At 41.0% G+C, this 52,428-nt stretch overlaps 1 protein-coding gene and 2 long non-coding RNA genes across 5 annotated transcripts; 1 reads left to right on the forward strand and 2 right to left on the reverse strand.

The window, feature by feature from the left end:
• Positions 1–5,013: 5,013 nt before the first annotated feature.
• Positions 5,014–22,899, reverse strand: LOC148650677 (uncharacterized). Of its 3 annotated transcripts, XR_015926188.1 has the most exons (9): positions 20,188–22,899; positions 18,667–18,809; positions 18,163–18,267; positions 17,961–18,078; positions 11,404–15,457; positions 10,380–10,473; positions 8,952–9,014; positions 8,219–8,343; positions 5,014–7,841 (listed from the first exon to the last, which is right to left on the reverse strand). It is a non-coding gene; the product is annotated as an uncharacterized LOC148650677 (long non-coding RNA). The 3 variants fall into 3 exon arrangements; XR_015926187.1 differs by having other exon boundaries at positions 11,404–11,577; positions 18,667–22,899; XR_015926186.1 differs by having other exon boundaries at positions 18,667–22,899.
• On the forward strand, positions 17,590–20,490 carry LOC148650678 (uncharacterized). Its single transcript, XR_015926189.1, has 3 exons — positions 17,590–17,717; positions 18,646–18,728; positions 20,405–20,490. It is a non-coding gene; the product is annotated as an uncharacterized LOC148650678 (long non-coding RNA).
• A 1,230-nt stretch (positions 22,900–24,129) lies between the features above and the next one.
• emx3 (empty spiracles homeobox 3) lies at positions 24,130–46,010 on the reverse strand. The gene is made up of 3 exons (XM_088604714.1): positions 44,758–46,010; positions 28,624–28,808; positions 24,130–26,187 (listed from the first exon to the last, which is right to left on the reverse strand). Exons 1-3 carry the CDS (start codon positions 45,095–45,097, stop codon positions 26,020–26,022), a joined length of 693 nt encoding a protein of 230 aa, XP_088460840.1. The 5' UTR covers positions 45,098–46,010; the 3' UTR covers positions 24,130–26,019.
• Positions 46,011–52,428: the final 6,418 nt, after the last annotated feature.

A 52,428-nucleotide genomic window follows, 5' to 3' on the forward strand; every position in this document is an offset into this window, starting at 1 on the left:
TAAGGCCTTTTAAGGTCTGATTGGGAATTGAGCTTTCATTGGGTGATACAGGACTGTTATTGTCATTTTCAATCTTGTGCTCTATTTCTGTAAACCAGATTCTGTAGTGATGCCTGGAAGGGAGCAAAGTCAAATCCTTCAGATGAACTATTTTATCTAGCTTGGTGCAGTAACCTCATGATCAAATTAATCAGTAAACAAAATGACGATACAAATGCATTGCTTTTCCACAGAATCACAACATTCTCCAATACTTTGCATCATCCCTGTGGATAATTATGGATCCCGGATATAAATACCTTCACTCACACTTTCCAGACCATGGGAAGACGGCCGTTTGTGACCATCTCAGTCCTGACCCGCACTGACCGATTTTTTAAAATCAATTTTACAGATGAGTCAGAGAATGTATCAATCTGTTCTGCGATACCCTCTTAGAATATAAAATGTTAAGTGGAGATTGTGTACTGCACATTCTTGAACACCTAGAGATTACAACTCAAAAATGACAGGTGAGCAGCGTAACGTTAAACACTAAGAACACGCAGAAATGATCCAAGCGGATGAATTTACACCCACTTAAGTCTTTTTGGAGCTATTCTACTCTGGTGTGTAGGTCTGACATCATGCGATGATTTTATTTGTAGTGGGGGAAAGGTTGTTTCTTATTTTTAATGCCTTGGGTTTATTTATAGCTGGATGCTTTAGTCACATTATGAAACACAAAGACAAAACTCCAGAATCTACTTTAAGCCAAGTGCTTTTGCCCTTAAATTTAATTGGTTTGAACTCCACAAGCTATTACTATAGGACCCTTCACAAGCAGCTCAGCCTGGCTTGGACACTCATTTGCATGTCAGCTTCTATCGGATTCTGGCTGGTAATTTTCCATCCTTTTTAACACTCTAGTTAACATAACATGAGAGGAATGTGACACTCTTTATCGAGATGGTGGTTTTATGAATGAAGTAAAAGACCTTTACCATGCCTAAGGGGGACATGTGGACATTCACTTCCACCTGTTTAAACAAAAAACTAAAGAGCAACAACTGCATGCTAAAGATGAGAAAGGTACAATTAAATGAAACGCATTCCACATTGAATTTCTGTCTTGTTATAATTTAATCTGTAAGTTATTTTAATGTTGACTTTTCTAAAATATTGAATCAGAAGCAAGCACCTTTTGTAATTACACAAAGGGACTGGCCTTGTCTGTTTGCTGCCATAGTAACTGGAGTCTTTCCTGGAGCATAAAAAAAGCTCCTCTTCAGTTGTTGGGTGAATTCCAAGCCAAGCATAATGAATTCACCTCCAATCAACGGTGTTTTTTTCTTTAATTTACAATTAGCTATCATCTTAATCAATTTTTCCTGCCGCAAGCTTTTGGTACATAGCTGCTACTGAACAAGAGTGCCGTGGTGTAAAAAAGCCTAGGAGAAATGAAAACAACAACACAATACAAGCAGAAACTCAGCTGAGCTCTCAGCTCCTTGCAGACAGTTTGTTTTTGCACAGGTTATGTAAATTAGCCAACGTTGACTTACTTTCTTGTTATAACATTAATTAACACAGTGCTACCTTGTTCAATATTTGGTAACAGAGCCAGTGTCTGCGGATGTAAAAATTTACAGGATTCCGGTTTTTAATGAGAAAGTAAAGCACAGGTGCGTTAACAAAGAAGGCAGCCTCATTTAAATAAAATCACCCTGTTTAGAGGAAAATTAATTAACAGTGCTGGAGTAAATGGTGACACCTCTGAAAAGAAAAAGGTGAAATTAAGCCATAATGGGATTTTTTTTGGGGTTTGGCAATCAATATTGGGTTATAATACCATAGCTACTGAGGAGCGACTTCCTTTTACAATAACGTTATTCATGTTTTTCAGAACAGAAAAAAAGAAGCAAGGGAAATTTTGTTACACCGATCAGACTTTCCAAGTGCACAATGAACACAGATATTAATAGTGAAATAAGAGAAACTTGCTATCACCTTACTGACACTGAAGTAATAGTCTCTTTGTGTTATTGTGGGTTTTACAAGGTCTATACATTAAGTTTTTATAGGAACCCCCTGGTCACCTTTAAAACTGTTGTTGGTAGTTGTGCAAGTAGGGGATATTTACTATTTATAGCTCCTTTATTCATTGTCCTGGCAAGGGATGCAAGGTGGTCAAGGTTTTGCTTATTATGGATCTGAACAGTTTGACCAAAAAAAAAAAAATGGAGGGCAAGCCAGCACATGAATGAGCCACCTGACATGAATCAGATGGACTGATGTGAACCTTGACCACCTGATGGACAAAGGGGAAGCCTCACCAGCACACAACACAACTGGCCGATCCCCATTAGACAGACTGACAGCACAGCTGACCAGCACACAGGACACACCCGACTGTCTGATACTCCTCCGATGGGCCACTTTGAAGCGTGCCAGCCCAGGCCTTGGTGGCCCGTGTCACAGCTTGACTGACCACGCGGGCCGAACCACAGTTTGCGACCCGCTTGTGCGGACAGTGGTGAAACTGGGGAGGGCGTTTCGTCTGGGACATGGGTTCACATGGGAAAGATCTAAAGTCCTTTAACAAGGGAACTGTGATTAAAATTGAGCCAAGCAGAATCATGCCCAAACACCACTGCCACAAGGCACCTATGACCCAGGAACCACTGAGAAAATGGTAATATAACGACATAAGCACTGGCAGCAGCTGGTACAGAGGTATTCAGGGTCAACAGAAAGATTTTACTCAGAAGACAAATGTGAAGACACTTACACTTACTTGAGATTACAGTTCTTCAGTGTGAAATGATGAATCGTGCCGGTGGTTTTCACCATTTAAAAACTTTTCAATTCAAACTTCTTTTAAAACTTGCATAAGCAACCAACCTCTACACGACACAACACACAGGCTAGAAAACTACGACAATCTGAACAAAAAATTAGAACACACAAAGGCGGGAGGTGCCATCCTCTGGAAAACAAACCAACACAGTATCAGTTCAGTTCAGACGAAGCCAGAGTCTAGAGCGCGCATAAACTGCTGCAATGAGCACACCATCTCTCATTACTTTTACAGACACAGCGCCAGCGGGTTCCGGTTCTGGAAAGAGCTGGATTGTGGGTCTCATGGGCTGCATCAGTGCTGCGTTCATTGCCATAGTCATTCATTCGAATGGAAAAAACAAATAAAGCTGTTTGGGTGCTTGAGTGACTGCAGGCAGATTTAAACTGGTAGCTTGTTTTCCAGTGAACTTTACGGAGGATGAATATATTTTCTTGCCTTATAACATCACTTTATTAACCCTTTACAATTTCTTGCATTAGGAATGATCTTTTCACATACCCCAGCTTGCTTTCCATGAGACACACAGACAGGGAGAGAAGCTGGGGTCAGAGCGCAGGGTCAGCCATTTATACGGCACCCCTGGAGCAGTTGGGGTTAAGGACCTTGCTCAGGGGCCCACCGGAGTAGGATTCCTCTGCCGGCTGTGGGATTTGAACCAGCAACCTTCCAGCCACAGGCGCAGATCCTGAGCTACAGAGCCCCCGCTCCGCCCCGAAGTCCCCTGGGGATGAAATCGTATATTTACGCGATGATAAAGGAATTCAGGAATATCAGCTGACAGGGCATTGTAAGCTATTATTTTGGAAGCTGTTCTCATTGAAATGGTATTGATAATTGTAATAGTACAATGAAATTCTATATTACAAAAGTTGGTCCTTGGTTACATGAGCATTAACAACAGTAGAACAGTAGGTGAAAAAAAGTAAGTGTCTGGATTTCGGATCTTCCTGGGTTTGAAAAACCAAATTAGGCGGTCTGCACCTCAGGCCTAAAATTAAATAAAAGACCTCTGAAGTATCAAGCAGCAATTAGCTGCTTTTTTGAAATGAGAAGATGAAAACGGAAAACGTTTCTCACTTGGCAACTGAAAGCTTAACACTTTGAATTGTCACTTGGGGCAATTTTTTTGGGTACAGGTATGCTTCTTATCTGAGGAATTTTTTGTCCCATAAATTATTTCTCTTGATAAAAAGAACCAAAAAGTCCTCACTTGTCTATCTCTCGCCTTTTTTACCACTCTCATACCAGGGGGTAGGGAACCACCTGATAGAGCAAAGGTTTTTTCCAACATGGGCCTGGTTAGACAGCAATACAGAGGGCCCCAGCCTTCAGCAAAGACACGTCGCTTTACTGCAGTGCAAATTAATAACAGTGTGCATGAGAAGAGATTTGCCTGTAGAGGTATACCAAATCTTGCATCATCCATGCCTATGGCCTAATCACCTTGGAACATGTCAGATCCTAGCAGGCAAACAGATCTGGCCTTGTCAGTGCATGGCTGATTTGGCAATCAGATCCTCAGTCTAAAGGTGTTCACGCCATCTCACTGGAGCGATCGCCTGCGTTCTTATGTCCTTACCTGGCCCCTGTAAGTTTGTGGGGATAATTTAGGGATCAACAGCTAACTGCAGTTAAAGTGTAATATGCATATGACAAGGCTGTGGAGAAATGGTTATACTCTTCCACCTTACTGCATTGTTTTGCAGAAATTGTTTTTATGGTAAGATGCGCATACAGCTAGATTACAGCATGGTCAGATATTTTCCATCCCCTTCCGAATTCATCTGATTCTATCCCGTTGGGTTTCCATATTTTGTTGCTTTTTTGTTTTCGTTTCTAAAAATATCATTAAAATTGTTAGAAAAGAGTCTTTAAGATCTGTGATATTCAGAGCTCAAGCAGATTGCCAGAGACAGATTTTCTTAGCATTGAATTAGAGGCAAAGTGTAAGACTACCGGAATTTAGACAGGGTTTTCGCTGGTTGTCTAGTTTGTGGTGGTAAAAGGTCTTAGGTGACTCAGCACCTTCAATGAATCGACGTTCAGGTTTCGTCTTTAGATCCAGAGAAAATGAACAATTTCACAGATCGGAGAGAGAAAAAATATACAGCAGAGCAGCCTAGCGCTGCGAAATGAACGTGGAAAAGGAATTCATGACACGACTCAAGGAAACCTGCTTCAAGTGTTTATTCTCACAGTCTTCTAAGTGCCAATGTGAGCTGTACATTAGTCGTATAACAGTGCCCAAAGGAGAGGCGTTGGCAGGAGAAGAAAGAGTCTCATCAATGTTTATTAATCATCATCATGATATGATAATGTAATTGCTGTGTTATTTTTAAACCAGCAAAAAAAAACCCACAAGGCAGTTTTGGCTACAGGCACACTTGATTTAATTAGTCACACACATCTGCGTAAAACAACGCGACTGTTTCTGCTATAAACAAGAAAGCAAGTAAGCAAGCAATCAATATGTCAAAGCAGGTCACCTCCCTCGCTTTTGTTGTTTTGCAGTATACTTCATGACAGAAAAAAAAAACTAGGCATTGAAGCTCTAAAGCGAGTCTGTGATGGGAGCTGCATTTGCTTTGTATAACAGTAGAATTTATTTAATCTTTATATTATTACAAGCCAAGGGAAGGCAACTTTAAGCAACAGAACATAGGACTGCAGTTTACATACTTGTGAACTATACAAGTTTTCACCAGGATCCCTCTTTCGAGAGTAGCGTCTCCCAGATTAGACCGACTCTTAAAGATAAGGAAGGGCCTCAGACCATTCTCCACTCTGCAAATGAGGGTTTGCCTTTCAGAGAACACAAACCTGAAGGGACTAGTTGTAATTCTTCCCTTATGTATTTCAAACCTGGATCCCCAGTCTGCAGCAGAAAGCACAACAAATACAATCTGACATAAGGATTAGCATATTATAAAAACAAGCCTGACTACACTGGTAAGCATCTTACTTCTCTGTTATAAGATATTCACCAGTCTTTTTTTTAACTATGTTGTATTCAGTAAAAGAAAATTGACTCAAATCTCTCATTGCAAAAATAAATCGAGCATCTAGACTGATCTAACCTTCATTAAAATGCAGACTGAAAATGAAAAAAAGTGGATTGGATTACATCCCCAGAACACATCCCATTCATTGCATTATCTAGGATACTGAATGTATATTTCTCCCCAGCGTATCAATAATAGCTATAAAAAAGAATACTTTTGGGGAAAAAATGTAATATGTTCTTTTTATGCAAACTCCAGTTTTGATTCACAAAATCAGTCAGTTATGACTCCCTCACTTGAATGGCAGCACCCTATAATTGTGATTGTTTCTCAAGGACTTCCCAGCCAATCTATGAAAAGCAAACAGGTGGCCGCAAAGGAAACAAGCTCTTCCACTCTGTAAAACAGGCTAACTAGCTCCTGCCACTTGCCAGGCTGCAATTATCATATCATTTGTGTTGTAAATCACGCTGGCTCTTGTCATGTTATCATCAACCACACAACAATTATCTGCCATGAATCAACCTGATCTGTTTGCAGACAGAGCTCTGTAGGATCCCAGGACACAGAAGACTCAATGGTAACACTTTCACCACTAGGTTCTTGGACACAACACGGAAGCCGATGTGAATGAAATATTTGGGGCTTGACTGTTTAGGGCCGCTCAATGCCTAAAAGGTTGTAAAGGTGCCTGTTGCCTGTTAAATTCACACTGGGCATTGTCTCAACAAGTGTTTAGACACATAGCTTTAATGGGGAATATCAGTTTGCCAAGAATTTCCAACCCATGCAGGATACAAGTCTTTTACAAACATAATTTTAAATTAGCTTGCAATTATACAGTGCATTTCATTAGATGATGATTTTAAAAAACCAAAGCACAAATATCGATCTAGTTTTTCTGAGGTTTTATCCATATTTAAGATGGCAATTTGAAAACAGTAAATTAGTGACCATTTAGTTTTTTGCAGCTGAAGAAATGGGAATTTTGATCAATTGCTGAATAAATATCAGTCATTCGTCTTTGACAACAGTTCATATTACGTGGAGTACTGCATCATGATCACAAATCCAGGAAACTTTAGATAGAAAACTATTGTGTTATGTGCTGAAGAGGTTGTTTTTTAAGAGAATAGTTGTTCAGCCACAGGAGCACAATATAATCTAATTTCTATTCAAATTCATGCTATTCAAGTATTACTAATACAACACATTTCCGTATGTATTCCTGTGTTTGCAAATGATCTTATCATATGCTAACTGCTGGACATCCGTGAGATGATAGATCTCATGGCCATTTTAGTATTGTGCTGTTAGATATTTTTATACATGCTTTAAAGTAAAACAAGTAAAAAGAGTGAGACAGGTGCAGTGTCTGGTTTATTTCGAATCGTGGTGGTACAGATTTTGAAATTTACATTCCCAAACTAAAAGTGTATTTTTCTAGGACAAACCCAAGCAACGTAATAACCCTGCCAAGCAAGTAGCTGCTTATTCACAAGCATATCGATACTGTGTGTCTTTCGCATAATAAACAACCTGTTGGAACACATATCATAGCAGCATGAGAATGTGGTTTATGTCCACACCCCCAGAAACTTCAAACGTTGCACGCGAAAAAAAAGCTCCAGAAAACAGAACGACAGAAAGTGCAGTGCACACTGTAAAGGGTTCGGCTTTGACGCTCTGGCCTGCGTTTCTTTAACACTGCATTGGAAGCTACAGGGAGCCGCATAGTGATGCAGTGGTCAGCATTGCTTCCTCACTGCGCTGGGGCCCTGGGTTCAATTCTGCACCTGGGGGTGCTGTCTGTGTGGAGTTTGCATGTTCTCCCCAGTTAGTGTGGGTTCTCTCCAAGTGCTCCAGTTTCCTCCCACAGTATGAAAACATATAACTGGCCCTAGGTGCGAGAGTGATGGACGGGTGTTCTGTCCAGCAGTATTCTGCCTTGTGTCTTTCCTTCCTGGGATGGGCCCCAACTCCCCCATGACCCTGAACTGGAAGAAGCAGTTAGTAAATGGATGGATGTTACAGGCAACTGTAAGCCGACCATACTGAGACAATGAGAGAGTTGAGAATCTCATCTTAAATCTCATTTTCACGGAACGGCATGTTATAATATGCAAATACCATCGGGGGTGGGTGGAGGCACAATTAATGTACTTCTACAGTTTGGTCTATCCTTTTCCGGCCTATACATAATTGTGCAGAACTTGGCAACCTTTTTTTGTCTTGGAAGATGCTATAAAAATTAATATTGTATTTTCACGTATGTGTCTTAATCCAGTATTAACAGCAGCTGACACATGTGCCTTTACTTACACCTGCCCCAGTCTCAATTCAGAGCATTATTTTTCAGTTTCTTAAGACTTACCATTGAGTCCATTTAGCTAAGTCACTGAACAACATAACCAGGCGTCTTCCATCAGACTCTCACAGATTCCATCAACAAAACCGATTTGTTTCTGATGTTTTGAAAGCAAGCTGTGATTTGTATCTCTGCAAAGATAGATTGAATATGAATATACAGATCTGGTCCTAATTACATCATTTTTTAAAAAAAAAGAGGCTGTATATTTAAATAAAACACTACTTTAAATGTGTTCTTGCCATCAGCAAAAAGTTTTGTTGAAGCACTAAAATATGTGTCATAGCACAATGACAAATGTGCCCATAAATTAAACAAATTTTCCATTTTATTGATGGAAGTGCAGATTTGTTCCTGATAATTTATGGGGTTCTGGGGCCTGTCTGGAGCTGCTGTCACATTGTACAACAGCTCCGAAACATTAAGAGCTTAACCCTTGAGTCACATACAAGTGTTTTCAGAAACCAGGATTTGTCATCCATTTAGCCCGTGGAAACTGCTTCCACCTGGTCTACAAGCAAATAAGAGAGTCTATAGTACATCTGCAAGGTGCTTGCTGTCTGTATATAGGTCATGTTAAATTACACAAAATTACAAGATATGGGCTGCCAAATTCAGGTGCTTTTATATTTGGCCATAATCCGCATTCAGGACCGTGTTATTGATCAAGTTCTGTAGTTATACTTGCTGAAATGAACTTGAAAAGACAGAATCAAAATCCAAATACGTGATTACTCACGTCCACTATGAAAGCTTTGTCAAACTCCTGCAAGTTTGTGTCTCCCATCATAACTTCTTCTTTCTGTTTCATATCCAACAAAAGAAAGTAAAGGGTGACTTTTGATATGAATGAGGTTAAGACCACACATTGTTTGTATTAATCTAACATGAAAATGAGAAGAAACAGCCCAGAAACCAACCAACCTCCTGTTTTTTTAAATGACACCATAAAGCGAGCACTTAAAAAAGTGTTCATTCTGAAATACTGCATTCAGTGTGTGGAATTCTGCTCCAGCTGTGCAGAGAAACATCTGTAGAGAGTTGTGAGTTTGTGATAACTGGCTGACTAATCCTAAAAGCCTGTCTTGGCAGTGCTCTGTTAATGGTTTCGCCTTTCCCGGAGAATTGTGGAAAGACTAAGTTCTTTGATTTCCAGGACAGGCATAACTTGGTCAGCCCTATTGAACCTATTGAAAGCAACTTATTTTCCCGTTGGGATACTTACAAGTTTGAGTATCCCAAGCTAACAAGGACATCACTGAAGATTTACAGGGAGAAGCTGTTACAGAAGATTACTGTTACATATTGAGTGAAGGTAGAAGAATGCATGTTGATCATGTTTTGAAATAGTATGTGGAGTTCCAATGTTTAAGAATAAATTCTGGACTGATTTGATTTATCTTATTATTAAAATATAACTCCGTGATTTTAGGTTAATTGTAATGTTTTGGTTATCGGTTAAATGATTTTAGCATTAATTCACTCATAATTCATGACCGATCGGGATACAATCGACTAACTTGGACTATTGCATAAACATTAAATCTCCTCATTAGTGAGAGAGCTGATTGGTGATGAGGTAATTTAACTAGTTTAATGGTAAACCTGGAGAAAATCAAACAAGACCTATCAAGAGGACAATGCCTTTGTGTCATCTGTGATTTGGAGGAACACCTCAGGTTGGTTCGCCAGCTGTGGAGACAAAGCCTATTTGGAGATGGAGCAATGTTTGGTGTAGAGACCACCCTGGAGGACATCAGCAGGTATGGTCCAGGTTTTCTCATTGCTAATGTGCTAATCGTTGTGCACAAGTGACCTTTCCGTGGAGAGATCCAACCGCGATGGTCTGTGCAGGATGGCTAGTCACTGCAGAGGTTGTCTCTGTGTGCAGCCTGACAGGACAGCGCGACACTGATCAAGTCCTGGGGCCTCACTGGCTGCCCTGTGAAATCATGTGCTGCTTCACAATTTCATGATATAAAAAAAATCAACAAATTTAATCATTCCTTTTTCTATTAGTTTTTTAGATAATCATTTGATGCAAATTAGAGGTCTACAGCCTTCAGCTCCCCCATTTTCCACAGAGTGCTAATAGTCTTTAAACAAGGGAATTATCATTTATCTCCTCTAGTATAATATCAGCACTCATTAAAGCGATCATAGCAACCTTTGATGATGAGGCTTCTAACTCAAACACTCCACAGAGGGCCAGGTTTTCTAAACGGGCAGTTGTCATGGTACCTTCAGCTGGTCTTGACATGCTGCATGTGAAGGGAGAAACAGGTTAATTCCACGCTGAAAAGTAAAACAAATGAAGTGTGAAGTGTCGTTCAGATGTTTCAGACTCTTGACAGGCTGATATCCCATATGCCACAGGCCCATTTTTGTCAGACACTGTACTGTTCTTATCTGGCCCGTTAGATGTCCTCATCAGAAACAAAATGAGGTTTAAATGTCTTTTTAGCTCACACAGTTTTAGCAATTAAAATAACAGTTATTCCCGGTGAGAACAGATTATTTTGCTAATTTTACACGCAGGAACATAAGAATTAAGAAAACTATTCGACTCAATAAATGACTAAAGAATTATTTATGCGATTTTGTGCCTTCATTGTTACAAAAGAGGAAGGACTCACTCATTGTATATGACAGAAAAATGGCTTCATTCACACCACCACTGCAGAGGGTGAATCAGGTGTCTGAAACATGTGTTTCTCTCATGCACAATGAGGTTTCAGAACTCATCTTCCTGGAGTCCATAGACCTCTCCGGTTCATGCTACAAAAACCAGCAGCCTCATTTAAAACTCTTCCCCGAATAAGCGGGCTAAGACCATCTCTTCTGAAACGAGACTGACAATGTTAACCACGATGTTACTGGGAAGTTAAGACCACGACAGTCTGGTTTGGGCCCAAAGGAGTCCTCAACACTCGCAAAGAATCGCCTCAAAGCAGCACAGAGACCCCCCCGCTTCTTACACCTAGGATTCTGTTCTAATTTTGGGAAAGCTCTGTTTATGTCTGCTGTCTCATTATGCTCTGTATTGCCCACTAGGGGAACAATACATCAAATCTTTTGGGATGTCAATCAAGCGATTAATGGAGATGCGAGTGTGTCTTCTAACACTATCAGTTTCAGCATGCACATGAGGGAGCTCCAGCATGAGAAGTGTTTTAGGGGAAAGCAATCACCTTGGCATAACCCGGATCCATCTGACAGGCCCCATCAAAACAGCCAACAGCTGGATCTCTTTTGGTAAATAATCCCAGCTCAGGGCGGCAGTCTGGGTTTCTGGAGACCTTCCTGTCCTCTTCAGACGATCTTGCTGCCACCTCTACCTGACATGGAGCTCCCTGGGGACGGCGCTTACAAAACCAAGCGCACGCAAAAGGTTAACGTGCAGAGCAGCTGTGCGAAGGAGAAAGATCTGATTTCAACACAGTCATTCAAACCCCGCCCGAGGCTTCCTGGTGTGAAATGTGTCTTCTTTACAGACCGTAACACCCATTCTGAAACAGGAAAATCAGCACGGGGCAGGGCAAATCCCCAAACCCTTACAGTGCTATTTTGTTTAAAGAAATGTACTTGTCAGTTCATTAAGGAAACCATTTCAACATTTTTTTTTTACTTCTGTAAGGTTCAAATCACGAAACCTAGAATTACAAATTGGGCTACAGGTGTAAACTTTCTTTTGTATTTACTGTTGCAATAAACTACTGAGGATGAGGAGCACTACAAACATGCAGTAAGCACTCCTGAGGAACCTAGCAGTAAATGCAATTTAAATGAAGTACATTAGCTGTGTTTATTATCAATAATACATGAAAGTGCATAAACTTAAGTTGCACAATTAATCCATTTTAGATAGGGCTTTTAATAAACCAGCAAAAATAATAGTCCTGAAGCACTGAACAGAGATGAAAATAAAAATTAAAAAGGAACACAAATCAAATCAAATTCAAGGAAAACATGCAAATAAAAACTCTATGCAAGTGAATACAGGGCATGATTATATCCAAACTAACCATTCAAGAGAGTCGGTGCTCTGAAGGCCATGTTTGAAAATGGTATTATGATGTGACTTTAGAAACAGGGACAAGAGGAGCCTTCCTTCCAAATGACGGCAAATGATTTAAAAGATCAGGAGCTTCAATAGCAAAAGCTCAGCCATCTCCACAACCTCAGAACACAGAGCTGCATTCTGGGACAGGCGACACTGACGTGGGATGCATGGAATAAACACATTTTTATCATGTGGAGCTTTTTGTCACAGGCAGGATCATAAAGCCAGCCCTGAAACAATCAGGAAGGTAGAAGAGTTGAATAAATCTTAAATAACGTACTCAGTCGGGATTATATTTCACTGCATTAACTAAATGAACCCTCTTGCGGAGAACCGACAGGAAGTTTTCAGAAACTCTTGCTTTTTCTTCTGATTTTTCTAGCTGCTTTAACCAGTTCATGGTCGCAGGGGAACCACAGCCTGTCCCAGCAAGCATGGGGTGCAAGGCAGGGTACAGGCAGTCCATCACAGGGCACACACACTCACACCAGGAACCATTTTCCCAGAAGCCAGTTCACCTGCCAGCATGTTTTGGGGCTGTGGGAGGATAGGACCAGAGCACCTGGACGAAACCCATGTGAACACAGGAAGAACCATCAGTACAAGCTCCACACAAATAGCACTGCAGGTCTGGAATTGAACACAGGGCCCCAGCACTCAGAGGCTGCAATGATAACCACTGTGCCAGCATGCCACCCAAATCAACAGCAACATGCTTATGTTATTCCACTACAGTGAGCTATGAAAAGACCTGCCAGGCCCCTGTTCCTGGCACCCTGTTAAAACGTGCCTTAAAAATCACCCGACGCTTTCCTCTGGCACACACAGGAAGGAAACGTTACAAGACATCAGAAGACACCTGCCCCGTTTGTTTTTCTGTCAGAATACAGCCCGTTCCAAGCTGCAATAAAGGTAATGAGCATTTTCCATTCTGCGCGGGTCTGCTACGGTGGTTGGGTTTCACAGCACCCTCACTTAATTGCTCTAAGCATGTAACCATATAATCAGCGATGAACTAGCATAAACACTTGTGGTTTTAGAATACCACTGGCACCCCATTAAACCAGAGTAACAGACACACCTGACAGGCTGCGGCACTATTATGTCACTTCAATGTATTTCTGTCTTGTAGTGGAGAGTGGGAAGGTAAAAAACGATTATTAAATGACGTCAGCCCTGAGGCAGAATAGAGGCTTATCGAAACACTCTCCACAGGGGAGAGTACAGTACGCTTAAAGACAGGATGATGGTGGCCCTGTTGCTGGGTGTAACAGCTGTTTATTTACCACAGCTGTCTTGATTGAGTTAAATATACACAATACTCCCTTAAGATGTCTTCCTGAATTAGTGCCACCTCCCTGCATCCTTATGAAGATCATTATTTGTAATGAAGAGACACTGTAATTAGCTGTGGAAAGGCTTTGAGACTCGGAAAGCATTCCAAGTTGTTGCTGAGGTTGAGTAAAGTCAGAGGGTCGCAGGGACTTCAATTATTGATGTCTGTCTGTCTTGTACGCTTTGCAATGATTGCTTGTCCTTCTAGGAAAGATTAATAAAGAAAGTTCAGGAAAGTCTCATATTATTTACGTACATGGTTTTCAATCCGTCCTACAAAGCATTTGTCTGTGAGACAGGCTGCATTGTAAACATATAATTAAACCATTAAACCATCCGCCCGTTTTTTCCAAGCAATTCTGTTATTTTTATTTATTTAAACCCCAACCCTACGGGAGAGTAAACAAAGAAGCAATTACAGAACAAACCGGAGCACTGACACAGAAAGAAAACAGAGCACTTCTGGAGATACACAGCGCACATCACAGTGTTTTGGTTAAAAAGCAAAGGAGAGAGAAAAGAAAAATAATAGGGAGAAACATACAGACAGACAACGAACTTGAAACATCACATCACCAGTATCGCAATAGTATTTTCAAGGATACTCCATGAGGGTTTAGAAAAAGTAGATCTTTGTGAAGATGGATAATGGGTAGGAAAAAGAGAGTACAGTTAAGGGGTGAATGTTCAAAATGGAGTGCTGTTATGAGCGGAGTACTAGAGGGATCTGAATGGGGACCATGCAAATGTAAAGTAAATTGAAAAAGATTCAGACAAAACTCAAGACTAGTCTAATACCTGGGAGCAGACATTTAATTCAGACAAATACAAAATGTTACAGAGGAAGAAACATAAACTCCAAATATAATATAGAAAAACACTCAGGTTGAAGAAACTACATAGAAAAGACTTGGGTATTTATGCATTCACATCAGTTTTTATTTTCTACACTATCTGGAGAGTAAAAAACAAATACAAACATTATATTATAAAGATAAAAGTGCAGACATTGAATCAAGGTATGTTACATTAAAATCCTAAAATACAGTAACAAGAGATTATTTAGAAAACTGTGCATAACTGTGACCCCCCAACACTACAAGAAACATACTGCTGTTCTGGAATCAGTGCACTAACAGGGACACTGATGAATTAGTAATGGACTACACTGACAAAAAAAGACAGCAAGGGGGCCTGATTCAAATATTTAAATTCCTCAAAGGCACTAACCAAGTCAGTGGGAAAGGGAAATGCACTTTGGACTGAGAACAGGAAGCGCTCCTTTACACAAAGAGAGACAGGAGGATGGAACACACTACCAAAAGCTGTCGAATCCAGTGCCCTGACTTCCTTCAGGAAACTGTTGAACAAGATCCTCAGACCAATTAACTAATATCAACTTCAGAAGCTAGACTGGCAGTATGGCCTCCTCTTGTTTGTTTGTAACCTTGAAAATGAATAGTATTTTTACAGAACAAAAAAAAAAAATGTACACCTACAAGCAGCAGCAGCTCTGCCAAAAAGGTTTTAGAAGGCTTAACCTCTCTCAGCTTAAGAGAAAGCCACTCCGTTTTTAAAAGCAACTGCAACTGCCTGCACTGTGTAGCTTTACTCAGAAAGTCAAAAGCGAAATGAGGAAGTAAGAGGAAGTCTAGAAGGGAGACCCCTCCTACAACCCATTACCATGACCAGTGTACCTCTACAGACATACCTTTACTGAATCCTTCACAGAAAACTGGGGCATTTCTATAGAGACCTGTAGGTGACCTTCTTAAGCGCTCCCCCAGGAAACAAACTTGAAAAAACTCCTCCAGCCCTCGAACCTGAACCAGGCTGGCACCATCCTCCTTAATTGGACAAGACCAATATGCGCAAAATGAACATAAAACGAGATATAAACAAACAGATCTCAACACATTCCTCTTAGTGAGAACAGCAGAAATACGGGGTTTGTTTAACTCGAGGTTTATCCGTTCCCTGCCATCTCTGAGCGCAAAACAGTGCAATTGTTAAAACACCTACGTGCACCCAACCATCTGCTACTCTGTTTACACCTCCCGGTTTCCAGGACGACGCCAGGGAGGCAGGTAGGATTAAGTGTTGCAGCAGTGAAGGAGCAGAAGTGACCGACAGGATGGAGGACACAAAAGGGGCCTGTTTAGAAAACAGCGCCCGTTCCGTTCAGACGTGTGAAAATAAAAGAATATCCGAAGGGTCGGAGTACACCTCTTTTCATGCATGTCAGACGGGCAGACTTAAACGTGCAGGCCTTAAAGGGCAGTATCAGGCAGAGTAGCAGACCTGATCCCAAGCTTACACTATTGATGTAAGAGATAAATTGCTGTCCTACGAATTATACTTACAAAATATTCCCTTAGGTTTGAATTGTATACGATTTGAATGTCGAATGCAACGTATACGTAGACACATTATAAATGCAAACACAAATGAGTATTGGCTCCAGGGGCATTTGCTGTAGTTTTAGTGCCTCTCCCCATATATATATATACTGTATACACTTATTTCATCTGTGTAGAGAATTACAGTCAAGCATACTGGTACTGCGAGATGTCAGTAGAATGAACTAGACTATTTCTGCTCTGACCTGCATGAACACTCGGTGTGGAACAGCGGGACATTTCGGGAAAGGCACTCGAAATAGAGTGCAAACCACACAGACACAATCTTAGCAGTAATGTGCTAAATTGCAGCAAGGCTGCTTATCACTTGCACACAATATTAAACTCGCCAAAATTGCACACATTAAACTCGCCCAAAACGCTTGTGCTACCTTTCATGAACTGTACATTATATTTGAGAAAATTAACCATTTCCCTACTGTGGTAAATAAGGCATCTCAATTACCTTTATTACTGTCGGGTTTGGATACAGCAGACCCTCATTGTCTGTCTAACAAGAATGGTTTGCACAGACATTTTATTTCACAGTTTATGTGCAGAACAGCTGATAATGAGACTTTCTATTGTGAAAAGGTGAGGAGAATGTTGCAAACTCACACCTCTACGTAGCTCCAGGCTTGAAAAATTAGCAGGTGTGGATCACAGTGCATAGATGCGTGAGGTATTAATTCTCCAGCTGGTATAACCAATGGCCTCCAACCCTAAAATCGTTCTACATGATTAAATAACATATGCAGATATTGGCATCCACTGGAAAATCAAATTATATTGCATTTAAAATGGTCACAGTTATATGGAGTGGAGATGTCTCACTTGAGGACTGACTTGAAAACGATTTGTCGGCATACAAAATATGATCACCAATACAAACATCCTTCTCAGACATAAGTGCTAGATTGGAAATGACTACACAGAGCAGGACATGTCTGCCATTCTGTTTACAAAACTTTGGTCAATGGTTAATGAAAGATACATTTGTGCGATTTTTGTGCCACATATGACAGAACAAATGGGGTGAATGTTGATCTCCCTGACTTGGTAATTTCGATAACTTTAGTATGTATGCGAGTATAAACAACATTATTCAAGTTAGACAAAAAAAAAGATACTTTTATCGCGAACTATTTTTGAAAGATTAAATGATTAAATATTTAGTCCAAACTTTTTTAATATGCTACTTTAATTTGAAAGTCATTCACCAATATAAGCAACGGATACTTAATTATAATAATAAATACAGTAATGAGTACTGTGTTTCATTGAACTATACGGATTTTCCATTGCCATGTGATCTACATGTAAAATACAAAGTTCCCTAAGTTTCGACGGCTGAAAGTAAAAAATGACATAAAAAAGCCGCTGAAATTTTTAATTTAGACCTGGAAGGCTCACTCACGAACAATATTTAAAATTTTATTTATTTTTTTGTCACAGCATGGGATTTTAGGCGTGCGTGCATACATACATTCAGCGACCTCGTGGGGTTTTATTTCACTCAGGTGTGCGGTCGTGCACCCCGGAAATGCAGTTGCACGTGTAAACCGGCGCTAAACGCGCAGGCCAGTGTGGCTGGGATCAAACACCCCGCTCCTCACCTGACATCAGCAGGGATCACTACAGGTGCTGGGATAAGACCCGCTGATCCGGGTGTTTGAAGAGCACTAGGTGACAAGCAGCTCTGTTCAAGGTGAGTCCTCGAGTGGGAGTGTCTGACGGAGCTGGGCCCTTGTACGCATATTTTTCACCACGTTTTCTTTTCGAGTTTTACAGAGAGACGGTGGCTTCTTTTCTGTGCCGGATAATCCCCTAATGAATTTTTTTAAGTGTTTTTTTTTTTCCCCGCAAAGGTGCCTTGGTGCAAACTGACCAGAACGTTAGAGAGACAACGTTCGCGACGCAAAGCTAGTGACAAAAAGCACCAGACGCTCACCTTCGTGCGCCATTGATGCTCACTGCGTTGTGGGAAAACTGGATATTTCAGCCATGTCTGGGGTCACTCGTAACACGGCAGGGGTGCGGGGGGTGAGAGCTGTGTCCGTGCGCGTTAGCTGCAAAGGAACGGCGTAATCTGTAAAAGCCAAAACATTGTGCTTCATCTTCCCACTTTTTGTGTGGAATTAACCTTTACTCACCTCTCCTTAGGGTGGCAGCGCTGCAGAGTTGGGAACTGACTCGAGATTCTGAAAGCCTGGGCTCAAACTCGCACGTTTTTAGTGCTACTTCCCTCAAAACAAAATCTTTTGGCAAACGATGAACACAGTTTTGTTTTAGAACAGAAAAGAAAAAAATGTTATATATAAGAAAAGTAATCACAGTTGCTGTTTAAGAGTGGCTAGCTCATTTATTCTGAAAGCAGATGAAAAGAGGTTTTAAACTCAATAAACTCAAACCAAGGTGTCTATCCTAATAGAACTGTCATAGTATTCTCACTAAGAATCTCACAAATATACTAGGGTCTGATTTATCTCAAATATGACAACAATATACGAAAAACATACCAAGACCTCTTTCTATACTATAAATACTGAGGACACATTTTTATTTTTTCTGTCCTACAATGTTATTTCTCTTTTTGTCCCTGTCATATGAAGAGATTTTGACTTTTTTTTCCACAGCTACGTAAAGGAGTCACTGACCTTGACTCATTTTTTGTCCAAACGAGAAATAAAGCTGAGTAGCACCCAGAGTGACCTGACAGGTAATGAACATTCGCCTTAACCTCCAATTTACATCCCAAAATAGATTAAATGTCAGGTATGCGCCGCTCCATAGTCTGCAACTGAGAACGAGGCAACACAACATCCGGTGACTGAAGCGGCCATATTACATTGTAAACAATGAGACTAGTGCATCTCTTTTAATCCAAAAGAAACATCGCTCTCGATTTTGAGACAAATACTACTCGTTAACTCTGCATGCAGATCACATTTCTACGGTTGATTGTTTGCTGCACAACCTGTAATTATTTGCTCCCACATCGCATTACCTTAGTCATTACTGTGACTAGTGAGCAGGAAGGGCCGTATCAAGTCGCAATTTGTGGGAACTCTCGCCCTCGCCCGTGATGAGACCGGGTGTTTGCAACAACATGGCAACTTACTGTATTTTTACAATGTTCACGATTTTGTGCCTAATTCGAAATTTGTAGATGTTTTCAATGAAAGCATTGAATTTATTTTGATACTGAGATTTAATAAACCTGTCTGAGAAATTGGCACTGCAGTTTCCCTTCAATGAGGGAGTTTTGTAAGTGGTAAAGAACCTCCTTTCAATTTTAGAGACTGAAATATTATTGGATTCATGTTTTGTTTTACAAGAACATTAGAGAAAGTGTAGCACTTGGCATCTAGTGTCAGGACCGCACACGTCTGCCAGGTCTACTATGGCAGAAGAATCCAGTAACATAGTAAACAAAACGTACAGTACATAGAAACCGTGGGGAACTATCGTAAAGCAAAGTAAATACGTAGTTATCATCACGCGAAAACTTCGACCAAGCCCTTTAAGATTTCCCACGGTCCGCTCATAAAGGACAAAATTAAAACACCCACATAACATTTGATCATAAAATCGCAGGGGTCTTAAGAAAAACGCAAGAGAGGTCGGACCTCAGTATAAGGCCCACACGGCCCTCTCTCGCAGCAGCCCGGGTTGCACCGTGCACCTCAGAAGAAACAGTGCCATCTACTGATCTATAAATACCTCCGTGTGCAACCCCGGAGTTTCCCTGGGGGTCTCCCACGCTGCCCATTGCCACTGCAGTCTCCGAATCTGCGTGAAGTCGAGGTATTTGGACGTGCCTGCCAAAATATTAACAGAGCAGAGCAACACCATGCGCCGAAAACAGCGCGGCGTTTTCTTACAACACCTACACACGGACCGTGCGTATTTATAGGACCGTCTTCCTACACGTTCGGCACGGTTTTAAAAGCGCTTCCTTCTAATAAATGGTGAAATGTGAACACGTTTGGCGCTTTTTTTCCCCCTGTTATTTTATAGATGGGCATAGAGGATTTGAACGTCACACTTCCAGCCGCAACATTAAAGACGCCAGCACACGTATACCAGAGATGCCCACCTCTTATCACTGGGAGACCAACTGGGCTGGAAGTTCCTTGTTACGCGAAAGCAGTGTAGATCTGGCGATTATTACATACCTGAAAGAAGATCGCCGGGCGGGGGGGAAGTGGGCTTCGTTTGATGAGTAACCGTAGTGTAGCCAGTCTGTGATTTTATTTTTCAAACGCTCACTTTTTAAATGATGGCCAGCACATTCCTTCCCAAACGTAAAACAAAATACAGACCGAAAGGCGAGTCAAATGGACGATATTTAAAAGGCGTTTCTTTTTTTTTCCCTGGGTCCAAATCCCACAGCCCAGCACACGCTGCAGAGAAGCAACTTCGCAACAGTTAATCCCGGAGCCCCAGGAGACGCGCTTAGCTCGGTGCGCCCGGGTCTCCCCGGGTAATGAGGATAATAAAGGCTGCGAGGTTTCCTTTTGCAGGAGGCTGACTGCGAGCCGGGACCTGCAGCTGACGGCTTTGTATGGAAAATGACCCGACACGATCCCATTCACTCGCGGAGGAGAGGGAATTACCAGCTCGGCATTCCGAAACCGTCCTGCTCCGGAGCTGTAGCGGCCGTCCTGGTGCTTTCGAGCAGGGGATTCAGAGCCACAGCGAATAAACACTTAGCACCCAGACACGTTGACAGCAAATATGTCATATAAGACATAAAATGACCGATGCATTTAAAGCGATCAAAAACTAAACAGGGCATTTTACAGTTTATTGTATTTAAAATAGATATTTCAGTCGTCAAACGCTATCATTGTCTTGAATTCGAATTATGCGTCAAATCCGATTTTTTAGTTTACTTTCGCTGCGTTTTTCTAGGTTTATCTATTTTTAATTTGGATAATGTTTGCAGAATTCGTCGTATCCTTGTACGTTGGTTAGATTAACGATCTGCTTCTCACGTTTTTTATATTTTTTATGAGGCTTTGCGTCAAAACACGAATAGGTACAAACGTGCATGTTGTCTGTACGTTCACATCGGATCCTGGTGTACAAGTTAGACAACGTGAAAGCAAATTAAGACCGCTTATTACAGTCTTCACTACAACACAATCTATTAGATGATATGCAACAATATTTCAAACCATTCCATGAAAATCAAAAGCCATTACTTGATTCCTATATTTTTACCAATTAGAAATTAACTATTTAACGGTTTAGTGGTGGAGGGCAGTGTGGGGTCGTTGGTGTAATTTGGACCTGAAAGTCTTTTAACTAAGATGGAATTTTATCTGTGAAAATAAGAAAGATGAACTCTTCCCCCACACATTTTAATTTCACAATGAATACACATGACAATGGAACGATCATTCTGCAAAGTACAACAATCAAATGCTTAATTCAATCCTGAAGATGTACAGTATTGATAATCTCCGATGAAGAATTCGGAGTAGGTCCACACCTGAAACACACGTGTGATGTATTCAGTCTGCTGACACAATCGACTGGGTTTTAAATGTTGAAAAGGGAACAAACTTTTCTGAATCTGCAACAGAGTATTTGGATAAATGTCTGAATAACAAAGAAAAAAAAACTTGTTGCCTGAACAACAAATAGTTGAAATCACAGATTCAGGATCGGTGTCAGAAAACGAATATGAATACTTTTAATTGGCGCGGCCGGTTTTTGTCGCTGTAGCACGCTGTACTTTGTAAAAACATGCACAACCCTTTTCTAGTATGTTCATGCATTTCAAAGCTCTTCGAGATGTCGCTGATCTGGAAAACTGCTACATTTCTTATGGAAAACCAAAACTAATTGGAGCCGACTTCACAGTTTCCAAAGGAAGGCTGTCTGCCCGATTGGTGTATACGAGTGAATTATCCCCACACGCTAACATTAGAGAAACCTCTGGAGTTCACCTCGTCGTTTCAGACTGCAGCTCTCTGTCGTGCAATCTTAAATCGCCTGTCGTTCCCGTTCTGTATGAAAAGCGCACTCATGTGTTTGGACAGCACACACGAAAAAGCCTGAGGCGCAAAGCCGGATTGACACATTAGCCCAAAATATGAAAGAGCAGTTTCACAGAGCTATCTGAAGCCTGGCGTTGCTGAGGTAAATGGTACTGTAAATCAAATCACTTAATTTTAATTGTTGTAAGTCTTTCAGATGAGGAGTGATCTGCGGGTTTAGCTATTTATAAAAGAGATACGTATGTCTCTAACACACCTTAGTTCATTTCGCTAAATATATCAAATACTGGACTGATTTTTGGTACTGTACTTTTTTTTTATATTTAAGCGTACAGGCCAACGCCACCACGTTATTCATTTCCCAAATATATGTTCTTTTGAAAAACGCTAGCGTTCTGGCTGGTTGGCGCAGAACAAACCAAAACTTAAACTACGTTTTTTAAACTACATTGCAAAAGAAGCTGTTGATAATTAGCATAACAATATTACCTAACAAAGCAGAAGGGCGTATAAAAAGGGCAACGGGGTTTTTTGTGGTTTAAATATATTCCAATATTTCAGCACCTGATAATCATTAGCGCGCCGCCGCAATTCCAGTTTACTGGGGTGGGTTTGAACAGCACGAAAATAATCACACATAAATAAGTAAAAATTGACCTTTATTGTATTATTAGCTGTGGACTAAAGCTAAGCACGCAAGGTTAAAGCTTCTTTTAAAATTGTAACTGTGTTCTTAAACGTAAACACCCCGGTTTTGAGGCTTTAGAGACAGTGACGCAGGTCAGGTCTAGTACCTGGGGTCGCAGGTGCAATTCGGAGTCGCGGCTCAGCGGAACTGCGTGACGTTTCACAAAACCAGCTGCGAAAAGACACTTCACCACCTGCGCAGGAGAGCAGCCTAAAGGAAACTTTATAAGACAAAGTTGAATGTAGTTGGCGAGGGGATTCAGGTAAGGCACCTGGAATTTCAAACACCCTTTACAGACGTCAGTTATGCAGATCTCTGCTGGCCAACAGGTAGTCCTCCCCGGAGTTGAAGGTAGTGATGGCCTTTTGCTATCGACCCCTTTGGTCCCAGATTGTTCGGTGGCCTACTGAGCACCCACGCAGTACGTTACCATTAAATGCAACAGGAATATTATTATTATTAAGTGCATTTCCAGAAACAAACGTCAGTGTGCTTGATTTAATTTGCCTTTAAAACAAATATATTAATAGCATCTCGTGAGAGTCTGAAATGTAACAACATACCAAACATATATACTACTATATGGGAACAAGTAATTTTTAGGTTTATTCCCCGCTGAAAAGAGAAGAGAAAAAACACAACGTTTCGGACGTGGTGCCTTCTTCAGGTGTGGCTGGTCAGTCGATCTCGGAAAGGTGAGGGATTCCGGCACCTGGGTGATTTGATTTGAGCCAAAACGTCGTATTCCCCCGCCGAGGTTTTCAGTATTTTCTGTTTGTACCTGTGACGTCCCGGTGATTTTCATGGCGGTCGTGAGCGCATGAAGCCTTATTTCGGACAAGTACGGGTTAGGGTTGTCTTCTCCGCAGCGTGAACAGTGTATATCCTTTTATTTATTTGTCCTAAATCTGAAACACAAAGGAATAGGTGTCCTATTCTCTGTCCTATCTTCCGAGACAGAGCTACATCTTCAACCAAGCAGTCGAGCTTGTCTCCGGCCTTCTTGTTTCGGGCGTGTGGCCAGAATTGTGATCGTAACAGATGTTTGAGGCAGACTAGTTTGCTTTATTCGATAGAAGGTAAAATATGTCAGTTTACAACGTCAGTACAAGTCGATGCACAAAGCCTCTTACCTTTCCTGTAAATCATGATCATAAATATTACTTTCTATGTAAGCAATAACTAAAATTGTGTTCAATTATTAGATATCAATGGACTTATAGACCTAGTAATTGGAAGCAGCAATACTATTGGGGTAGTATTTTAATCTTTACCGTACTCATTTCAAATATTCTTGTCTTGCTGCCAATTTTTAATAATCAAGGTTTTACAAAATGCAATCAAGACACATTTAATAAATGTAAATACGTTATGTTTAGTAGCTCACTTCTGATGTGTAATGTTAATCTCCAGACAGGAAATCTCATTCAGACAAAGTTTTATTTTCTTAAAAACAAGATAATTCCATGTATTATTCCTGTTAAAGACCACATGGTTCTGTTTTAGAAAACAACAAAAACATGAAAGTATAACATTTAAAACAGAAAAAATATATATTTTACATCCAGTTCTTACAAAAAAATAGAATACACACACAACTCACATTTTATATGTACATCATATCAGCAATTTTATTTAAAACGTTTTTTCTTACTGTATTAATTTTCTTTTGTCAAAGAAGCTTTCAGGCAAATTTTAGTGAGAAGAATCAGTCTATTATTGGTCTAAACAAATGCTTTTCTCAATGCATTTTTTTTCATAGGAAGTTCATGAATTTCTTCAAACAACATCTAATGTATTGCTCCATTTGCACAGGTTTTAAAATAGGAATGGTTCTCAAATGCCCTTTCATTTCAGTGCAGCTAAGCGGACACCTAAATAAAAATATTAAAAAAATATCAGAGATCAAGATTTCTCACACTGATGTCTAACAGGACAGCATTTCATATTTATGTATATCAGCTATGCATGTTGATTTAAAAAAAAATCTTACTGGAAATCTTTAAAAGACCTCCAAGAAGTTAACATTTTTACCAATATTTCTATCTTTGTGAACATAGGATGTTTTATATGAAGACATATGCTATACCCACGAACAGGTCATTTAATCTCAAAGGGTCCAGTTGTGGGATGTTGGTCATAATTTTCATTTTTCCCAGTCATTTGCATTCTGGGGCATATCATAGTTTTCATTTTTTGCATTTCATGCACACATCAGAGAAATACAAGGTGACAGGCAACATGTTTTTTTTTATCTATGCTTCTTAAAAAATAAATTAGATAACCAAAATTATTACTTTTCACCTTACGATGGGCATGGTGAGTTCGATACATTGATTTTTTTCTATGTTCTTGTTTATTTTTACTTTTTATTTCAGATACTATGAACTTACTATGCACACCCTGAGATAAAAAATCTTCACTTCAAGCCACCTGTTTATTATGGTTTGATAAATAAAACAAATGCCAAGAGAAAAAAATGCACAATTGTATGTTTCACATTGAATTTTGTATTTACCCATCTTTTCTGCATTTTTAAACTGTGATACATCTTTTATTCAAACATTTCATGCTCATGGACAAAAGTGGAAGAACTGTAGTCAAATCGAACTTTTCAATGACATACATATGTAAAAACTGTATGCTAGCGACATGGTTATTGAACAGATTGAAAATTGCATAGACATTTTTAAGAAAAGCTTTGTGTATTAATCCGTCACCTGCAGCATGCTTTGAAGACGAGTCCAATAACAATGGCTTATATTCTGACCAGACTGAACATTCCTTTAGGTTTAATGATCATGGGTACAAGAAACCCCAATAAAAAAAGAACCTCAAGAAAATATATTTTCAGCTAAAATAATGTATTAAATAAGAAAAGGTAACATCTAGAGTTCAGGCAAGCAGATAACCAGCTTCAGCTAAAGAGAATGCGCGTGTTTTCTGCAGAGATTTTTTTTTTTTATCGAGCACAACTACGCCTGCATTGCCACAATACACGCAGAGCTGCATAATAGAAAAGTACCTTCCCTGCAGACTATCACGCGTTGGACTCGTGTTGGGCTCACCGCAGATAAACCGCGTTTTGTGATTCGGCATACTTCATTAATCCTACGCGACCGAACGCGTTCTTTTTTTCTTTTTTTTTTTTGAACGGTGACGGTCTTTGTCCTCCGACAGCCTCAGTCGGGAAGGTGGTGCAGTGCTTTTCAAATAGGTGCGCCTGTTTTTTATTCCTAGTGAACGTTGTAAGAGGGCTGTTTTTATTTGACGGCAGCCTGGTGGGCTTTCAGGGTCCGGAAGGTATCGTTTCAGTCCTCCGAAATGACATCGATGTCTTCAGGGCTGCCCTGCCTCGTCGCCACCCTCCACCGGTTGACGTGCTGGTTCCCTTTGCGTTTCTGCTGGGACTCGGGCGCTTCTTCCTCCAGTTTCTGCCTCTTGTGTTTAGTCCTTCTGTTTTGGAACCAGACTTTGACCTGAAGAGAACAGGAAAGGTCCGCGTTAAGAAAGTGGATTTTTGCAGACTTCACATATACTGAAAGGCTCACTTCCCATAAGCTTCTCAAAAGTAGTCCGAGTCACTTATTTATTTTTTTTGCCTTAAGAAAACAGAGTATTTGAAACCATCAAAGTTTGATCAGAGATGTGAATCTAAGTATCTCATTCATAGCCCAACATAATACTGTAACACTGGGTGTTAGTGTCCTCGGAAAGTCAGAAATGCCACATTCTTCATGGGGAAAATTGAGTGATTTATGTTTCACTAAATCTGAAAGCACTAAATATCAAACCCCCTCATTTTTCACAAGCAGGTCTAAGCATTTCAGAAGAAAGAATTTTTCCATTTATGCGTTGTAGCAAAATGTGATTCAACAGCACTTTACATGCAGACATTCAATAGGATTAAGAAGTAAATTATTAATATACTCACACAACAATTACCGAGAGTTTAGGAGATTCCAGATTATATTCCTTTCCAAAATAAACATATTTTCATTTATTACAGGTTCAGGTTGCAATTTTTAAATCTTTTATTTATAGTTTTAAGTAACAATCAATCTTTTATGGTGGTACCAAGTGATTGCTTGTCTAAATTATAGCTGTCTAGTCTAAAGTGCGACACTTATTTGAAGTGAATGTCTCTATCATTACATTATCTCGGAGTGTCCCGAGAAGACTTTTTATTTGTTTCACAGTGATTCCATTTGGGAGAGCAGTGTTTATAATTAAGTACCCAGCAATTTAGAAAGTCAAGAACTATGTAATTTAAAATTTTAATATATATATATTGCAAATACCAAAAGCAAACAACAGATATGTTCCAGTTGAAATTCCCTTTTTACAGTTTTTTAAGGTAACATAGTTTCCTCTAAACCAAATAAAACAAAAAGATTAAAATGACTAAATCTTCACCCGAGGCTTGAATGTTTTCTGCAAAGTATAATCACTGTAATATATGTTTCTCTTAACTTTTAAAATAGAATGATCTTATTACCATAGAATGTTTCCATCCTGTATAATAATGATGTAAAGCCCCAACAAAAGTAACTACCGGTACATTAATATTCTTTTCAAATTGACTGCCAAGCACTGCTTTGCCTAAGGCTTCATATTATACAGTCTGCTGAAGTATTACATTTGTCAGCTTTGGGGAAATATCTTCTGCAGACTTCAGTATTCATACAAGTGTGTAAGGTCTATACAGTACGTATTCTCCCATTTCTTTTTTCTTTCTTCTGTAGTTTATTGTATGTTGTGCTTTTTTTTATAACACATTGAGTTTGTGGAAAAGCACCTGTAAAAATCATTGTATTATGTCGTTTTATAATAATCTTCCATTAGATATCTTTCTGCCACTCTTGTGCCATCTTAGTGCAGTGTCTTGTCAGTTCCTAAAACTCCATGCAAATTGTGCAATTTTGAAATGAGCACAAAATTCAGTCTTTATGTCAACATGGCATTACTGTATCTGGTGGCCTGGGTCTGAGCAGGGCATAGGGGCTCTTGGAGACCGGTGATATTTAAACCCCAAGCGAGAATACTGGACAGGAGTTGCTTATTTTTGCAGGGAGGGTGACTGTCACATATCAGCATACTACTCTCTAGTAGGTCTGTTGCCGTCTTTATTACTACACCAGGTGCTGTTTTCTTCTAGGATGCCTTAATTACCCATACGTGCGTTTTCAGTAACCATATTCAGCCTCAGAAGATCACAGTGAGCCTCAGAGGAACTCTAACTCAGCAGACACAGGACACAGGTTTAACTGCACTGCAGAGTAGATGCCAGAACAGTGCAGGGCACAGACAAACACGCATACACAGGGCAATTCAGTGATCCCAATTAACCTGGACAGGAAGTCACTGGACTCTGATTGGAAACCGAAGCACCCAGAGAAATCCCATGCAGACACAAGGAGGGACATGCGAACTCCACACAGAACGTATCCTAGTTCAGAATCAAACCCTGGACCCAACAGCTCTGATGCAGCAGCCACTACGTCGCCCGGACTTTAAATGAGTGCAGATAAAGGAAAAGAATTTAAAATAATTGAATCGGAGGCCTGATTACAAGACGGGAACAAAAAAAGCACTGCTGAAGAAATGCTTTCCTTTGAGGACCTAATGATTGTTTCACAATTGTTTAGCAACGAAATTAGCCCAGTGAAAAATAAACAAAATGCAAGTTAACATTTATAAGGTACTCGCGCCTTCTCATTTTCTTTCAGTGACTCATTTCCTAAACGTTTGCGAAGCCTGCCCTAATGTGCTCTCTGGGCGCGCTGCGTTAGCGTGCGATGCGCACAGCTGGAGCGACTGCGCGCTCGCCTGCCCTCGGTCCGGGTGCTGTTTGAACGGACTGGAAGGCTCCCGGTCCCGGGAGTCCTGCCTCCGAGGCGCCCCGGCCCCCTTACCTGCGTTTCCGTCAGGCACAGCCCGTTGGCCAGCTGCTTCCTCTCCGCTCCCACCACGTAGTGGTTCTTCTCGAAGGCGCGCTCCAGCCGGAGGAGCTGGGAAGGCGAGAAGGCGGTGCGGATGCGTTTCGGCTTGCGTGAGAAGGGCCCGTGGAGGAGCAGGTTCTCGGGGCTGCTGTCCTCACCTGGTGGGAGGTGGAGAGGGCGAGAGAGAAAGGAAGGGGGTGATTATACAAGACAGACAAGGAGTGAAGCAAGCTCCTGCCTCACAGGTACCGGAGCCGGGGAGGGAGAGGGCGGCATGTACTGTAGCTGGAAGCTGGAAAAATCCCACGTTTGCTGTGGTAAGCAGGGAAGAACCTTGGTTGTCACTTCAGACAAAAGCTGTAAAACTCCCTTCGGTTGAACAAACGAAAGAGCAGCTGTCATCTAGACACGGGGGGATTTCGTTTGAAGGGCCCAGGAGTCTTCCTTTCACTGCCGGGTAGTTACGGCGCGGTTGTTTTCCTGCTAACATTGCGCCCCAGTCCGGGGTCACTCCTGCTAACACTAGCCCTGACGCGGGGTTCCCTCCCACGTCTTTTGGTCCCTCCGTGGCACACTCGCCTGGGTAAAGCTACACTCGCCAGCCCACAGCCTGCTCCCCTTTGTCGTGGGCTTGTTACTCGAGTAAAAGGATTCGGTCAAGAAAAAAGAACAACAACAACAACAAAAAAAAAAAAGAAACTGCTTACTCTTTGTAAACCCCCCCCAAAAAAAAACAAAAACAAAAACAAAAAAAAACAGATAATGGATTTGAAAATAAACACCTTCGTCGCTAAGAAGAGATGATATGTGCAATTAAAGGTGACAAGACATCCTACCCAAACAGTGATTATTACCAAGTAACATCCCTAAAGATGACTGTAGTATTGTGCAAAGTGTACAGTACAGTACTTGAGTACGTTATTTACAAACGTATGATTAGATTAGGGTTTGGATCGCGGTTGGTATTAAGAATGGCATGCTGCAATGTAGTCAGATGTACTTGGGGACATAATTGTACAGTATATAATACAGAATCTCACAAACCAACATTTCAAAAGACATTATAGAAAATTACACGTGTAGTCTCTCTAACCCGGCGATTTTGGGATTTTGTTCCAAAGTTTTTTCTCAGTGCGACTGCAGCACGTTGAAAGAGAAGCAGTTCCAACATAAGGCCATGACATGAATTTTTTTTTTCTCAGAAGAAGAGATGGATCCTGGCAGAAGGCTGATGGTGGGACCCAGTTTTTTACCAACCTGCCGTAAAACTGCCAGCCCCCTTTCGCAGCCACTCTGAGTTTCAGATCCAGCCCATTACCCAGTCGGAGATTTGAAAGAGTATTTAAACTCTTAGAATACAAAAAGTGCACTTGATTTAAATGGAATTCGATTTTTGTAGATGTAGATTTTTCAAATGAATGATGTGCAGCTGGTTGGTGCGATGGCTTTTGGTCTGTATATATAATGGAAATAGAGGAGTTTTTTTTTGCCATTTCTACATGTACATTAAGATTCTTATTGATGCCCTATATAATATAATTCAAAGTGGAACTGGATGTGAAAGGTCGGGGGGTGAAGGCACCCTACTGTTGACCTTTGAACCCTAAGACACAGTGACAAACGATGCTCCAATGTGCTGATCACTGTTAGGTTAAAAATGGGGTGCCACATTTAAAAAAATAATTTGGCTTTTGACTTGGATCAGTCCTGATAAATCTTTACCACTCTACATCCATCATGCATCAAGCCTGGGAAATCTCAGAGCTGCTTTTTAGGACTTCTGTGAAACAAAGAGTCAATAAGATGAAATATTCAGCACTGGCTCCTGGCAGACAGCATCGTTTATACATCTCCAGTGGCACGAACGGAAACGATTTGGCCTGATCTTCATCAGCGGGCACATGTCCTTTTCTTTTCTGTATAACGTATTTATTCTTTAAAATACTGTATCGCTTTTATTATAATGTCTTTTACTACAGGTGAGATTACAGCAACTCACCCTTGAAAGGACTGATAAACAGAGCCCTCCTGAAATAAAATGAGCAGTCTCGGGGATTACATGTTACAATACAAAAAGTGGAGCTGAATCACAAAGTGAGGTCTTGGGTATAACGCAGAGATCACATCGAGGGCCGATTTTTGGTTTCAATCACGGGAAGGGACGTGTTGTGGGAAACTCTTAACGATTGTTTGAAAGTGCTCACTGCAGGTGGACAGCACGTTGTATCAGCTCCGTAATATAGCCCATAACTGATGGCGATTGCCGGCGGTGTGTATGGGTGCCACCTAATCGCATCCACACACTCGGGACAAAGGCAGACCAGCTGCCAGGATCCACAGGTGAAGCAGCAAGGAGTAAGTGGAAGGGTGAGGGCAGACATGTTGAGTATTGCAAGAGGGGAGTCCAACCCTCATTACTGGAAAGAAAACATGCCTTGCTTGTCTCGGTTCATCTCTGTACTAACTTGCTCCTACAGCATTTACTAATTGTAAAGCACTTTTTCTTACAGGAAACATCTCCGGATGATTTACGTGGCTTCACCGATAAATATAATTTAGTACTGTCATGCGAAGTGATTCTGAGTTGCTGCCAAGAAAAAGGATTTTTTTCTTCATCAGGATAAATCTCCATCAGCGATAATTATTTTAAAAAATGATTAAATAATTAATAATGAAAACCCTTTTCTTGGTTTTACTTTAAGATTCCCAACTTTCAATTTCTTGCAAGGATTAACCAAAAATAAGTATTTTAAGTCATTATTACCAATGCTGTATTAAACTGCGGGAAATAAGTTTACAACAGAATCTCTACAGTAAGGAATGTCCACGAGATATACTCATTCAAAATAAATTATGTTAAAATAACAGCTGGATAGTGAAGAATATTATATTTACAAGATATCTGGCACAATACAAAAACACTGTAGAAATAATCAACGAACTTCGTGCAGATATCATAAAAAAATTTCCCAACCACTTTTCCCCTGCTGCTTTTACTACCCCTTCGTTTCTCTGAGGGCTTCTCTAGCTTGAGAAAACGTTCTTGAATTCACATCAGAGCTCTTACAGTCAAATGTTAAAAGAAATAAGGGACCTCGTGTTCTTCATTTTACAATGTGCAACTTTAGCTCCAAGGGTCGGTTTTTGATATTGTCAAATAGACAAATGTGTCGTAAAACAGGAAGCAACACCGCAGTTGTACAAGGGAAATTAAATCAAGACCTAATGTACAACCGACTGTGGTCTAAATGGGCTGCACATACGCTGAGAACTGGAGTTGGGTACAGATCTGAAAGACTATATGAAGACACACTCATGAACCTTGTCACGCTATGATGGTTGGGTGAACTTTGCATATGGAGGTCATGTATTAATTTTTGCCTCTTTACTGCCAGACATCCAAACCATAACGTCCATTTTAGTTTGGAGGATCACCATAAGAAAATGATTCAGGCCGGAAAAAATGCAAAATCGATTGTAGTTTAAGATATTGAGGCGCAATTAAGCAAATCCAAGCTGGAGAAGCTGCATCTGGATTTGCCCAATACTAGGCCTTAGGAAAATGGCCTCGTTCTGCGGTCTCATTGTTTATCCGACTTTGTGCGCCCAAAAGGAACATCTGGAGCCCCTTCTGCAGGGTCCGTTTATTAAAATCACCGCGTAAAAAAACAGAAATATTTTACATAAGCAAATGTATCTATAATATAATATTTGCGGCCGCCGTTTGCGTGAGACGTGCCTGCATGAAAGGAACACAGAGTGCAGACGTCGTTTCCCAGCACGAGTAAACAAAACCAGTAGAGTAGAGTATGGCAGACGAAGAGGGGGAGGGCGAAAAAAACGGAAGCAACCGTCGTTTCAGAAAGCTCACAGCCCAAACCCGAAGGTCACGCCCTCGCCTGGCTGGCAGCCGGCGATGCCGAAAGCTCGTTGGGAGATGCAGGCGCGAGGACCAGAGCCACGCGCTGCTGCTCGCTCTTCGAGATGGACGGGTCAGCTCTCGTGCCTCCGTGACACGCGGGCCAGGGAGGTGAAACAACGGCGATGAGCAGCGTGTCTGTAAACTCGTTAAATCTGCTCAGCAGGTATTGGCCGGCTGCTGAATTCTGGGTGCTCTGACGGAACTCGGTTGGTCTCTGGGCGGGGGTGGATCAAAACCCTATCAATCAGATTCATGGCAGCAAACAGCAAGGAAACCAAGTACGCCTGGCCTGGGGTTATACACTGCTGCTAAATGTAACACCTATTTTGTTTATTATTGTGTTAAAGATCCCTTTCCCTGATGGATGGTTGCAATTCATCACAGGCTTCTACAGCCTGTTTTGCCGTGGCAAGCTTCTCTTAAGGTCTCTCCAGCTACAAACTGACGTGTGTGTCGACGGTGTCCTGGGTCACCGCACGACCCACAAAAACTCCATCCCCCTTTCCTGACCCGGATCACAACACAAGAGACTTAATGCCGCGGGTAGAACAGTGACTCTCCATCCCTTTTTCAAGCAGTAACTATGGAGGGCAACGGTAACGTGGGGGAAGAGTCCCTCTTGATTCAGATTTCCCTTGAGTGAATTGGTCCAGCTGGTGGGGAGAGAAGCTTCAAAGGATGTTGTCCTGTGATCTGCAGTTTTCAAAGACTATCACAAATACTGCGGAGATGCATGAGCTGCTCATCATCGATTTGATGGAAACACAATAGAAATGAGAGTAGGGGACAGGCCCAGGAAGGATATAGGTACATGGGTAATGGGAGAGGTATGGATATGAAACCCTCCAGCTGATACCAGCTACTACAGGCTTAAAACCATGCATCTGGGCTACAGAGGCACCACAAGAAGAGAAAGTGTTCCTCTCCTCTGATCCTCATGGGTTACAGCCTGTAAGGCCTTATTGCTCTCTTTAAAGTGGAACTGCAGTCCCAGTTTCTAGGACCGGTTATTACATTTCAGTATACATACAATCAGTGATGTTACAGAAAATCTTTACAAATTTCGAATTAAGCACAAAATTGTAAACTTTGTAAAAGTACTGTAAGTCGCCATGTTGTTGTAAAACCTTGGTCTCTCCACAAGCGAGAGCGATAGTTCCTACCAATTGTGACGTGATGGGGCCCTTCCCGCTCACTAGTCACCGTAATGACTAATGTAATGTGATGTACAAGCGAATAGGTACAGGTTATGCAGCAGATATTTCACTGCAGAAATGGTCCAACGTGATATGCATGCAGAGTTAACAAATAAGTGGTGTTGGTTAGCAAAACTTGAGAGCAATCAGAGCAATATTTCTGATACATGGAAAGAGATGTATTCACAAGCCTGCTTGTTTACAATGTAATAAGGCAGCTTATAATAAGGCACGTCACCAGATGTTTTGATGCCTCATTCTGAATCGCAGAAAATGGCAATGCGCATACCTGGACATTTTTTCTATTTTTTGTGATGTAAGTTGGAGGTTTTACACGTTACTGCGAACATTTTACTTTAATGCGGTTTGATTCTTTCTGACCACGAAATATAAAAAGAGTGTAGCTGTTCTGCTTTTAACTGCAACTCATTTTAGATCTAGTTAAGTGACTTGATTTGCTCATTAGAAGCATTGGCTCAGTGGAGATCAGAAGGCTCCATGACTTTTGAGAATTGGAGCTGACAATCTTTACTACAGGAAAGTGGCTGCTCTCTGTTATGTTCACCCAGCCTTAACCAATATTGTGGCCTTTAGAGCTCCAGAATTCCAGTATCATTAGATACGTCCACAAGTTATCCACATCTAGGTCTCTACTCTGGAGTGCACATGATGATTCGCCGATTTAGTGTAAGGCCGAATGACTCAGTCTGTCAGGCTGCTTTGCAGTAATTCGTCTGTTCAAGCCTCGGATCGGACAGCTGTTTTTTGCCTGCTGGGAATGTCTGTGAAACTGTGGTTCTTCCACAGGCAAGAGGATTAAAGGCAGAAGATGACTCCTAACCTCTAGACCACTTGAACGCAGACCTTTCTCACATGATTCAGAAGATGTATTTGGGGGTTACAATGATAATTTTGTTAGCAGTTCAATTGGAAGGCCTAATCTGCCATTATTTGTATTTAAGTGATCACTGTCTAAACTATATGTACAATTGCAGGACATCTCCTGCAGCCCATAGAAACAGACATTTCCCTGAGGAGGAATGTGCTTTGTGCTGTAAAATATCATTGACAAGCATCTTCAGCTGGGGTGCTGAAAATCCTTTGAACTAGAAAAGACAAAGGAATACAAATATTTGCCCAAAAGCGTGGAGGGATTATGGGTTCGGTAAAGAGAGAGAAAATGTCAATACCACACTTCATAAGGTCCTACAGCGATGACAAATGAGCTGACAAAAGCATTTGTAACATTCAGAAATCACAACCAGTAAAAGAAGCTTTGAAAAGATCATTCCAAACCTGGATTTTGCTAAACTTGACTACACCTCCTGCTTGCTGTAATGTCTCTCCAGTGTGTCATTTCAAAAATATGTCTAGAATTTACTAAGGAACAAATTAGATAGTGAATAGGTTATGCACTTTTCCAACATTTTCCAATGGTTGTTGCTGGGATTCAACATGGCACCAGATAATCTCCACTGATACTCTAACAGTGGTATATAAATTTTTAATGTGCTTTAAGTGGTAAGGGTAAATATTTTAATATTTTCAATGCCCTCGTTTTAAAACAGTACGTAGCAGAATTTAAGTTTTGTCTTTCTAATATGTTTGTTACACACGTATGTTGGGATAAACGGCTGCAGGAATGAGGTTTTTAGGCATGTCAAGAGATCTTGGACCTTTATCTTTGTTTTAACAAATATTTATACCAAACCGCCCTGCCTTTATGAGCTGTTTCTTTACAAATAGCACCTTTCTGGAACGTTACCCAGATAGATGAAGGGGACCAGTTGAAAAAGTGGATATACCTGTAAAAGCTGAGACCCAAAACATATTGTGGTCTGTTAAAGAGTTTTGATATACTTTAATAACTAAAAAATTAAAATTAAAAAATAATAACATTACAAATCTCAGCTCCACATTAGGTATTAAAATATGCCTGGATATGCTAAAACAAGCCACACACAATCTACCAAAATATTATGTGCGGTTATGCTGTGGCTTCATGCAGATCTGCAGTACTTCCGCAGGTGATGTAATTGTTATTGATCTGAAGAGAAATCATACATTCTTCTGCACATCAGTATGTCATTGATAATCCACACATACATTTAAACCAGTCTTTTTATCAATAGAAATTTGGAGGTGTCTTTTTTTATATTAAATCCCATCATGATCAAAATATTTGAAAACATTAGTCCTGCTGAACAATGTGCTTCTTGTTTTCACTGCAGCCCTCCATAATTTAATTGGATCTGAACTAGAACTATACTATACTGTACATTGCCTTAAAAAAGAACCTCACAGTTCGCACATTTAGTTATGACACTTAAAAAAGCACTTAATGTTATATCACATGCTGAACATACTACTGTATATTCCATGTATTTCATAGTGAAAAAAGAAGAAAGTAAACAGATAATATGGAATAGTCATAATTGAATAAGTGTTCAAACTCTTTGCTGCGGCAAACCAAAATGAGCTTAGTTGCCCAAAGTTAGTGATAACAAGAAGTTGTTAGTTCGGTGACCTTCTGATCTGCAAGGTTCCTTGGTCAGGCAGTGAATGTCGAGCAAGGACTTGGCCTCGAGTCATGAAAGAAGCTTTTCAAGCAGGTCAGGAATAACGTCATGGAAAGGTCAGAATAGGGCTGTAAAAGACTGAAGTCTCTGAATCTCTCTGTGAGCACAGGCTGCTGCCTCAACAGGAAGAGGAAGACGCATCTCAGCACCCAGATTCTGCCAGGATCAGGCTGTTTCCCCAGACTGGGAGGGTGGGCAAGGAGGAAACTGGAGAAGGGTTCCACTGTGAGGTGGGCACTTAGCAGAGAAAGAAAGACTTGTAGCTAGGGGCCTTCCACTGAATATTGAATTCACAGGTTTGAATATGGACGCAATCAACCTATTTCAGGTTCTTCCCTTTAGTTTACTGTAACATATCTGACCCACAGGAGTCTTTGGTTTGAGCATTCAGGTTTTAAATTCCTTGCTAAATTTAAAAAAAAAATGGATTTTGTAATTTTATAAATGTGACACCATAGGAAGGGTTTGAATCTTTTTGCAAAGCCGTGCAATGAGCAAATTCTATTTTTTAGCTCCTTAATGGGGAGGAGTAGCTCAGGCAGGTGTTGCAGTGACTGGGTTGGAATGAGAGCTGAACAGACGAGAACCCTTCAGGATGAAGGCTGGGAACCCCTGTTCCTGCAGGATCACCCTGAGGCTGCAGTGAGGTTGCTGGTGTCTGGGATTGTCGTGCATATTCCTTCAGATCAGCCCGTTTCCAACAAGACTTGGAAGTGTGCATTGGAAGACCAGCCAAGCATAGCGTGCCGCAGAGAATCTATTCATCTGATTGGTGTTGAGGGTCCCTAATATTTTCACAGCTTAGTACAGTCGGATGGGCAGTTAAACCCTCAGCATTCCTCCTCCGGAAACTGTCCTCACACCGATGCACAATACCACCTATGTATTAGTTGCCAGATTATTCTACTTGTGCCATAATTGTATCCTTATTTTTATTAATTAAAAAAATGTTGCATATGATTAAAAAAAACTGAAGGGTGGCTATAATTAGGTCATTTCAGGGGCTGTGCAATTATACTATAAAAATGAATAATAAACCATCTGTGAAGTATTGGAGACAGAATGGGTTAGGGGTACAGGTTACAGATGGGATTAGGGCTTTGGAATAAACTTGCAATTAATGCAAACACTGTTTTATTAACTTTACAAATTTATAATGTTGGTGTAAATCACATTTGTAACGGCTAACGGTGGAAGAAGTACTTTCTCACCAGGTGAATCAATTTCCCTAACTCCTTCCCAACGAGTACAGATAGTGCTGCAGTTGTTTGCCCAGTTTCGGTCTTCATCTCGCCATGATTTTGACCTCCTCCCAGAAAACGCCCTCTGAGTGACCGAGCGCTGATCTCCTGCAAGCAGGAGTTGTCACTCGCTGGTGTGTTTTTTCCCGCTCGCACTGTGGCGCGTAGCTTGTTTCCCAGCTGGCACAGGGCCACTGACCCCGGACGTGCCCATGGGACCCAGCCTCTGCCCGGAGACTCAATCTTCTCGAAGGGGCGGGGGAGGGAGGGGGGCGGGCATCACCGGGCACCGAGAAAAGAGACACCAAGCTCTCTGCGGGCTGCGGTGCCCCTCTCACACGGCTTTCGCAGATGGGGCCCATTCCACGCGTTGGAACAAATGTCTGGTCTCTCTGGCACTAGATGGGAGAGCTGTCTGCTTAAAACTGGGGCAGGGGGCTGAGGAGGGTGGGGGAGGGGTTAGGGAACTGTGACGTCTCCGAGAGTCGAGAGGCACTGCCCTGCACTCTTTAGATATGTGAGGAGACTGGTACAGAAAACGTACTTACAACCTATAAAGAATATCGGTGGCCTTAAGCAGTGGATATACCTCAAAAGGGAAATGAAAAAGTCTCGTCTCCTAAAAACGAGCCATTCTGGATACCATGGAATAGTAGAGTTTTTCCCACAATGCTTCCACACTCGGGTGTCTTCCTTAAAGTGATGGTTCCAGCTGTGAGGTACAGATTTTTTGGTATCAACCTCCTTTTGCACTTGGGGAGTTCTCATTTTATGAGACACGTAAGTCCACATGGGTCAACTAAAAAAAATGTTTTTTTTCCCTCTAGAAACTGGAGATGCACCGATCAGTGGTGTCTGTTAATGTGAATTATGGGCACGCAATTACTAGGGCTGTGACTTGTTGAAATGAACTGTCAAAAAACTGATTGTGCAATTCTACCATTTATGGGCTCTTCAGGAAACTTCGTGCACTGTACAATAGCACACCAGATGCCCATAAAAGAAGTGAAAAAGGCACAGCTAATTGACAGCCAAAAAAAAAAAGAATAATTTATACATTAAAGGCTATAACATTAATACAGGTTTTAAGTGAGTTTTGAAGAGGTTAGTTGCATAGTCTTTCCTCGATTTGGGTCAGCCTTTAAAATGCATGGTTTGGAGCCTGCTCTTCAACAAACCAGTAGGGCCCGAATCTCCACATTTCATATTAAGAGTTCAGATGCAGATGTACACATGCGAGACGACTTACGGTCCTGTATATAGAATTATATGGAGCTGGACAATTCAGTGCCTTACTGAAGAGCAGGAGAACAGGGAGCCAATGCAGTTTACAGAGCAAGGGATTCCTCTGGCAGTTTGCTCTTCCAAATCCACCCCCAGTAAAGAGACCTCGTCCAAAACCTGTTCACTTCAGCCCTGCTCCCCAGTCGGAGCCCCCCTGTACACCTGCACTGGGCCAGCAGCTGCCCGGCTTAAACTGGACTGCGAACTATCTAGAAGGCTCAAAGGATTAGAGACTTTCAGGAAATAATAGAGGTTTCTGTAAAGGAAATGTGTGTATTTGTCCAAAAAATAAATGACACACACACCAGGTAAACTCATCTTGCACTGAATCCCCATGGCTGTATTTAGGCTTGTCTAAACAGTAGTTTTCACGGTTATTGGACACCATTAGTGAGTAGATCTCCTTTGTCTGTAAATAAAAGGGCTTTATCTAAGCCCCGGATCTGAGTAAGAGTAACAACAACCTCTGACTTCCACCAATTAGCTGGAATATGCCCCAGAGGGATCGCTCTTGGCCCATTTTGCTCCGCGAACACCTGACAGGACACAGGAGCGCTGCTCCATGGCTGGCCGTGAGCGGCTGAGCTCGTCAGACGAACAGCTAGAGAGTTATTGACCTCCCAGGTTTAACTAATAGCTTTATTGGACCACCCATCTCTGGCTTTTCAGCTGTATGACATCACCACAATTCTCTTACCACAAAAAAACTTAAATCGTTTGAATCAATTATTCTGACTTTAATCAGAGGAAGGACCCGGGAAAGGATTTCAAAGGATTACAAAAAAAAAAAAAAAACCGCACGTTCACTATACCAACGGGCAGGTTTTCCACAAGAAAAGCTTTCATTAACCAGTCCGTGGTAACAAAAATACTATTTTGATTATTTGATCACGAAACGAATCTGCGCAGTACCGTCTTGACAACTTTTTGAGAGTATAATCGTTTATTTGACCTTTTTTTGTTTATACACGCAGTTCATTCATCTATTAACAGGATAGTGGACGATCGTTTATACATATCATACAGTGCGTTTTGTGTTCCTGTCATTGTAGTCGTGAGCCTTTTCTCTCCTATATTTTAGGGGAGAACTGTTATTGTAGATGGGGAAGGAAAAGCTAGGGGAATGGTAATAATAGTAATAAAACTAGCTGAAAAGACAGCTGCTCCGTTAAGGGCTGCTTCGCCTAGGAACGCGTCTATCGGGAAACGGCACGAACCGCTTGTCCCCAGCGGTGTATATCCCAACCTTCAACTTTTTCACAAGAACGGAATTGTATCGCCTGCTTTGCGTCTATTCATAAAATAATTGAAATTAATCCTTTATTGAAAAGAGTGTTTAACGACAACGCCTATGACTCTGGTGAGAACACACACATACTGGGCGGAAAATACCAGGTTTGCTCCTAATGTACAGGAAACCAACACGAGTCAAAACATTCCAGCCAGGTTATATGACAATAAGTCAAATGCTTACTACTACAATGTAATTATATCATTTGGCATTCGCCATTGGCTATTTACAGTCAAGATGGTGGTGCCAAGGACTCAAAACTATAATTCCCGTTCCTTCGCCTCAGAGCATTCACTTGTGGGAAATTGTTTCCGTTTGTGTTCTGATGTCTAGGTGTTGAAAAGCTTCAGAAATTACAGTTCAGACTGGTGACAGTGGAGATAGATGGTGCCAGCCCCCCAAAAGCCTGAATTTCGACTTTCAAGTCCAATACAATCCATTTTTGTCAAACCAACCGAAGTTATCTCATTCGCGTGTTACGAGTAGAAAACATTTTCTCACTTAGTACTAATTGCGTGAATTCAGATGACTAGGTTCTGAAAGGGAAGTGTAAAAATGATAATTTCTCGAATAAAGCAAGACTGTAACGAAATTACCTACCTGGTTATCTGACTTGAAACGTCGTTGCAGCGTGCTACTGAACTACAGAAGTAATTGCTATTAATTAGTTTAAAAGTTAGTCACCAATACCGAATTTCACATTTTCTTGGCCACTGCTAATATTGCTAAGAAACCAAGTGCTGCGGGTGCTTCTTAATTTGAAAATACAATTATCTAACCTCGGACCTAGAAGTTAATTAAAATATTACAATCTTTCAGTTTAGACACGAAGACATAACTCGAGGGAAATATTTGTGGTAACCCTCAGAGCCGCAGTACTCACACGCTGTGTTATTGCGTAAAACGTTGGTGAATATAGAGGGAAATTGGCTTGGACATGTAATAGCCTTGTAGTAAAATCATTAACTGGTTTATCCGCCACTTACTCGGAAGTGTTTCGCTCACAACTTGTCCAGAAGATTTAACTTTCACTTGAAATTAAAAGCGCGCAAAACAGCAGATTACCCACCACTTTAAAATACTAACAGTGTACACGGTTATCATTCGTCACCGAAATCCCTGCCCCTTACAACAGTACACAAACCTTCAAGGCTCTTTTTCAATTCGGGGTTATTGTTATAATACGTCTGATAGTTGCTGTCGAAATGGAAATTAAACCCTTGTGCAATGTCTGGAGGATGAGCGTAAAGGGACGCTGATCTTTTTCACGCTTTCAACCTTAAGAGTCCACTTAAAAGTGCCATTGAGAAAGCTCTGAATATACTACGTAATTAGCTTTCAATAATAAGCACCTACAGATCCCCGATCCCCCCCTGCACACACTAAAAACAAAACCTCTATATAATGTGTAAATGTGTCTGTATCCCATTTAAGAACAGAAGTAAAAGATTGAAGAACCCTCCAGTTACACAGACCGCTGGGACTCAAAGCATGTACAACACTCTCCCTGAAGTCCCTAACACGCTTTTTAAAATGTATCTCGTATTTCAGTCCCGACCCTGCTCATTGTTGGGATATATTCCACATAATTATACAGCGTATTGAGAAGTGCTGTTGAAAATATCACGGTATATATTTGTAGAAATGTCGGCACCAAGAAATCCGGGTGTTGAAACTTGTGCTGTGGTCTGAATAGAGGGATGATGAGCTGAGCCCGAGCTGACAAAGTTAAACCGCTTATTATTCTTTCTCCTCGCCCTTTGATTTGAAGAAGTATTGCGATCCGCCGCACCTACTCTTAACCCAAATTCTAAGCGCACATTTAAAATCAAGGCTTCTGGGTTGAAAAACTTCAGTACAGATCGACCTGCGCGTATTGGCTACGCTTGGAATGATACTGTACCTTCCACTACCAAGTAAAGGTAATTCTAGTGTCCAATGCCGCGTCTTTTTAGGATGTTTAATCGGCAATTATTTGATTAATATTATATGGGGGAAAAAATGATTATTTTTGTCATCAACCAATCCATGTCATTATTTTATCTGGTTGAAGTTTATTATAACAAAATTGTGTTACGAAAGTGACAAAAAAAAGTTTAACATCCTAGATCTCCGAGCAATATTTTCACCTGGTTTGCATTTTTAATTCGCGCCTTAATCCTGTGATATCGTGTGTCCTATATGACCAGAGAGTGTTGTTCTGTAAAATACATAAACGATTGCATATTAAAAAAAACACGGTACAACCTTAACACTCGAAATGTTATAGGTGGGAAATTAGCAAGAAATGAAGACCAGCAAATAAATAATCTAATCTTAAACATGATTTTTTTAATTAAACGGTATTTGTTTTTACCAGTTTGTACGCAAGACTGGCAGTTTGTGAAAACCCACAAGTAGAAGTGTTTAGAAATGTACTATTGTCCCTGATAAACGCAACATTGTAATATTTTAAGTGTCTCTTAGAAAAAAATTAAAATCCAAACAAACACTCGCATTCGTTTACATTTCTATTTTGCGCTAAATTGTTATAATTTATAACCAAAACAAAAGGCGTTGAATAGGATCAGGGCTTCGGACAATTGAAAGACGTTTTGTTAACACAAAGCTCCGCTTCAACAAGAACAAATGACTTGGTTTGACCGCATAGTAGGATATCCCTGGTTGACTGTCAAATTTTCTTATCAGGCGTTTTCTAACAGTGCTTCTAAAAATATTTAGGAACTATACGATAACTTCCACGTGGTTTATATGTTACTAATGGGATTCAGACTACATCTGGTATTTGAATGCAACAATACACATCGATTTCATGAAGAAATATAAAATTCTAATACAACCTCTGTTCATTTTCAAAAGGGTATCCACTTTAGATGTTGTTAACCAAGAACCGTTGAAAACACTGGGTTACAATAAGAACTTTAAAAAAATATAAAAAAAAACAAATTCTCCTCTCAACGCTTGTGCGTTGAACAGGCCCGCGTTTAATATTTTCAGATCGCTTTTCTATTTGAAAGTCCTCTCCTGTAGGTCCTAAATATATTTTAGAAACCCGGGTCGTTATGTTTGTGTCTTGCAAACTACAGTAAATTACAGTATTGTAAACTGGAAACTACAATCTATGTTATGCCCTTGCAAAAATCCGTATGGTTTGCATACATTTCTGTACTTAGCACCGACTATAAAACCGAGCCCGAAAGCCAGTGTAAATCAACATTCCCCAAATGAGAACGGACACATTTGAACAAAAGACTGCTCGTTTTATTTTTAAAATATTTGTGTGTTTGTGGTCTATCATTTTCACAACCGACTGGCTTTTGTTAACGCTGCTAGTTAACACAAATTCCGCTTACTGTATAATAGGCCCGTTGGCCATTGCGTAGCCGAACTAAGCAGAGCTGGAAAAAAAAAAACACAACTTGTTAGCCAAAACCTCGCAACGTAAATTGAATGTTTAGCCATTCAGATTTCCTTAATTTTGTGGAGACAGGGAGATTCGTTTGACGAAAATCCAGGCGATAAATTGCCAGTTTAAATGAATAGATCGCACGGGTTGGATTCAATTGTTCTGGGATGGTGATGTCGCTCAAGGACCAGTCCACAGAGTTGGTATTTTAGATATTTAACAACATAAAGACAACTAAGGCAGGAATTTCGATTGATTCTCTCCAACTAAAAAAAAAAACACAGGATTTTATTCAAACTGCGACAACCAAATATACTGTTTCACTAATTACTGGAAAACATTGAGCATTTTGTTAGAAAACGCTGCACCGAATAAAAGTAAAACTGGTGTCCCTGTCAGAACAATAAGCAGACAGCACTGAACATGCCTTTTTTACACTTTTTAAAAAGGAGTTCTAAAAATGAAGTACAGCACATGATGACATCCTTCCTTGATTGCTAAGTAATTAGATTTTTTTAAAAATAAATTATAGTGATTAAAATAATGAGTTGACTTCTTTTACGGCAAATTGTGCGGTTAGGAAACTGATTTCGCCTATTTACGGGTGGGTTTACCGATGATAGATGCGCGTCAGAGTCTGTTCTAATTTTCTGAAAACTGCTCGGGTCGCTACAGTCCGGTTCAACACTTGCAGAATAATAATTTACCCCCCTCCCTCCCTATATTATTATTATTATTATTATTATTATTATTATTATTATTATTATTATTATTATTATTATTACCATGATACAAGTACGAACAAAACGTATTAACCAAAACAGAGCATCAGAACAGTCTGTCCTGTCACCCGATTAATTACAGCTGCGACTCGGTCTTCAAATTAATGGTCATTATTGCGGATCTGCGGGCTCCGTGAAGTTCTCGGAGGTGTTTTTTTCCCCCTGTTTTGTTAAAAAAAAAACGAGCTAGCAAAAGCCCACACAGCCCACGATCGAAAAAGAAAATACAATTCTGCAATCTTATTTCATTTTCCCGATAAGAGCGTCTGTCGCGTCAGCATTCCCGATTTCTTGTGTTTCTTTACGTCCTCGTCAATACCGTCCTCACACATGAAGCTGACTTTGAAATTCTAACAGAACTATACAGCCGAGAGACATCAAAGATGGAGAAGTACAGCCTGCTCACCTTGGAACCTGTGACCTAAGTATCTGTTCCTCAGAACCCAGGGGTAAAAGTTCAGCGTCTCTCTCTGATGCGGGCCGAAGAAAGGCTGAGCCGGCAGCTGCAGAGGGTGAAGCGAGAGAGCGGAACTGGCGGCGTGAGTGCCCGGCTCCGAGAACATCAGATCCGGGGTGCTGTACAAGGTCCGGCCGGTGTTCTGGAAGCAGCTCCCGAAGGGCGTAGGGTGGACCGATTCGGTGAACCGCAGAGCCGTCGGCCGAACCGGTTCGTCTCCGGCCGAAGAATTCGCGTCCTTGCCCACCAGAGACTCGATGGTGAAACATTTCTTGCTAGGCTGGTACATCGTCCCAACACCGAGAATCGACACTCTCCCCGCGAATGTCCAAAAGAAGAATAATAATAGTAATTATTATTATTATCTCGAAACAGCCAGGGGATTGCTTCAGGGAAAGTCGCTCGATTTAGGAAGAAAAACAAAACAAACAGAACAGTCCTCAAAATCCACGCGGATTCTTAATCCACCGAGAACTCCATTTCTTAAAACCCTTCCCTTTAATGTAGGAGGTAAATATTAAAAAAAAAAACTTCCCGAAATGTTAGAGAAGACCCGGGCAAGGTGTTTGACAGCGTCCGGGCACGTCTTGTGGTCTGTTTTAATACCACACAAACAGTTAAGATCGCCGGAAAAAGCTATCGATTTTGGGTTGCGATGATTGTATTCGACGAAAAGTAATTCATTACTGAGTGTCGGAGCTCGGTGCAAAGGAATTCCGGCTTTAGCCTATGACAGGGCAGATGTAACCTCGCATCTCCCGAGGAGCTCAGAAGCAGACAGAAATTCAGCATGCCTTTCACAAGAAAGACCTGTCACTCACTGCGCCCAATACCTGCCCTCGGGTTCCTCGCTCGCAGAGGTGTGGTGAGCATGCGCACGTCAAGCCATGCAGGAGAAAAGATCAACACGACGAAACGCAACGCGATAAAATACCACAGCCAGCCTTCGCTGACAGGGACAAGTGCTCAGGCGTCGTGCGAAGTCGTTTTGAATGACTTGTAGGGCCTATATCGGCGCTTTGGAGGGGGTTGTCTGCACAACCGCAAAGCCAGCGCAGCAAATTTGTTGTCGTTTTTTAAAAATGATGCGATAACGAGAAAAGAGGGTTGAACAGCTAATAGCGTATCTCCTAGGATGTAGTTTAGCTGTAGACAAAAGGTGAGATCACATTTTCCCTTAAAAGACAAAAAATAGCAATGCGAACCTTAATGATGAGATACGCTTTCTCTCACTAAGTTATTATTAGTGTGCAATGCGCGGATCTTTGATTTGATCACGCTTCTCCGTGTTATGTTGTCTGTTGGATTTTATTATTAGTAAAAAAAAAACACACCTCCTAGTGAGGATCTTATTGTAAACTTACTCTTCTCCGAATCTGCACAGTAGGTCTCTATGGGTCACCTCCTCCCAATCGGTCATTTTTAGACACGTGGAACAATTGAGTTTTGACCACTGATGAAGGTCACTTGATCAATTAAACTAGATATCGTTTAGGAACGAATATCTCAGCACCGTCAAGCTGTTGAAAGACCACAGTAGGACGTTTCTTAGGGAGTCTAATCGTCGTCTCCTTCAACGAATCGAAACCCTACGCTTGTTCCCGGTCGTTCCAGATCAGTGATTCACAGGTGACCTATAAAGACTTCTTGGACTGTAGATCACCAAGATACACTTGACAGACAACACAACGCGTGGGAAACAAGAGGTTTTTCTCTAGATCTCCTGCCACAAGACAAAGTGTAGCTTCTGGGGAGCAAGGCTCTGAACATGGACTCGATGGGTCTGAGGTGCGCACACTGCTGTATTACTGATACACCGGCGTAACACATCTAATATGGAGACAACACAACACAGAATGTCAAAAGGCCGAACAAAAACCAAGACAAAAATACGTGACTTATTGCCTATATTATTAAATAACCTAGCTTACAGCGCCCCCTGCAAGACTTTCCTTGCACTATATGTGCCTGGGGAAAGTAATTACGTAATAGGACGCTATTGCACACGCGGACTTCAGAAACACAGCGCCAGGTTTAATTCAGACTTTCACAGTAGCGTACAGGACGCACAAAGCATACGGAAAAAACTAACATCTATTATAAGAACATTCGTGTCTTAAAAGATTTCTGTGAGTTTTGTCCTTGGGTGTGATTACCCTTTACAACAGGCCATTACATCACATCCACTAAGGCAGTGCATTTCAAAATAGAGGCAAATCCTACAGGCCTGTATACTGCGAGTTTCATATTACGTAAGCCCAACGCTTTTGTGAGGTTTGCGTGTAACCTAATTAAACTCATCAATACGAATACGAGATAAAACATATCAGGGACAAAACGGTGAATACGTCAGTAACACAAAACAACTCAATAAAATTGAAAAATAACCACACACGCTCTCGCCAACCAATTTTGGCTTTTTCTTACTGGTTAGATGACGTTTCATTACAGTATTATTAGCACAGGCTTGATTAACTCAAAGGATACAATTCGGTGCTTGAGTTCGTTCACGAGAAGAGCTTTCCCATTTTTCATTGCTTGCAAACGATCACAAAATAATCACAAAAAAAAACATAGACAGTAAATAATAGAATCGAAGTATGCTCATTTAAGGATTTTTTCCCCGTATGATTGATCTTTTTATGATCTACCCCATCGATAGGCTACACCTGAAGAAAGTTTCTTCATGTAGTATTACGCACTCCGAGAGTGGATCTCCGTTTATAGTCCTGCTTGTCTCAAAGATACTCCGACACTCGTCTGCACTTTCCAAATCAATCAACTGGGATTTGAACTTAAAGTAACACAACGCTCAATAAAGCAATTCTAGAATTTTCCAAGTGTGGAAAACTCGGAAACGAGCTTTGACTTGCAAATAACAGAAAAACTAAAAATTTTAAAACTATGTACTGTTTCATAGTACTCTTTTTTTTCAATCCATTGAAAACATCCCACAAAGTAAGTATATATTTTTTTAGTATATGCAATTTGGTTTGGAAATGTTAGATTAATCGAAATTAAGAGGGCTTTGGATCCCGAAAAGGATTTTTAATTCACATATAAAAAAAAACGTTTTAGGGATGAGGGATTTTCTTAAAACACAGTCAAACCGCGCTTTTCGTCATAAAGAAAACGGCGCAGTTCTTACTCGCAGAGTGCGCTCAAAATATTGGAAAATCATTCCCGATGGGAGTTCAGTTCTCCTGATTACACGGAGAAATTGTGCGCCCTGTGCAGCTGGAACAGGCTGCGAGTAACCGGAATAAGCATCAGGAATAAGCGTTTCTGATAATGGATGGAGGCTGAGGATCAGAATTTGGAAATGTTGGTGACCCCAAAGGCAAAACGTCTGACACTATTAGCCTACATTAGAACATTGTAAGGTGAGATGCTTTTATCAATTACATTAAATTGCTAACACGAAAATTGGATGTAGAAACGGTCATATTTGAGTAAGACATTTTTTAAAAATACTGAAAATGTATTCCAGTGTTTCTAATGCGTTGAAATGCAATGTATTTCATAAACATTTTGTTGTTGTTTTTTTTTTTAAAAAAAAAACAACTAACTAGCTGTGCTTTGTCATAAGCAGTGTCAAATATTCATGTACGGTACGTACGGATCATGTTGTGACCTTCAAATTGTCTCGGACAACTTCAGCTCAGTTATTACTTCACAGAGCAATTTATAAGTAGTATGATGCAATGAAAACAAATGCGAAAACAAGTAAAAACATGCGCAGAGAGTTTCTTTCTTTCAAAGAGGCTTCAGGAACTGCTGACGTGACCAAAAGTGTATTAAAGTGGAAGCGATCGTGTCACTTGAAGACCTCTGAGTATCAACCGCTTTTGTGAAGGTGTATCTCACCACATTGATTCATCTTTGAACTTGTAAAATAGTTTAGATGCAATAAATAAGAAAAATAAGTAACTCATCATGACACAACATTTTGCGATTATCAGATCGTTTAGGAATCAATTTACAACGTAAATAAATAATTCGTAAAGACGTTAAGAATACAGGATTTGTATTTTATTTTTATTCTGTTCTTCAGTATTTTCGGTCTGGGTGCGGGCGCCAGTGCGCAAGTAATTTTTCGGTTACAAGCACTGCTTAACTGGCCCACGTTACACACACACAGAACACCACAGCCAGAACTTCATCCTGGAGTTAACAATCTCGCAAGCTCTGTTTGCCTGACAAGCTGTCCACACCTGGAAGAACCCCATCTGAGACACCAGCTGCCGTGGTCGACCACTTAATAAACACCTTGCACTAAAGGTGTATGAACACATGGATCAGCTATTTTAAATTGAACACCCCCCCCCCCCCGATAAACAGTGGAAATTCCGCAGAAACATCGCCTCCGCGATACCTATGGACAACCTGAGAAACAAGTTTGTGTCGATTTGCTTTTCTGCTTGGTGTTTTGCTACCACGGCGCTTTCTCGTAGCAGAACCATATGGACTAATAGCGTTAACTTTGCTTTTTGAACGAGTGACCCCGGTTGCTCAGGACACAGCAGGAAAGGACAAATTCAGTCCGTTTGACACAGACGAAATCCTGTTATTGCATTCCTCGCTCACTTACTGACCTTCCCGCTCTTTCAGATTATACAGCTGCTATCGACAGGCCCAAGAGCACCTAATAAGTACTCAATAATTAAGTCGGGAATAAATCTGCCTTTTTTTCGCACCGTCCTGGGAACATAGACGCATTGCAAGGCGGTTGAATCGCCAAGGAGAATAAAACAGCTTTTTTGTTGTTGTTGTTTATCAGTTTGTTGTTGTTTATCAGGCGGAAGATCCGTTCTCAGACGAATCAACCTGACCGGAGAGCAGCACGTACATAAGCCGACCGCGCCGCGACGGTTTTTACCTCCTTTGTCAGTTAACACATCTCAGATCTCAGAAAGAGGGAAACAGATCAGAGTCCCCAAACCCCAGGACAGATGTCACCCCTTTCATGTTTGACAATTGTGGCTCAGTGCAGGGGATAAAGGCCCCCCCACCGACGCTATTCATGGCCGGCTCAGAGGAAACCCATGTGAACCACGCAGAGGAAGGGCTCTCCGGGTTCCGATAACAGCCCCGTCTCCTCCCTGCTTGGCCCGGCCTGCCTAATTCCTCGCCATAATTAATAGCTTTCAGTTGCAGCTTTTGGCCCTACTGCCTTTGATTCCAACGGCCATTAACATCTATTAAATTCGCCTCTGGCAATTAATTATATATTGCGGGCTTCCCTGAAAAGAAGCATTAACCGGCTGGAGGTTTTGTGGGCACTGAAAGTGTGAAAGCTGAGTTAAAAAGTGACTATTGTCCCCCTGCCTGGAACACGCTAACTGATGTTAAGCCCTAACACAAAGAGGGCACCTTACTAAACCGGCGTTAGCTATTTTACTGGTCATAAAAAAAAAAACAGAACAGGGGATTAGGAAAGCTTACGGCCATAGTCTTTCTTTAAAGAGTCCTGGAAATGTGCCGCTCGAAACCTCGCAGAATGTGGAGCACCAGCGTGGAGATTCCTTCTTACAATTATATATGGATAGTTTCTTTGGGAGGGGGGGCGTTCGAGTTGTAAAAAGGAATCGAGCGGGCAAAATGAGCAAAATTGTATTTTAATCGAATGGCACGCACAAAAAGAATTAGGAGTCTCGCGAAGTGCGAGGCTGCACAAAGGCTGTAAACGTTTTTAAAAAAAGCCAAATTAGCGCGGCTGAGGTAGAGGATCACTATGATTCTTAGCCTGAATAGCAACTGATTTTGAATGTTATGAGGTATTCATTGAGCTGTGCGTACAAAAAAAAGGGGGCTTTTACAATTCCATTTTTTTGTACGATTATACACAGTCATTACCTGCCCATTCAGGTTTTATTCGAGGTCGTGTCGTACTTTTTGTTTTTAGTGTTATTTTTCTTTAAGTGGCCGCGGCTTCGTGGGGTACACCAAACCGCGCGGGTGTCCAGGAGCCGGCATGACGTCACAGCGCCGTGGACGCCACGAGGTGTGCAAGCCTTAGGAGTCAGGATACTTCCGGGCTAGCTTGGAGTAAGCACATCATCATCAAATTAATGATAATAATAATAATAATAATCGTTTTATTATTCGTAATTTCTAGATTTTCCCGCTTTGCATAGATATATACAATATTTAAAGGTTTATTCCCTGCTGAAAAGAGAAGAAAAGAAACACAACGTTTCGGCTGTGGAGCTTTCTTTGGGAGTCAGATATACATATATAAAATATTTCTAGGATACTACAATCAATAAAAAAATTGCGATCAAATTCAATCGCTATTTTTTTCCCTCTAGGAATGCCATAAATATGAGCAATGATTCTTTTGTTCATACGGATAACGGTGTACGGAGGGACAGCATACTTTCTATTAACACAGCGCCCCCTAGTGCAAATATGCCGGGAAGTTATTACTGCCGGTCATTTCAAGTGATCCATCAAACCAGAGCACTCGGCCTTGGTCCTTAAGATACTGGTGCTTCATTTTGAGTTGAGTTGTCGCTCACTTAATTAAACAATCCTTTTCAATTATTTGCAGTTTCCTATAGCGTTTCTTCTCATTTATAACAAGTTTAAATTCATAGTTCAGTTCAAGTCTCCATGATCGATCCAGTAATTAATGGCTTAGGAGGACAAGAGATCCTGCAATGATCTGGGCCGAAGGAACGAATGTAACAGTACCTACTGCAGGTGTGAACAACTTTTAACAGGCTGCCCATCGACGATGCTGCAGCTGGTTTACCTGTAGAAATTTCCTTGTTTTCTGTGGTCTCCAATTTCTAAGATGTTTCGAGCATCACGTCCAGTCAAGGAGAGTTCCGAAGATCAGCCCTTAGATTAGGGTTAAGGCTAATTTCCCACACTGTCGAACTTCGAAAAAGACAAAAAAAAACTTTATAAAAGGCCTAATTTAAGAAAATGGATTAATGTATTAATAATTGAATTGAATTTGTAATACAGAGCCCTGCTGGAATGAAACCTGGAAGTTAAGAAATGGGCCTGAATTCTCTCTCAGGAAACAGTAGGATACAACGACATTGGCCCTTTGTTGGGCCCTATCGGTTCAGGCAGAAATTCTGAAGACAGAAGACACCGTCTTCCCACTGATTTCACAGACACCAATTAGCAGTAGTCCTGGGCTACCCAACACAAACTTAGGTTCACTATTTAAAACAAATAATTTCCGAAAGGCAATATGCAATATCTAAAGGTAATATTTATACTCCTGTGTTCGAGTCCTCAGATCTGGGGGCAATGCCTTCACCCTCTGAGAAACAAGTTAATGGCTCTGGAGTTTTGCCTACACATTTCAGTGACTTTCCGCTTAAGAGTCAAGCTGGCCTGTTTCAAAGGCGGTATCAGCTATACAGTACAGATCCTCCCTGATCTTTAGTAAACACTGCAGGCACACTTGAAGGAGTCCAAGGTATTGGAGCAGATGTGCTTTAATTGTCTCCTTCCCACACAGTAACACAATACAGCATTGCTCATTTTCTTCACACCACCTACTTACAAAAAACATTCCCTCCTGTGTCCAGCTAACCACACACTTCCAGTGTCTTCTGGAGGTTTGCAATTGGTGAGTTCCTGGTGTAGTGATCTGAG

The sequence above is a fragment of the Lepisosteus platostomus genome, chromosome 13, assembly GCF_059453375.1.
Source record: "Lepisosteus platostomus isolate fLepPlt1 chromosome 13, fLepPlt1.hap1, whole genome shotgun sequence".
Classification (NCBI taxonomy): Eukaryota; Metazoa; Chordata; class Actinopteri; order Semionotiformes; family Lepisosteidae; genus Lepisosteus; species Lepisosteus platostomus.

Excerpts from the sequence above, each read along its gene's own strand:
- emx3 (XM_088604714.1), bottom strand. The coding sequence starts at position 45,097 with ATGTACCAGCCTAGCAAGAAATGTTTCACCATCGAGTCTCTGGTGGGC. Across the intron at positions 28,809-44,757 it reads CTTAGGTCACAGGTTCCAAG|GTGAGGACAGCAGCCCCGAG; the intron begins GTGAGCAGGCTG and ends ACCTCCCACCAG. Across the intron at positions 26,188-28,623 it reads TGTGCCTGACGGAAACGCAG|GTCAAAGTCTGGTTCCAAAA; the intron begins GTAAGGGGGCCG and ends TGTTCTCTTCAG.